General features: G+C 37.8%; 5 protein-coding genes across 6 annotated transcripts in view; 3 read left to right on the forward strand and 2 right to left on the reverse strand.

Moving 5' to 3' along the window:
- Positions 1–680, forward strand: part of LOC132849971 (E3 ubiquitin-protein ligase TRIM39-like) — an 8153-nt gene extending 7473 nt beyond the window's left edge. The window contains exon 11 of the mRNA XM_060876015.1: positions 1–680. This exon is cut by the window's left edge and continues 983 nt beyond it. The gene's annotated coding sequence lies outside the window, so the exon portion shown is untranslated.
- Positions 681–6371: 5691 nt separating this feature from the next.
- gja8a (gap junction protein alpha 8 paralog a) lies at positions 6372–9827 on the reverse strand. Its single transcript, XM_060877173.1, has one exon. The coding sequence runs from the start codon at positions 9825–9827 to the stop codon at positions 6372–6374; it is 3456 nt and encodes a 1151-aa protein (XP_060733156.1).
- Positions 9828–21166: 11339 nt separating this feature from the next.
- gja5a (gap junction protein, alpha 5a) lies at positions 21167–34346 on the forward strand. The gene is made up of 2 exons (XM_060876014.1): positions 21167–21662; positions 30145–34346. Exon 2 carries the CDS (start codon positions 30185–30187, stop codon positions 31412–31414), a length of 1230 nt encoding a protein of 409 aa, XP_060731997.1. The 5' UTR covers positions 21167–21662; positions 30145–30184; the 3' UTR covers positions 31415–34346.
- Positions 34347–35986: 1640 nt separating this feature from the next.
- On the forward strand, positions 35987–45312 carry acp6 (acid phosphatase 6, lysophosphatidic). The gene is made up of 11 exons (XM_060876013.1): positions 35987–36116; positions 40149–40368; positions 40488–40616; positions 41198–41328; positions 41431–41510; positions 41627–41714; positions 42356–42488; positions 42709–42809; positions 43670–43762; positions 44231–44396; positions 44486–45312. The coding sequence occupies exons 2-11, from the start codon at positions 40159–40161 to the stop codon at positions 44618–44620; spliced, it is 1266 nt and encodes a 421-aa protein (XP_060731996.1). The 5' UTR covers positions 35987–36116; positions 40149–40158; the 3' UTR covers positions 44621–45312.
- A 7577-nt stretch (positions 45313–52889) lies between these two features.
- si:dkey-229b18.3 (uncharacterized) lies at positions 52890–60554 on the reverse strand. Of its 2 annotated transcripts, XM_060876009.1 has the most exons (8): positions 60524–60542; positions 59208–59620; positions 57953–58026; positions 57619–57853; positions 55158–57394; positions 54797–55006; positions 54465–54567; positions 52890–54365 (listed from the first exon to the last, which is right to left on the reverse strand). In XM_060876009.1, exons 2-7 carry the CDS (start codon positions 59524–59526, stop codon positions 54466–54468), a joined length of 3177 nt encoding a protein of 1058 aa, XP_060731992.1. In that variant the 5' UTR covers positions 59527–59620; positions 60524–60542; the 3' UTR covers positions 52890–54365; position 54465. The 2 variants fall into 2 exon arrangements, with proteins under 2 accessions (XP_060731992.1, XP_060731991.1); XM_060876008.1 differs by having other exon boundaries at positions 59208–60554.
- Positions 60555–72089: the final 11535 nt, after the last annotated feature.

Raw genomic sequence — 72089 nt, forward strand, 5'->3', positions numbered from 1 at the left:
ATCCTTATAGTTGAATTTTTCTAATAAACTGGTGATTTTAAATATCTTTTGATTTAGTTTTATGTAGAATTAAACAGACTAAGAAAGAAACTGCACAAATACTTCAAATCTTTATTTTTCTACATTTGTCTAATCATAAATATTTCAGATGATTAGTGGTGTAGGTTTTTTGTAATACTGTGTAAGTTTTTTTCTATACTAACACAAGGAAACTGCTATTTGTAAATTATTTTCATTTTTTATATCTTTTTATTTTTTATATCTTTGTTTATCTTTGTAAATGTAAAAGGTAAATGTGATTGGAAAGTAGGAGTAGTGAAAGAGTCAGCTCCACATTCTGGCTTTATTAATCTAAACACAGCACCAGTTTAATCATAAATATTTCAGATGATTAGTGGTGGAAAGTTTTTGTATGTACTTTAAGTTTCAAATAATTCTTTTTGAAGTGATTTCTATTACATTAAATTCTATACTTGTGTGATGAAGTTATTTTCACGGCTATACTTTGTCTTTATCTACCATTTGATAAAATTGATCAAACTTTTAATGCACTTAACCCTAAAACATGCATAACTTTAATACATTATATATTGAATGTCTCTTTATGCCAATATATTGTCTAACTTTTATTTTGTATGAATGAACACTCAAAAATTGCCGTTTTGTGTAAAAAAAAAAAAAGGGTAATTTCTATATATTCATTTTTTCTACATGCATGTTTTATTATTTCAGATGATTTATGTGGAAATGTAAAAATAATGCACTGAATACATATATTGTGTAAGTTTTTTCTATATTAACACAAAGAAAATGCACTTTGCAAATTATTTTTATTTTTTATATCCTTTTATTTTTTTTTATATCTTTGTTAAGATTTACAAAGGTAAACAAAGATATAAAAAAAAATTATGCAAATTTATGCAAATTTATGCAAAATGCATATTGTTATCTGCTTTGAAGACATTTTGTAAGACAAAATTCTGGATGTTGAAATGCACTTTAAATCTTTATGAGTTATATCTAATGTCCATAATTGTTCTTTAGTCAATTTCACCAGTATCTAATCCAGTAACTAAAAGCTGTCAACATCATATTCTGCTTTTTACTAATATTCACAAGCCATAATATCAGTATGACCAACATGATCAGAGGCTATTAGTGATTTATCCTCTCACTTTCAAATGTGTTCTTGTTAAAGCAACCTCATGTTTTGGAGGCAAAACCATGCTGCTATTTTGTTTGAGTTGAAGTGTGAAAAAATATCTACAGGGCTTTTTCTCAAAAATGCCAAATCCCTGGACCAACAAACTCAAATGTATTTTTTTTAAAATGAGATGAATATATACATGTGTGACCTAATTTGAATGAGAGGAAGTGATCCGGTTACATCTTTTGTAAAAGTAGAAGGTTTGCCAAAAGCAAAAACAAAAGAAGGTTGGAAAAAAAAAAAAACAGATTATTCACACACCTCAGAGTCTGAAAAGCTTCATGTTTTGATGTTTTGAACTTTTCAGTAACTTACACAGGCTTTACTTTTGGATAAATTCTGATATTTCACATCAGACCATACTTTTTCTCTTGTAAAATCTAAATCTAAATGAAGTATAGATAATGATTAAAAGTAGATTATGCTGCTTGTACTTGAACGTTGTGCAGCATTCTTTATTCTGAGTGTGAGAATGCATTAGATAACAGTTTCACATTTGTGTGAGAAGGAAAGGTGAGAATGTTAAAATAGTTAAACCATTTTCTATTTCTTGAAAAGTTGGAAATAAAACAAGATTAGCCACACCCCTCAGAGTCTAAAAAGCAAGTTATAAAAAGCAACTAAATCCTCCTTTAGTTTTCTGTGTCTACCAATGCTTTTAGAACTTTTCAACAACTTATATTTTTATTTCCGACCAGCATGACCTAGTCAGAAACTGAATCCAGGAAGTAATATAATGCAGTGCATAATGCAGTGTAATGTTATATTTTTATAGTCATACATTGCCTTTATCTACCATTTGGTCATTTCAATCTTTTTTAAAGATTTTCAGGGCTATTCATTAGCTTTATTTGGTATTTGATAAAATTCATCTAACATTTGATGCACTTTCCTCTAACACATTCACAACTTAATACACTGAAAGCATCTATTTTGTATATAATATTATATTAAACTTAATGTCCTGAATGCCCGTAGTTTTATATAACTTAATATAATTTTACAAAACTATTAATCCATGTAATCTGGTTTGTTTTACTGGAGAAGTCCAAAACATTTGTAGTCATTTTTGTAGCAGAATTGACATTTTCTCAAAGCAGCTTTATAGAATCATAGAAACAGAAAAAAAAATGGAAAAGTTTAAAATTAAATTAAATTTATCTCTAACAATTATCCCTAATAAGCAAGCCTGAGGTGATAGTGGCAAGGAAAACTACACCCGGTTACGTATGTAACCTAGTTCCCTGAGAATGGAACGAGATTCTGCGTCAAGGATTCTTTGAAGAAGTTGTGTCTGAAGCTCTGTGTGCACACACCAATTTACTGTAACAGCTCAGAAAGGGCAAAGGGAATACTCCAGAGCGAGTCCATATAAGGGCATTTATGTCACATTACTTTAGCTTCTAGTTGTCTGAAGGAAGTGCAAATAGACGTCTGGGCTGTGGCAAGTGACGCTGGGAACCAGGTTACATGTGGGGTCAATTAACAGGTCCTGCAGATCTCCCTCTTTTGAAGGAAGCCAAAGCTAAGAGCAAAGCCATCTTCATAGGAAAAAACTTCTCACCATGGGCTCAAATGCCCCTTTTTCGCAGAGGCATTTTGAGTGCTGGTTTGGAGCCAGAGCCTAATTTAGAACCAGTTCTTTCTTTTTTGAAAAAAGAAACGCACCGGCTCTGAACCAGGAAAAGTGGTTCTTAAGTAGCACCAAAAGGTTGCTGGTCTAGACTTAAGAACCGCTTGCAAACAGTACAAGACAAGAGACAGTGCAGACAGACTGAGACAAAAACAAAACAAGAAGGGAACCCATCCTCATTTGGGTGAATATGTCCTTTGTACAACAGTTTGTAGTTGAGTGGAATTGTGCAATAGCTCCTGAGGAACTTATAGGTCAATGTCATTTCTGAGTTCATTATAGACTTAACACTAATTCCTTCTGGCCAAAGTCTTTAAATGCTCACTGATGAAGACCTGAGCTAAAAGCTGGCAGATGCAATGGCAGGTCAAAGACGGTGTGATGGACTTCAAGTGGTTTTATCCACAGCAATCCCAACAGTATCCAATACAGAATCTAAAAGCTGTGAACATACAGTATATTTTGATTAGAATGCTATTAATATTCACAAGTTATAATATCGGTATGACCAACATTAACAGAGGCTGCTAGTGATTAATCATCTCACTTTCATATGTGTTCTTGTTAAAGCAGCCTAATGTTTTGGAGGCAAAACACACTGCTATTTTGGTTGGGTTTAAGTGCCAAGAAATATCTAGAGGGCTTTTTCTCAAAAATGCTTTTGTTTTCACACCATACTTTAAAAAGGGAAGCATTGTTTGTCCATAGACTGAGAAGTTAAGCTTGAAAATTTCAGTGTGGCTCAGTGGTTAAGAAGTTGGATTATTGATTGGAAGGCTATTGTCAGAAACGGGTGTCACCACAGAGAGGAATTAGACCCAAATGCAGGGATAACCTAAAAGGGGGTTTATTAATGAAAATACAAACACATGGAAAAACACTGGGAAAGACAAAGGGACTGAGGTAATGAAACAGAAAACCAGGAGAGATAACAACAAACCAAAAACACAAAAGCACAAAAACAACACAAACAAAACACAAACACAGAACTCAGAAACACAAGGACAAGGACAACTGGTATAAATAGTGAAGGCAATTATTGAAAACAAGGGACATGGGAAGGGATAAAGGATAGGGTGAGGCTAACACATGTGAACAAAAACAAAAGCACATGGCACAAGACAAAACGCCTCTAGTGTTTAGACAGGGAAAAAGTCCAAGCTATTCCTGATTGTTCAAATCCCAGAACCTCTAATCTGCCACTGCTTGATTCTTGTGCAAGGCACTTAACCCTCAACTGCTCAGCTATTTCTGTTTCTTATTTCTGTATCAAGTTGCAGTCACTACCTTATGGCTATACATAGACTCTGAAAGGAACTAGAAAGGAACAATATGAACTAAGAGCTGGAAAAATCTAATTTAACAACTTCCCACACACATACACACACACTATGTAAAATACACAATTCACAAGCTAAGCTGATTTGCATTTGATATTAAACCAATAAAACAAAAGAGGACAAAACACTTTATTCAAATTTATATTATAAGCGTATAATATGAGTGAATAATACATAAATTATCAATAAATAATGCATAGAAATTCTTCTTCTTCTTCTTCTTCTTCTATGTTAGTACCGTCAATAAGCCTTTCTGACTATATTTAGAGCAATTAGATAGTTATCTTTATTTACATAAAAACATAATAGCCTATTCAAATTACCAGGAACATCCCATACACATCCTTAGTGCACGAGATTGTACAGCAACACAAAATTCCAGAGTTAACAAGTGATGTTATAAGTTATGTCATGGTATGTTAGGTATGTTATAGATATTGTGTATAATGGCTATTAGAGATCTACTTAGCAGCTGTAATAAACCTTTTCATTAAGATCTTCGATGCCCTCATTATTTCATTTTCTTACATAACCATACTTGGAACATTGACAAAATTGGCATGTTATGGAATAATCAATTAAAGTTTTATACTCCTGTAAAGCTGCTTTGAGACTATTTTCCTTATTAAAAGCACTATACAAAGAGAATTGAATTAAATTCCTTTGCAAATGAAATGCTAAATTTTCTGGCAAAAAAGCATTTTACAGTCTCTTTAGTTAGCAGCAAAACCGCAACTAGTTTGTGAACTAGCTTAGTAATTTCAAAACTTGAAAAAAAAAGTCCAAAAAAAAAAAAAACACTGGACAGGAATAACTGTTCATCCTGTACTGACTCTCAGAACCCTTACATGTGCAACAACAACCAAGCATCAATGGCGGCATGGACATTATCCCTCTTTACAGAACCTCAGGGTAAATTCCTTTCTATAAAAACATTTAGCCCCCTCTAGCGGCTGCTAGAAATAACACGTTTTTTCATTTACTTTACTTTTTAATCAACTACAGCTAGCTAACCAGCTAACTATGTAATCAGCTTGAATTTATACCCTTAAATTAATTTATACCTTTAAAGTAATTTATTTTACTTTTCTTTACTCAGTAACTGTTTAGTTGGCATTTGCTAGGTGTTAATAATCATTCACATGCTGAAAACATCTTTTTCAAAACTTCTTTTGGGCATAATTGTATTCAAGTACTGTCTTAAAAATGATTCTGTCTGTATACACTTACTGTAATAAAAACCTCACGTCATAGTAAGTGTGTTTAGTGACCAGAGAGGGTTTTCAGTTTCTGCAGGAGTGCAATACTGAGTGCTGATTTAGTAGCAGTGTTTTTGCTAAGGGGATTTGCCCATGGATGAAATGCCAGCATAACTTCTGGCCTAACAAAACAAGTTAACGAGTAAGTACATTTTATTGAGGAAACAAGTGTTTATACAGTAAGCTATATGTTCTCTAAGAGGTGCATCATGTTAGCTGCTTTTCAAGAACATAGCAGTGAAGAAGTTATTTAAAGAGAGGCCCAGATTTTATTGCACAGACAAAAATGAAGATCTGGTGTCTATGTTATGCTGCTTGTCCCGTTAAAAGGAGGAGTAACCTCAAATCTGTACAAAGTACACATCTGATGATGAAACATTTTGGCCTGACCAGTGTACCCATCAACAAGGCGAAGGTTTAAAGCACGAATGGTGGTTTGAAAGGTATGAAAATGGGGTAAGTCATATACTATAAATTTCACACTAATCAGATCAAGTTTATTGAGAAACATTGGAGTGAGGTTTAAACAGAGCCCTCCATTTTTTGGAAGACTGATATTCATACCTGCAGTTCGGGCACTGTTAGGGCACTGAAGTTGTTCGAGCAGCTCATGGCTAATGTTGCTTTTTTTCATGCAATTTGTTTCATTTCTTTTTTAAGTCAGGTTTTTACCTAGATGGCATATAAATAGACTCATAAATCACTCAATCTAATATGTACGTAAACGTTAAACATAATCTAATAATAACTCCTAATTGAAGATGGACCTCAGTTAGCATAAAAAGAACAAAAAAATCACAAATCTGTTTTAAATTAACAAAATCTAGTGAAATGAAATAATAAATGAGGAAAAAAACAAAATACTCGTTATTGTTTCTTTGCTTTTTTAGTGTTAAAATAACTATGTTCCAGCTCATGTATAAATCAGTCATTTATATTGTAAGATCATCTGACCTCGCTCTGCTACTCCCTGTTCTAAGACAGCTCACTGCTCTTGTATCTTCCACTGTCCCTGTTGCTCCCAATTCCAGAGGTATAAGACTAGGGACTGAAATTGTGTCTTTAAGCATCTGCATTTCTGGCAACCTAGCCTCCAATTCTAAACTCTCCACTATTTCAGTATCACCAGTGTTCTCTCCAATGTCTTGGTCTTCTGGGCTTTTAACCTCCTCTGGATTGCCCATCTTGAATAAATTGCCTGTGTCCACAGCATCAGCGAAATCTACTACTTCCTTTGTACTGACTCCATCCTTTATTGACTCCACCTTAGATGAATTTTCTATTTTGGGTCCCTCTGCACTTAACTCTAAATTGAGTGTCTCTTCTGCACCCTCGGGTATATCTGACCTCTTGATTTCCCTAGATACATCGTCCTCCCATACAGATAGAATCACCTCTAAAGATTTCTCCTTCCTTAAGCGAGCTACAGATTTCTCTTCTTCTAAAGAGAAGCCCTGAGAATCATCTGTAAGCGCATCTGTGTTTGTCAGCTCTTTACTTACTAGATATTCTGTTTGGAATTCCACAAGCTCCTCAAACATTTCTGTATTTTCAGGATCTTCAATGTTTTCATGAATATTAGCAAGGTCCTCAATCTTTTCTGGAACATCTACAAACTTTTCAGGATTTTCGAGATCTTCTACAAGCTTCTTAATGTTTTCATGAACATGAACAATCTCATAAACATTTTCTGGAAATTCTGAACCCAGGTCATTATTTTCTGGTGTTTTTACAACCTTGTTGAATTTTTTTGTTACAACCTCTTCAACATTTTTTGGGAGTTCTACAACCTCCTCAATATTTTCTGGTACTTCTACAACCTCCTCAACATTTTCTGGTACTTCCACAACCTCCTCAATATTTTGTGGTATATCTACATTGTCCTCAACATTTTCTGGATCTTCTACAACTGCTTCAAAGTTTTTTGGTACTCCCACAACCTCCTCAAATTTGTCTAGTACTTCTACAACCTCCTCAATATTTTCTGGTACTTCTACAACCTCCTCAAATTTTTCTGGTACTTCTACAACCTCCTCAATATTTTGTGGTATATCTACATTGTCCTCAACATTTTCTGGATCTTCTACAACTGCTTCAAAGTTTTTTGGTACTCCCACAACCTCCTCAAATTTTTCTAGTACTTCTACAACCTCCTCAATATTTTGTGGTATATCTACATTGTCCTCAACATTTTCTGGATCTTCTACAACTGCTTCAAAGTTTTTTGGTACTCCCACAACCTCCTCAAATTTTTCTGGTACTTCTACAACCTCCTCAACATATTCTGGTACTTCCACAACCTTTTCAATATTTTGCGGTACAAATACGTTCTCCTCAACATTTTCTGGTTCTTCTACAACTGTTTCAACATTTTCTGGTACTTCCACAACCTCCTCAATATTTTCTAATATATCTACATTGTCCTCAAAATTTTCTGGTACTTCTACAACTGCTTCAAAATTTTCTGGTACTTCCACATACTCCTCAATATTTTCTGGAACATCTACATTCTCCTCAACATTTTCTGGTACTCCCACAACCTCCTCAATATTTTCTAATATATCTACATTGTCCTCAAAATTTTCTGGTACTTCTACAACTGCTTCAAAATTTTCTGGTACTTCCACATACTCCTCAATATTTTCTGGAACATCTACATTCTCCTCAACATTTTCTGGTACTCCCACAACCTCCTCAATATTTTCTAATATATCTACATTGTCCTCTGGTACTTCTACAACTGCTTCAAAATTTTCTGGTACTCCCACAACCTCCTTAACTTTTTCTGATAAATCTACACTCTCCCCAACATTTCCTGGAACCTCTACAACTGTTTCAGCAATTTCTGGTAGTTCTCCAACATCCTCAACATTTTCTCTTACTTGCCCAAGTACTCCCAATCCATCTGCCTTTTCTGGATCTTCCACAACTACCTCAAAATCTTCTAGAACATTTTCTGGAACTTCTACAACTGTTTCAGCATTTTGTGGTAGTTCTCCAACATCCTCAACATTTTCTCTTACTTGCTCAAGCACTCCCAATCCATTAGCCTTTTCTGGATCTTCCACAACTACCTCAAAATCTTCTAGAACTTTATCAACTTCTGATCCACTCTGTCCTGTCTTAATCTCCACATCCATTTGGTTTTTTGTCACTTTGTCATTTCTAACTTGGTCTCCTATAGTTTGCTGTACATCTCTTTGTTTCATATCACCAATTGGCTGTGTCTCCTCCATGCATTCTTTTTTTGACCGCTTTCCCTGTCCCACATGCAAGGGAATCATAAGTATGGAAGTGTCCACCTCATCCCCTTTTCTAAAGTTCTCCTCTTCGGGTGTTGGTAGCTCAAGAAAAGTCTTGGTGGCTTCAGTAAAAGCTGGGATTTTCTTATCATAAATCACTGACTCCTCCAGAGGGGGCGCTGTAGGGACTACTACCTCATTTTTGGTCTTCTGCTCTACCTGCTGAGATAGAGAAAAAATCTGCTCTTCCTCTATCCCTGCTTCAGCTAGTGGGTAGATGTGTGCAACCTCCCCCTCTTTTCTATCCTCTTCAAGTTGCCTGTAACCTTTTGGCTTATGAAAGGCAGGACTAAGGAGGAATGGTAAGCTTCTCTCAGGAAAGGCAAGAGTCTCAACCTGGGCTGAAGCTGTCTGACAGCAGACATATGAAATCTTTTTCAAACATAGGTGGACAATCTCAACAATGTTCAGGATTAGTGAGACACAAGCAACAGCTAGCATAAAGATGATGAAGATGGTTTTCTCAGTTGGTCGCGAGACAAAACAGTCCACCGTGTTAGGGCAGGGCCAACGGCTACACTTATACAGTGGAAGGATGTTGAAGCCATACAGAAAATACTGCCCCACGATAAATCCCACCTCAAACAGAATTTTGAAGATGATATGGCATATGTATGTGCAGAGTAGAGTGCCTTCCAGACGAAAGTTTTTACTTCCATCAGCGCTAGTGTCTTTAGTCATTTGAACAGTTTCTCGACCTGCTGTGACAGCAAACTGTTTCCTGTTTAAATCTTGCTGGTGTTGAATCTCTACAGTCTCCATCTCTTTCCGTTTTTCTTCCATGTGGACATGGTGAACCGCATGACCAATGTAAACCAATGAGGGTGTAGATACAAATACAATATGCAGCACCCATAGGCGAATATGGGAGATAGGGAACGCCTCATCATAGCATACATTCTCGCATCCAGGCTGTTTTGTGTTACACACATAATCGGACTGCTCATCTCCCCACACAAACTCTGCTGCCGTTCCCAGGATAAGTATGCGGAAGATGAACAGCACCGTGAGCCAAATACGGCCAATTACAGTTGAATGTTCATTCACTTCTTCCAAAATGTTGCCTAAGAGGCTCCAGTCTCCCATGGTGGATTCTTAACTCTGCATAGGGAACACAGGAAGGTTATGATTATAAGCTGTGGCAACAAGGATAAGCAGAATAAACAAAGTTAAAATTAAGCATCAATTATACATACAGTATACATCATATCAGGTTTACACAGCAATTTAATTACCTCAAAACTGCCCGGAAGTGTAAGAGTTCAACACTAAGGTGAATAGATACCAAAATAGAAACCTTGGTAAAGTGGTGGCTCCAGTGGTGTTCTGGTCAGTCGGTGGGTTTCTCCTCCCTACGGCAGAGACAAAGTGAACTGCTTCTGTCCTGTCCATCCAGCCTCTGTATGAGTCCTTGTCGCCTCATTGAGCAGATGTGAAGGGATGGACTGTGATGGCTGCTTTTCAAGTTTAAGCTTCCAGCCAGACGCCCTTTATGCAGTGGACCACGTGTGAAACCGCAGGAGACAATAGGATTGACAGAGCTGCGCCCAGAGGGACAGGACCCCTTACTGTGGAATCATAAAAAAAGCTGTATGAGTTCAATACTGAACACTTTGTACATGCTAATCAGAAAAATCCAGCTGTACTGTAACATTAACAGTGAATGTACAGTAAATTACAAGCTATATATAATAATATGTAACAAAAACGAGTGTTGAAATGTTAACTCAGTTAATCGTATTAAAGCCATTGTCCACATCTGAGAGCAAAGGTCTTTTGATAAAAAAAAAAAAAAAACTGGAGGAAATTATAATAATTAAAATAGGCGCTCACCCACAGGAAGTCAGGGTGTTGAATGGACTGGTGATAAAGCAGAATTTATTATATTTGAGAGGAAGTTCACACATATCAATATACACACATGCAGAAAGAGAGAGAGAGAGAGAGAGAGAGAGAGAGAGAGAGAGAGAGAGAGAGAGAGTTCCAACAGTAGACTGCAGAAAAACCTTTAACAAAACTTTTACAACAACAAAAGCATTCACAGCAAACCATCTCCTAAATACTACACACTATACATAAAGTACAAAATAAAAAGACATATGCACATACAGTATCTCACTTTTGAATGTGACATACTGTAATATGTGAGAGGGGTGTACGCACTTCTGTGAGATACTGTATGAGTATTCTTACATGGGTTGGTGCCTAACACATGATTCTTGTTGCCAAATGTTAGAGCAAACCAATGTACTTAAAGATGACACTAATTGCACTTTTCGTTATCTGTGAGCTTACAAACTCCAAGAATCTGCTTTGTTTTAAAGGACAGTGAAGACAAACAAAAAAAGCATGAATAATTAAGCTCTCTTGGTATTACCAAAGTTCACCAAATCAAATGATGCTCCTTAGTAAAAAATACATCTACATTGACAAATCCCTAATATGGAATTTATACCTAGAGTGTTGATTTAACTCTTTTAGAGTTGATTTGTTACTACTTGGACATACACTCACTGTCAACTTTAATAGGAATTTGTGTACACATGCTCATTTATCCTGTGCCTACTGTAACCTCGCGTTCCTGTTCTTGGCTGACAGGAATGAAGCCCAATGTGCCAATGAGATCCTTTTCTGCTCACCTCATTAGTAGAGGGTGATTATAGGACTTACTGACTTACCATATCTTTTCTTGCAGCTCGACAGTCTATCAGGATATTTTCTCAGAACTGTCTTATCAGCAAGGTGTTTTCACCCACAAAATTCTCATTTGAAAAAAAAATTGTGTAAATTTCACAATTTGCCCATCTTCCACCAACATCCATGCTATGGTTAAAGTCACAGTTGACCTTTATCTGCATGTTTTTATGTATTGTGCAGCTGCCTCATGATTGTCTGATTGGATAACTGCATAAATAAGCAAGACAGGTGTTTTTATATACAGAAAGTGTATATAAACACTAGATGTTAATTCAACACTGGGGATTTTGCTCAATTTTTGTGATCTGTGAAAGACTTTATTTGGATTATCATATGAGAAAAAATGAACAAATGAAATGTTCTTGTGCAAATGAAAGGAATTCTGAACAGTGATGTTTTCTACATTTAGGAAACACTTCTATGTATTTAACCTATATAACATTGTTTAAAGATACGTTAGATGTTTAGAAGTAAGTTATATTTAAAAAAAAAAAAAATCAACACAAACATTTATACTTGATGATGATGTGATTCTTCTAAAATTATTTTTTTTTTCTCTTTGATATGCCAAGGTGGATCAAGGAGCTCTTCTCCAGCAAGGCCAATACTCTCTGTTACTGCTGCTGGCATCTAACACTCAGACATGGGGTTTATTTGAAGTAAGGCATTGTTTAGCTATTATCTAAACTCAAGTGACTAAACTACTTGTGAAATATCATTGTTTAGAAAAACAGTTTGCTCCCTGATTTTAGGCGAGGAGGGAAAATAAACTCACAGACACAAAGTTTACACAAGTTTATATAAGTTACACAATTCATTCCCCATCCAAATACAAATTTAGAGCCCACACTATGTGTCAAGTCCAAATGCACCACAGACTAAACCCATCGCAGCTATAAACCCAATCTTTTGCTAAGATCATAACCTCTTGCAACACAGTGACATATTAATAATTATTTAGTGTGCAAACTTGAATCAGCAACCATAACCACAGGTTTAATCTTTTCTATGGCTCAGATTCACAATCTAGAAGTAAAATAAAATAAAATAAAATTACGATTCTCCACAGAATTCCTAAAAATATAACATAATAATGGTCTGGCTATTGAGATTTTTATACTTGAATGATATTATTTTGATTATCTGTATAATGCACTGGAGTATTAAAATACACTGGAATACACTTTTTTTTTCACTGGAATGGGTCATTACACATCCTTGCCAGTAGAAGTCTTCATTGCCTGAGTTCTAAGTCACAGCTAAGTTACTTCCTGTTTGGGTATATGATACTTTGCAGTACTCCTTTCTGATGTCTTGCCAAGTGTTGTGTATTACTCTGTTTTTTCCATTGACTTGCCTACTATTTGCTCATTAGATTTTTCATCTGAATTTGAAATCATGTCCTTCGTATTTGACATGTGCTCCCATTCCAACATGCATTTTGGATTGTGTTTATGCTCTGTAAATAAACTATCCTAAATGTGTATCCTCTAGCATCTCATGAGTCCTGTATAGCTAAATATGTTTTATGTAATATGTACTTTTTATGTAATACCACAGCTTCTCTTAGCTGTTGTTTGTTTAAGGTTTTAGCTGTTGTTTGTTTAAATGCTGCACATGGGATTAAGGTCTGGTGATTGAGATGGCAAGTCAAACTTAATGAAGTTTCTGGATGTGTCAATAGGGTTTTGGGTCTTTGTACTGCTCCATGATGACATTTCTCTGAGTTAGATTGGATGCATTCTCTGTAGAGGTTCTTGACTGAATTTCCATCTTTGCTCACCTTACAAATGCTTTTTATTCTTAAATAAACAGCTCTCTGGTCTTCATGTTTATTTATCATTTTTAACATCAAATGCAATCTTCACATGTAGAAACCAGGGGTTCAAACCAAGAGTAGGTTATAAATGCTATTATCTGTCTAATCGATCCATCTAATGTGTTTCTTTAGTGGTTTTCTGTTCCAATACTTTTGAAAGTATATGCAAACTGTATATGTGAGGAACCTTGCGGGTCATGACATAAAAACAAAAAGCTGGGCATTGATAAAGAGGATACTAGCTCACTAAGCTTCATAGAGCTGTAACTGAATAGTGGTGAGATACCACACAAACACATTATGTCATTCTCGAGTGTGGTGACCCTATTGAGAGTGTGCACTGTTCCATAAGATCTAGTTTTGTCAATGAAGCATGATCCTAACTCATTCTTGCTGCAAGCAAACACAATTATCACAAGTTAAGCTAGGACACCTCCATGTCCTTCTCCTACCATTATAAATGGAGTAGCTATTATGTATGTATGACATATTTTTTTTTTTTCATATATTTTTTTAGAACTACGTGAAGCATTGGAGTGTTTCACTGTAACATAGTAAGTCTAGAGATTTTACAGTTCAAATTTTCAATGGTTATTGAAATAAAACAGTCAGCCTGTACACACTTCACAGATTTTGAGCCTTGCCAGATCTTTAAGAATTCATCAAAGAGCTTAGTTAGGATATTTCGGCATAATTAATAAGTCCTCTAAATCTCACTTGGCTTCTGCTATCATCAGAAATTCTATCCACATAAAATAAGTCTGTGGGTTTGAAGACTTCTAAACTGCAATCTCTGCCAGAGTATTTGTGTAGAAGATTAAAAAAAAGACAGTCAGTCTAAAAGAACATATTTATCTCAGTCAGATAAATGATAAGGGATGAGGAGAGAAATATTAATAAGAAAGCAGTGGTAGTGACAATCATGGCATATTTAGATGTAGTATATCAGTGATATGTGCAAGAAAACAGCAGAGAACGATATTAATCCCAATGCAAGGTGGAATAGGGATGTATTTGCATAGAATTGTCAAATGTGAAAAACTCCCCATACACCACTTAGCAAATCTGCACTTTTATATAGATCCTTATCTTGTCTTTTTTTGTACACAGGCTTCTGTGTCATACAGAAACAAAGTTGACAGCTGAACCTCACAAGGTTTCCTGAGGTGACATTTAAGTGTGAATTGTGTTGTGATGAACAAGGTCACAAGGGGACAAATCTCAATTTCTTGACTTTTCACAGTTTCCCAAAGTGTAATGTAAAATGTGGACCTTTTTATTATTTTCTTTTTCCCTGTTCACACCTATGTCTGATATAATTATTCAGTCTCCTGCCAAAATGTTTCTCACTTCCTCTGGGAACAGAAATTTCTGCCCCTTTCCAATGATTGTTTAATGATTTAAACAGAATATACAAAAGAATTCTGTCTACTTCCCAACACACACATGCGCAATTCACAGTGAGCAAACAGATGTCGGATGTTTATACTCATACACATTTTCAGGCTCTGAGAGAGAACTGCCTGGCCAACCTAAACTCCAGTTTTTTAGATCATAGAGGACATTGAGTCCTTGAAGGGCAGTGAGTTGGTAGCCATGCCCTCCGCCGTTGTGCCAGCCAGCCGATTGAGGTCTTGAAGCACGTTTTGATCAACTTGAAGCCTGACACATCCCACTTGCATTGTGTATAAGTGGAAGAAAAATGTTGATTTTGGATGATGGTGAAAGACCTGGCCTTCTACAGCTTCCTGTGGCCTTCAGACAGACCTAACCCTCCCTCGGTCCTGACCTGCCTTGACTGTCTTATAAAAGGCATTGTTCTTGGACAGGACACAAATAAGTTATCAAACAGGGTTTCTAATCCAGGTAAGTGTTTAATTGTAAAAGAAAATATTCCACAGAATGCCAGAGTCAGATTTTTTTTTAAATAAAGTAATTCCATAATTCAAATATAAATAATGTAATAATAAACTTTTAATTCCTGAAATTTCCACTAAAACACTAGGTCAATATTTACATTATCTCTAGACCGCATTTAAATTAAACCCACTAAATTGAAGTAATGAGTAAAACAGACTAATAACTATAAGAACTGAATAATAAATTTGAGTAATTGAATTTTGTAGGTTTTGTTTTCTACCACTGTAATAAAAAAAATATTCCTGAAATATAAAGACCCCCGAGGGTCCCAACTGTGAGAAGCACCAAATTAAAGTAAATTACTGTCTAATGCAGATGTTTGTACCAGTCTTCAGATATACTCTGTAAGAACTGTAGGAATTCAAAAGTGTTGGCTAAGTTAATAAAGTTAGATATGTACTGTGTACTGCAATGCGGTATAAAAGTGTATGTATGAGAACAAGGGCAGTCAGCACTTTCCACCAAAGATGTAAGACTACTCTGTAGTACTACTAAGAAGCAGATTGAAACAACGAAACAATGCAGACATCCAGTTTCTTCAGGGCAGAAATCTGATCAGAGTCAGCCTGATAGACTCACCACGTACAAACTTTCCTTTCCACCTTTTCCTCGTATTGAACTATGAAATGTCTAATGGTCATTCCAACTTCTTATAGCAGACAGTGACACAAAGGCATTAATACAACCCACAGGATGTAACTGAGCTTCTATTGAACGAGTCATTACAATTTTATACCATTAACAAGTAACTGAAGTAAATGAGTCAGGATTACAAATATACCCATGGGAAGCTTTCTATGTGAAAGTGCTGGTTCACTGTGCTGCCTTGAAATGATGTCACGCAACCAAAAGTCACACAGTATATACAAATAAATGCAGCCAGAGTACAAGGTACATTTTTGGTGCTTGAAGCGGCTTGCCAAAAGTACTTGCTGGTCCAGTAAGTGATGCTAATAACATGACATGATACAATAAAACTCAAACAGAAATTCTCTCAGTATTCAGTGTTGCACACTGCCACCAAGAGTTTAAGACTAAAGAACATTGCCAATTCATGATACAAAAGCTATAAATGCAGAAAGGCAAGTGGCAAGGAAGTAATACTGCAGAAGAGAAAAATAAGCTGGCCCAACTTCAAAAAGTTTTTGTTTATCAGGACCTAAAAACTAGAACAAAGAAATAACCTCAGATGACACAACAGATTTCAATATGTAGTCATTCTTGTCTAAAAATGTAAGATAACATTCAGAAACTACATGTAGGAAAACGTAACCCTATACTTTGACAGAGACGCTTATGGAGAGCAACTTACATTGTACTGAGGGCCACAGTAATTGCTGGCCAGGGGATTTGATCTCACAACCTTCCGTTTATTAGTCCAACGCCTTAACCACTAGGCTACCACATTCCCCCATATGTCCTATACTAAATACAACCTTCCTACTTTTTATTTAAATTTCAGAGTAATTAGTAGCCATGTGTTACTAATGACGGTGGCTTAGTGGTTAGCACGTTCGCCTCACACCTCCAGGGTTGGGGGTTCGATTCCTGCCTCCGCCTTGTGCGTGTGGAGTTTGCATGTTCTCCCCGTGCCTCGGGGGTTTCCTCCGGGTACTCCGGTTTCCTCCCCCGGTCCAAAGACATGCATGGTAGGTTGATTGGCATCTCTGGAAAAATTGTCTGTAGAGTGTGATTGTGTGAGTGAATGAGAGTGTGTGTGTGCCCTGCGATGGGTTGGCACTCTGTCCAGGGTGTATCCTGCATTGATGCCCAATGACACCTGAGATAGGCACAGGTTCCCCGTGACCCGAGGTAGTTAGCGGTAGAAAATGATTGAGTGAGTGAGTGTTATGAATGAAATGCACAAGGTTAGTTAATCATCAAGCCTATGACTTAAGCCTATGACATATATTTCATTGGTGTTCTGGAGCTCTCATGTGTGTGTCTATATCATGCGATATGCGTGTGTCAATATAATTTGAGTTCATCAATCTGGGAAAGGTTATGAGGCCATCTCTAAAGGGAAGTGAAATTCACAATTCTACAGTGAGAACAATTGTTAACAAATGAAAAGCATTCAAGATAGTTGCCAATCTTTCTAGCATTAGGCTTCCCAGCAAATACAGTCCAAGGTCGGACTGTTTAATTAGAAATAAATAAAACCCATGAGCTACATCATGTGACCTACAGGTCTCTAATTTTAATTTACAAGATACATAGCCTTTTTAATTGCATAGCCTTTTTAATAATAAATCTAGAATTAGCTGTAATACTTAACTCACACGTGTAAATAGCCAAGGCTGAATTTTATTTTAATCTCTGTCTCTAAACTCCAAAGTTCAGAGCAGCAGACATTAATTATGAAACATCCCACCACAATTTAATGAGCAAAACTGTTTCATTAAATAACATTTCAAGACAATGTTAAGCTTTGTAAAGCAATAAATATGTTGTGGATACAAATGTAGGCCAGAAGGCAGTTTTGTTTTACACTGGCAGAATGTTTGCTCTACAATCTGTGCTCTGTAATAGATTACATACACACACACACACACACACACACATATATATATATATATATAAACAGCTTCAGCAATTCCAAAAATAATTATAGCCATAAATAATTCATGAAACATAATTGGAGGTGAATTGGTTTATATATGAAAAGCAGAGAATGTTTGAGCTATGTTTGTGAAGCATAACATACTATGATGTTTACTGCAAAAGATGTCAATGCACAGTCAAACAAATAAAGACTAGTAAAGATTTAACCGAAGAAGGTCTTCTTCCATCCCAAGCTATTTTTTACTGACAAATGAAATGTGTCCTTAAGTCTTGTTATAAAATCGCCCAGTGCAACACACAACAGAGACACACAGAAGCATGTTTTCAGATGGCTGAAGAGGTAACTGTCTTGGGCTCACTCTTTGTGGCGCCCACACACCTCTTCCTGTGTTTGTCTGTGTGGCCATGTCTGCTCATAGAGACTCTAAGTGCAGGAGAAGCCAACATCTACCTTTGATTTCTGCTGTTCTCTATAAAAAACAGGATACTGACTTTTTCATTGTTTTAGCAGTGCTGATTAATGCATTTTGGAGTGGTAACGGTGCACTTTTTTAACTGGAGTCTGATTGTGTGCCTGTTTGGTATTTACTGTGCATCGATATCCCTTACCACTAGTCCCCATTGCACTTAAGTAGTTCAGTTCGGATATTCACATACTCTAGACCAGCACAGTGCATATAATCTAATACTGTGGACCAAGCAAAGATGTCTGCCTTCACAGAGTGGCCGAAGTCCAGGAGCCTCAAGGACTTGCAGCATTGCCTAGGCTTTGCCAATTTCTATACTCACTTTATTTGAGGTTTTTAGCTCCATAACACCCCTGGGCTTATCTTAAGAGTGATTTAGGACCTCAGAAAAACTCTGAGTAAGGAAAATACAACAAGTTTTATCTTAGAGAGGAGGCGAGGCTGACACCATTACTAGGTATGACACGTTCTTTTGAAGACTGTGATTGGTTGTCCAGTAAAAATATATAGGAGCGCTTTTAAAATCTGGTCTATTATAAGCCTTGTCTCTATGTTAAGATATTTGAGTCTATATCATGTAGAGATTACATTCATGACTGATCATATTAGAGATGCGCTAACATCTGTATGTTATAAATGTAATAAATGTTATTTAAATGTAAACATCTCTGACACAGTGCGGAAATGTCATAGAGACAAATTTCTGATGCTATGGCTATTCAGCAATGTTTCTGAGATGTTAGTGTTAGTGTAGATCTCTTAATACCATAGCAGCACAATATATTTCGGCCATTTTTTTCCTGCCAAAAATAATACCTAAACAAATCTGTATCATCTTATTAATTCACTATCATTATTAAATATTGTATGCAATACATTTCTTCTCCCTCTTCACATTCTGCCCATTTTCTTCTCTGCTAAAGAAACTCCTAAACCTTAAAGGTCCTCCTTACTATTCCTAACACTTTTTGACCTTAAGAGCTCTTTTAAGGGTTAAGATGCTTTATGAAAAACTTTTATCTTTACTTGGATCTTCTTTTTAATTTTAAAGGGAATTGCCCACATTTCTAAGAATTTTCTTAGAATTTTGTAAATAGGAGCAATGACCTAGCGCTTCACAAAGCAAATAATTAGCTCTTTGTTTTAATTATTTTTATATACTATGCCACCACAACAGGGTTTAAACTGTTTGTACTCTTATTTTGTGTCATAGTGGACTAGCATAAGGAACTTAGCCATAAGGCTCATTGAATAAAGGCACCTAATAAATTTTATAACCGAGTCCCATTGAACCCAAATTCAGTTATGTACTTCTACTTTAATATTCAGTTTTAAATATTGTGTTAGAAATAGGTAAAAAAAACATTTCATATGAGCTCATAGATATTTTCAAACGAGATGATTTCATCTGTGATTTGTTTCTATGACAAACATTAACAGAGAAGGCGGTGCTCCGTAGTTTTACTTAAATCAAGTACTCATTAATGGTGGTTTGTAATGAGACTTTAATAGAAGGGAGAGAAGAGAGGGAGGAAAACAGTGAGCTCAAATTACTTCTAATCGTTAAGTGAATGGTTATTCTTTTCTGCTTTCTTAATGTGTGTAGTAGGCAAGAGAGGATTAGTGAGTTTATTTATGTGGCAAAACTGTGAAGTGATTTGGAAAGGAGGGTTGACATTTCTACAATTCGACCTACACTCTGTTTGCACAGTTAGACACTGGCCTTGGTCTCTGCTAGTGTGTATTATATCTTGTCTTAAGATGTTAGAGCCTGCCTAAGAGACGCATACCCACAAAGATGAACACATACACAAATATAAATGTATAGGGGGAAAAAATTCATGGGTTTACTATAAGAGCTTATAAACAGCAGCAATAAAAGCCACCAATAAATTAGCTTTATACAAACGTATAGAATGTACAATATGGCTAATGTCATCGCTGACGCTCTCTGACTTGGGTCACAAGCTTTCTAGATGCTGTCAAGGATTACTAGAACTGACAAGTTAAACATTTTCTTATCGCAGAAAACAAACATAATAGTTCAGATTGAACTTAACATGAGTCTGCCATGCATTTAATAACAATTGAATGTCTATATTCTCAGGCTGCACAATACACGTACAACACAGTAACACTGCATACACAAGGAAATATTTTGCCTATTTTAGATTTTAAAATACAAGAAAAAACAAGGTTTTTCTTTTTAAAATATTCTTGTCCTTGTGGGAACTTAACTACTACCAAGATATAAAAACATAGCCACACACAAACACACAAACCCTACAGGAAGGAGGGCTTAAATGCAAAAAAGGTCCAATCTCACACCCATATGCACACACAGCAGACACCCTACAGCAAGGTGGAATCAAAACAAAAATGTGAACATTACAAATATAAATGCATGTCATCACACACCGACACACACACCGACACACTCTCTGTCTCTCCCTCTAGTATAGCATGCATGCTCTCACCCTACAGCAAGGTGGAAATGAACGAAAATAATTTCTATTATATAAGACCTGCAGATATCAGCTGCATGCCACCGAAGGGAATGAAGAATTGTGAAAATAAGAGAAACAGAAAATGGGGTGTAGATCGATGAGACACACTGAAGTTATTGGTAACAGATAACTTCATACGGAATACAATGAAACAGCATCATGTTCATGAAAGGTTTAAAAAGCATTTTATACTTCACATTTAAGTTATACTAGACATTGCATTCATTCTATACTCTCTCTAAATTAAATAAATAAATAATGTATACATTATTAAATATTTCACACACAATAATAAATTTGTTGGTATGCATATTTAAGTAAGGTAATGATTGAATAACAGATTACATATATACACTTTTAATCACACACAGAAACACACACACACACACACACACACATGTAATCCCACTAAGGCACATGTACAACAGTGCAGACCAGAAGCACTAAAACTTTACAAGTAGACTGAGTCGAACACCCATTGTGTTCTAATACAATCTCACTTCCTTTTCTTACACTCTGGTATTCTTCTCACCAAAATAATGTGCCAGCAAGTGAAGAGCAGGGCAAGTGAGGGAGGAAGAGAAGAGGGAGGAGGACGTGTGTGTGCTTGTGTATGTCCTGGAGGGGGTGGTGGTTGGGGGCGATAGGAAACACTCCCAGAGATGGCCCAGTATTTCTCTGTTTGCCCCACTCATGCCCTCATTTTCATAACTCTAACAGAGCGTGTCACCAGCTTCAGTGCAGCAGAAGCAGCTTATCATCACCATACATATCTGCAGATCTTTACAGAGTGCATCATTGTCCATCGTCGCACCATCAGGGCCAGAACCCCAAGTACCCCGGAGCAGCAGGATAAGGACTTTCATTCTCATCCGCGGGAATCAAGAGCAAGAAAGCTGAGCTGCTCTCACACACACTCCACTGTTTTATAGAGACTGTGGGACAGGTAATGATGAACTCTTCTTTAAGTCTTTGAAGTTGTGTATATCAAATGCTCACTGCTTTTTCCTGAACACACATTAGAGTGAATAGAGCAGATAGGAAAAGTCGCTGGATAAAGATCAGAGATTAAAACCTTATCCTCTAAAAGCAAAATAAAATCCTATGTGTTTATTAATATGTCACCGCTTTGTGGAAAATAAAACTTTGTAAACAAACCATATCTCAAGAATAAGTGTAAATAATAATAATATGTGTTTTCGCCATTTCCGTGACATCCTGGACTGGTTTATGACACTGGTATAAACCTGCACTACATAAATTTGATTTATCTAAGTATGACTTTAACATACATAACAACCTAAAATTAGCACCAGAGAATGATAATGACATATGATGAAGATACATACATGTGTGAAGATTCAAGCCAAGTTAAATGGTGCAAATTTTGTTAATAACATTGACAGTAACAAAACTGTCTACACTAACAAGCTGAAGTGAAAAGTTAAGTTTGTAACAAATACTACAAGCTGTTATACTACAAGTTACATTTTGTGGTGTTATAAAATTTATATATATATAATTATATATATAATTATATATATATATATATATATATATATATATATATATATATATATATATATATATATATATATATATATATATATAATTATATATATAATATATATAAGATTCTACATGACCCAGGACAACAGCTGCAACTGAAGATTACTTGAGTCAGTCGGCACACGTCTCCCGTCTCTCTATTTTTCTTGTCAATGGCAATCCATCATAAGAGTGTACACAGTGGATTACCAAAGTTTGCTTTTTGTGTACAAAGAGCATAAACCACTTCCTATCACACTCTAGTGCTAATATTCACAGTCTGTCCTCTTAGTTTATGTAGCTTTAATCCATTAATTTTTTTTAATTGCTCTAACGGCAACATCACAGGGGGCCCGGGCATGGTCAGTTATTGTGGTAGACACTAAGACAATTGAGATTAAAGACTCTCTTTTAAAAGTAGTCTAAAATCTGTGTGTGTAAATGTGTTTACTTCAAGAAGTGGAAGCTGAATATGTGCTAAAGTCCTCCATAATTGAATAATGTTTAAATGTTTGTAGAAAACATACGTCTGAGTGGACTGACTGAGCAATATTAGTGTCTGGTATTATATTTATAATAGGAAGATCACAGAAATATAGGATTCTGTCTTTCACTGTTGCAAAACTAAGTTAAATATTAAATAGATTAAATGTTAAAGATATGCCATGTGAAAACGCTGAAAGTTTTTTGTGTATGTCTTCAGATGAAACAAAAAAAATGAATAATAAATAAAGAAAATATACACACATATCTATCTATCTATCTATCTATCTATCTATCTATCTATCTATCTATCTATCTATCTATATAAATATATATATATCTATCTATCGATCTAGCTATCTATCTATCTATCTATCTATCTATCTATCTATCTATCTATCTATATCTATATATATATATATATATATATAGATATATATATATATATATATATACATATTATACATATACATATACAGATGAACTGATTTAAATGGCAGAGTATAAGCAATATACTAATCTGTAAAAGCAATGTCTCTGTGCAATGATTGGGAATGCTGTACATGTTCACTAGTGTATCATAGTTTGAGGGAGTCTCTTTAACTGTACTGTAGATCTGTGTTCAGTGTAAGCGGAGAGCATGGCTGAACCGCCTTTTAAGGTAACACATTATTCACTTAGTAACCTCACAAGCACAACTGGATTGTCCTTTAACTGTTGTGAGGACAGCTACCAGGCTATCTATGTGTCAAGCAACGATGACATCTGTTTATTTATTTTTTTAAATTCAAAAATAAATGTGTGGGGTGATGGTGGTCTATATCACTCTCAGGTCTTAGCAGTCTTAGCTTTTCATCCTCGTCCGAGACACTGACAAAAAAAAATATAGAGAACAGAATGAATCATTCTGACTACTGTCTTTTTTCAGTCTACTGTATATCACCACCATGTGCAGGTTCAAGTTTGAAACCATCTTTACTCACAGGTTTATGCTCCAGCTGGAAGTCGTGATGGTGTGTGGTATCCAGTAACAGAGAGTTATTTATGGATATAGAATAAGCTCAGTGCCTTCCTACAGCTGTCAAAGTTCACGTTACTGATTCTCTCTTACTCAAAGCTGTTTGAAATAATCCCCAAGCAGCACAGCAAGGCTGATAGTGCTATTGAATATGCTGCTTAAGGAATAGATGTGGTTTATACAGATGTATGCTCAGCCCAGATCAGTGCCTTCAGCATCAGACCTTCACCTTGATACAATTCAAACTTCCTCATGCTAAGTAAGTGTGATGGCAGTCGATGGTGCGACACTGGTCGTCACTGGTCTCTGGTTTGACGGATTGGGCTATTGTAAATATTTATCCTTAGCTGGTAGAGGTAGAGGCCATGTGTGGACGCTACAGAACCTCTTATGGCTTCAGCATCAGCGTGCCCACGGCAACATCAGTGCTTTGAGGAAAACCAGCAAGGCAGCACATGCCAACACAGCCTGGCACCTTCACAGAGCGTTACCAGAACTTTCGCAGTTCACTTAACTGGGGGAGGGTATAAGGTGGTATGTTATTCTTAAGTTTATTTTTGTTATTACTACGACTTGACAGTGATATATTCATAGAGAACAGAGTATGTTCAAAGATTCATCCAGGTTAAGACTGACACTTAGTCATAAGTGTCAATTTTTAAGATATTGAGCAATTCAGTATTGCATAAGTCTACTTGTGTCTCTTTCAAATATATAACAAGACATGACATCCTGGTTATGATGAAAATATTTGATAGACACTGTTTTCCTTTCACAATCATATTCTTAAATCCTTATAAAGCTTAAAATCTAATGTTATGGTCAAGCTTTAAAAACATTGTGCAGTTAACTAGAAAACCATATACAGTGCAATTTATAATATACAATAGATAAAATCTTGTCTTCTGTGGTGGGCTGAAGATTTCCAAAGCCAAGAGTCAATGATTTAAAATATGGCTTTACAAATGTTTCCAGCACAGCTTCTTTATACGTCACATACTGTGCATTACCTACCGCTCATTGTATTATCCTGCATCACATGTGCATATACAGGGCATTACACATCTAATTTTAGTGCCTACATTACATCCATAAAAGGCTTAATGTACTGTCATCATCATTTACCATCAGGTTAAGCCTAACTACGTGACTTACAGTTATAAACAAAAACACATACACTCAATCAGTCACTCATTAAGATAACAAAGTTCATCATGTTTTATCATGAGTATAAATAGAAGCACTTGTTTCCACTTTTACATCCTGATGAGTAAAAAAACAATCTGGAGAATGCTGATCAAAAAAAATCACAAGACAGGATCTATTCAGTCATCATCTAATGTCCACACAAACAGTCCTGATTATCTCTCTTCCTTTTAAGCTTAATATTCTACAAACAGAGCCTGATTTTATCAAATGATCATTAAAGCATCTAATTAGATGATGTAAACAGTCTTCCCTTCCCCTTAGGTCACTGTACAAAAATGTGTGTGTTTGCTGTTTTCATTGTTCAACTAGCAGTGTGTGTGTATGTGTCTTGCCCTCTTATTGTTCATGTTTGGGAGAAACCAGCATGTTTGGTCACCCTTGCCTACAACATCTCATAAATGTCTGGTGATAAGGTTCAGCTGTCTGGTGGAATGTCAGGTGCATTGTCTTGGCATGATAAAAAATGACTTGATCAAGTGACCCTCTATATCCTCTCAATAACTTCTCTCTCTCTTTTTTCACTCACTCACTCACTCACTAACTCTCACTCACCCACTCACTCACCCATACATACACTTTATGGGAAACAAGGAAAGAGAGCCGGTTATCCTTTCACACTGTGACTCCTGTGAGAGCTAGTCTAGAGGAAATCATATTGTTTAAAATTGCTTCCTAAGAAAAGAAGAAAAGGAAGATGTAAAAAATAAAAACGAGAGAGAAGTGGGGAAAAAGGAGAGGGAAAGACGGAGACTGAAACGGCAATGAATCAGATGGATATTTCCGTCGCATTGCTGTTTTCTAAGTGTCTAACATTCTGTTCCCACCAAGGCCACTGGCAGCACATACACACATGCATGCAAACACACACTTACACACACACACACACACTTGACTTTGTTAAACTCCACCAGACCCTGAGCCATCATAATGGCCTTCATGATTCATTCAGTTGAATGCTTTAAGAGGAAGTTCACTAGTTTGTTGTTAGAGAATCCCGGGTAAACAATCAAAGTTTTTCAGACTGCATTTCAAATAGAAGGTTTTAATGAGAACTCAGTATAAAAAACAGAACGTCTTAAAATGGATAAAATCAATGCAAACATTCATCAGGATATTGTATACATAGTTTTGCGCTGGATCAGGACTCTGTCTGTTATTTCATAAACTTTACACCCCACACACGCTATAGAAATATTGGGAATTATTTTGAATATGATCTAAATGCTGAACCACTTGTCATGATGGAGATGTTGCACTGTAAGTTAGAGATTATGTTCCATCATATCCATTTAACCTACAGTAGTGTTCCAGACCATCTAGAATGTCTGTGGGTGAAAGTGTGACCCTTGAAAACTCCCACAGTGCATATCTGCTATTGCTGCGTATGGTTTATTCACCGCCTCAATCGCCACATTAAGATGAACTCATATGTCCTGCGACATACTAAGTACATAGGCACTGGACTTGTAATCCAGAGTCCATGACATCTGCTTAAATAGTTTCATTTAAAAAAAAAGCTGAAAAAGTCTGTAGTTGTAGTTGTAGTTAAAAATCAAATCTAGAATATATTACAATACAAATGACTTCTAACCTACCTTTAACCCGCGGAAAACTTTGGGCCTGCCAGATTTTGTTGGCAAAGAATGCTCTGAGAAAAAAATGCATGATTTTGCAAATGGCTACTGTTTTTAGCTCTGCTGTGAACTTTTGTTCATTTTTATAGATAGCAATGTATCATACAGTCATAAATTAATATCCAAAATCTATTTAAGATTTTAAAAAGTTCTAGTGCAATGTCTTAACAAAGAAAAGAAAAGAAAAGAAAAGAAAAGAAAAGTTGAAACAATAAATGAAAAAATAAAAAATCATGGCTGTTCTCTGAGGTAAATTAGAAATTGTCATCAGCAGAGCTATCACTTTAATGACTTTAACAAACAATACCTACAAGTAATGAATGATTAAACAAAACCTTAATCACCAAAATCTTAAACATGTTTAGCTGTTTTTTTTTGTCCCTCTACTGAAATAACATGATTAACAGTTATTTAGTAACTCCCTGTCTTTGTTTTGTATTATTAATGATAAGAACACCATGATTAAGATTAATAAACCCTGTATAAGTAATAAAGACCCTTTTTTCACATAAAGTTTCAATCATTAAACCTGACTTCCAATAAAGTGGTGCATTTTAGAACCTAGTGTGCTTTTAGTTGCTTTCAAGCAATTTTAGTGCCATCTGCCATTATTTTACTGCTGGGCCCTGTGCCATAAAGCTTGTAAAGTACATCAGCACTGGACATTAATTCTGATATTAAGGAAATTCCTTCTTTCATAAATTGGTGCTGTATGTCAGAGATATATCAGATAGCATTGTTCTGCAGATCCTTGTGGTTTACACCTACTGTTTTATATGGCATTGATACAATGCCTTAATTAAGGCTGAAGGATTGATGCAGGGGCACCACTAAGGGAGGAAAAGTTAGGATGATTCTAAGGGCCCATGCACTTTTGGGGCTTCTAGAGATAATTTTAATTGGTAGTAACAGTACTAGACTCATTTTCTTTCATAGGGCCCAAAATTGCTAGTGGCGCCCCTGGATTGATATCTTGGAGTCAACTGCATGAATGTGGTACATTTCTCCCAATTACTGTATACTGCCCTATTACAGAGAGCCTGTTAGGACAAATACAGTTGTAACTCACTCACTCACTCACTCACTCATTTTCTACCTTTTATCCGAACTACCTCGGGTCACGGGGAGCCTGTGCCTATCTCAGGCATCATCGGGCATCAAGGCAGGATACACCCTGGACGGAGTGCCAACCCATCACAGGGCACACACACACTCTCATTCACTCATGCAATCACACACTTCGGACAATTTTCCAGAGATTTGTGACTTAGGAAACGTTCATTTCATCTTAACATTCATCAGTCTTCTTAGCTCATTGTTATCAGGTTCAGGATAATACGTCTTTTACATGTGCAAACAAGCAACATACTTGTAAGATTACTCAGCTGCACTTTGTGTTGGTCATTGATCAGGTTAAGCGTCTTAATGATCCAGACTGTTTTGACATGTCACTGCAGTACAAATATATAAAAGAGCCTCTATAAGTTGACTCCATATTTGGTCTTAGCTAAAGCAAGGTAAAGTTTTAGTGCAGGATGGAACCGAAGTGACAGATTAAAGTATTCATTAAAGTATGTGCACCGCATCACACATACAGTATAAACATAGGAATGCATATACATATAGTATGCAGCATAAGTGCTCGTATTTCCAAATGGGAATAATAATCATACAGTAGATTTTCAAAGATACCACAGAAAAACAATAAAATGCAGTATTCGGTTGATTCAATGGATCTTACTTAAACATCTATTTCAGTTAACATTTTTCTGGCTAGGAAATGAGCTCTGCCCAAAAGAAAAACAGAGTTGTGCAACTTTACCCTTTTATCTTAAAAGTCAACTCAAAATGAATATGTCATTTCAAGGGTCAGGTTAGTTTAAGGAGAAAAAAATTGGCTTGCCATTGTTTTCACTGTAACTATGATTTGTGTCACAGATAAGGGAGAAAATATTTTAGATTATTACATCATTTTATGTGCGCTGACTATATAGTGACAATCCTTTTTTTTTTTTTTTTTTTTTTACCTAAGCCCAGTTGAGATAATTGGAGGCAGAATGCATAGCCAGCAGATTAGGTCCCAAAAATGAAGTTTGGCAGAACTTTTACAGAAAGTTCTATTACATTAATCTTAATGATAATTGTTGCGTAATGTCTTTTATGATAGTCTTTATTTAATAGCTTTCAGTATTTTTTTTTATAAGAAAAACTCGCAACATCCAAGAACACTAGACATTGGTCTTTTTCCTTATTTTGTTTTGATTTCTCACAAAATGTAATTACGTAAAGATTTACTCTTTTAGGAAAAAAAAAGACAATAAATGAGAATTTATATGCTACACAGCTGTCTCAGCATATAAATTCTGTCTCAACAGATATGTGACTCACCCAGTTTACCAGACATTACAGGCAAAAAGATTTCGTTTTCATGCACTCATTCATAAAACAAATATATTTACACTAGACCATGGAACGCTTGTTTCATTTTTTTGTGGTAAGATACTAATTATAGATTTGGTATGTGCAAACTCAAATGAATCTCAAATTAAAAATAAAAACACAATAGGTCAGGTGGTACAGGATAGCTGCAGTGTTGTCTAAAATGATCATCCTCTCTAGGGTTTAGATCAGTCATGCAGAAGGCCAATTCCTATGCCCCTGGCATCATCGTACCGTGCCCGGTCATGCCAAGGCCACACAAGCCAGCCGTTATCAATTCAAGTTTCAATTCAAGTTTATTTGTATAGCGCTTTTTACAATGGACATTGTCTCAAAGCAGCTTTACAGAACATAAACATAGGACAGAAGATAAACATAAGGAGTAATATAAAGAATTAATATAATAAAAATTCAAAATATATATAGTTCACAGTGTGTGTGTATGTATGTATATGTATTTATCCCCAATGAGCAAGTCTGAGGTGACTCAGGCAGCAGTTTATCCAAACTGACCATGAAACTAAGGAGAGGCATGCCAGGATTAGAAACATTTATCCTCTTAATAACACACTTAACATACATGCACAACATATCTACATGATGGGCTTACTGGGGACTGACAGATGGCAGCAGCTGAAGTTATACAAATGTGCTATGTGTAAAAAAAAAAAGTTGGGTAAAGATTATTGGCCATACTGATTAGATTTAGTGATATATACATTTATTAATATGTATTTAATATATACACAACAAACACACATACTGTAATAAGGTGTTAAATGTTCAATGTTAAATGAACTTAAAGGTTCAATAACCTTAGAGCCATTAAACATTTAAGCGTCTGTTTCCATTATATGTACAGTGCAAAATAAAACAAAAAGGTATCTGTACATTTTTTCTCACAGAGTACAGAATCCAAAGATAAATGGTAAAACAATGGAGTATTAGTGCCACCTGCAGAATGAATGAAATGTAAAAGAATTACAAATAATACATGCCAGTTCAAATCTTGCTCTAGTCCTGCTTCCCTGACTCCATGCAGTAAATGCTCATTAAAGATATTAAACAGAGCTACATTTTTTTTTATTTTCTCCCAGAGGCTGTCAGAGGGAGCAGAAGTGTTGACTCTGAGGAACCATGGGGGACTGGAGTCTTCTTGGAAACTTCCTGGAAGAGGTTCAGGAGCACTCCACCTCTGTCGGGAAAGTGTGGCTCACCATCCTTTTTATTTTCCGTATCCTGGTCCTGGGTACAGCAGCCGAGTCGTCTTGGGGTGATGAGCAGTCTGACTTCATGTGTGACACCCAGCAGCCCGGTTGCACCAACGTCTGTTATGATCGCGCCTTCCCCATTGCCCACATCCGTTATTGGGTGCTCCAGATCGTCTTTGTCTCCACACCTTCACTTATCTACATGGGCCATGCCATGCATACTGTACGCATGGAAGAGAAACGCCGGCGGCAAGAGCAGGAGAAGCATGAGACAGGTGATGGAAGAGCGGAACCAGGAAGTGGTGAAAAGGAGTACCTGGAGCAGAAGGAGAGGGCTTCTGAAGCACCAACCAAGATTCATCTGAAAGGTGCTCTGCTGCAGACCTATGTATTGAGCATCCTGATTCGCTCGGTCATGGAAGTGACCTTCATTGTGGTCCAATATATGATGTATGGTATCTTTTTGGAGTCGTTGTACCAATGTAACACTTTACCATGTCCTAACAAAGTCAACTGCTATATGTCTCGTCCTACGGAGAAGAACGTATTCATTGTGTTCATGCTGGTCGTGGCAGCCGTCTCGCTATTCCTCAGCGTTTTGGAGCTTTATTACCTTGGCTGGAAGCAGTGCAAGAGCTGCTTCCGTAAGTATGTTGAAAGACGTGCCGATAACATCAACACAGAAACCAACTGCAAAAGCAGCAAAGCTGTGAATGCACCTATGACCCCCAACTTTCCAAGCAGCTCCCAGTCGCATCTTGCCAAGAACTGCACTCCACCTCCAGATTTTAATCAGTGCTTAGCATCAGGAAGAGGATCACCATCACCTGGAGATGTACATCACCATGTTCATTCCATCCATTCTGGCTACCAACCATTCACCAACCGCTTGGCCCACCAGCAGAACTCAGCCAACCTGGCCACTGAGCAGCACTGCCAGCGCAGTCATGATGACCTGGTGGCAGGGGAGGATTTCTTAAGAATGAACTATGACCATCGGCCTACCATTGTATCTTGCGGAAACAGGCCTGCTGAAGTGCTACCCAGTGCTCCTTCCACACCAATGTCCAATGGTAGCTTTTTCAGAGACAAACGTAGCTTCAGTAAGACCAGTGGCTCCAGTAGCAGCAAAACGCGGCCTGACCTAGCAGTGTGATTGGGGTGTAACCAGATTTGAGATTACACTACATGGCCATATGTATATAGACATCTGATTATCACACCCATATGTAAACCGTTTTCACATTATTGCCATTCATGTGGGAGCACACGTTCATCTAAAATGCCTTTGTATACTGTAGCATTATGAACACAAATCACCACATGAGTGCAGGTTATTTTAACTGTATTGAGAGAAACTACATCTGGAATCAACAAGCACATACAGGTGTGACTATCAGGTGTCCATATAACAATTTTGACCATGTCGTTTAATGTCATGTGTATATTCTAAAAAATTCTGGGCAACAATAAACCAATTTGAGACCGAATGCAATACGGACTAACAAACAAGGTGATTTTTAATGATACAGAAGATAAGATTTAATTCATCCTGGTGGGAAATTGGGGTAAAATAACTACATTGCTGGTCTATAAATACCAAATTATGTACACTGAAACCAGAATTCTGGAACATTTTAAGACTTCACAGTTTGAGTAAACTGTTATTTCAACTGAATATTATTCTCAAATGAATAACATTATCTCATCCATGGACATTTAGAAATCGTGAGTGGTGGACATCTGTGAACAAACACTTACATTTCTTTCAGCTGCAACTGTTTTTTTTTTTTTTACTTCAATCCTTTTCTGGTTGCTGCTCTCAACGAGCGCACTTGAAAATTCTATCAAACGAATCTTCAGGCACTTCGCTCTTCATCATCAATCTACTAGACCTTGATTGCTTATCATCAACCAATTCTCATCCCAGCCGCCAGACACCAAAAAATTGGAAAAATAACCAAGCATTTTTAGATTTTTTTGTATGTGCTGAAATTCTTTGTTATTAGTATTAGCAATGAGATGAGTTAAGATTTTTAGACTTTAGGGTTTTTTTTTTTTACATAGGGGTCCCTTAAAAGGCTATTAGATGTAGACAATAATAAGAAAGACAGAGATCAGGAAAAACAGAGAATCTGTATCAGAGCACTTTATTTGGTTTCACTGAAACTGCTGTATAGTATTAGAAGTGGGAATATGACAGAGTAATTTAAGTTGTACAGAGAATGTATGGGAAAGTAAAATAAGCGAGGAATGGATTGGTGATTTGCACGTGTGAAATAACACTGAGACCATTTATGAAATTATTTTAAAATACAATAGATAAATTTTTTCGCAGAATACAACACTGTCTGTGAAAAATGTTAACCCGAGAGAATAACCGCTTCATCGTTCTGAACACATTACACGAAACATCACTGGTTAATATTGCACATACAGTAAGTCAAGCAATGTGAGAGTTTATCCAAAGAGCTCCATCCTTATAAGCCAAAACAACACTTCAATCAGGTCAAGACTGTGAAAAAGGACCTCAATCCCTTGTGTACGAGTGTCAAACACTTATTTAGAAGAATTGAGTGTTGTGTTACTGTGAATGCCAAAGAGACTCATCATAAAAACTGTGTGTGTAGCATGACAAACTTGGGCAAGCTGACAGGTGAAACTTAGACCAAATCAAGGACTCACGCTTGGTCATAGTTTTTGCTCCTTCAACTCTCAAAACCTGGAAGATTATTTGTGCCTTAACTGAATAGTACAATCAAACTTTAAAATTTCAAACATTTAATAATCTAGCGCACGTATTAGATATTAGATCAGAAATGTGCATTACTCAAGATGATCATGAAAGCACATTTGAATAAAGCCTCATATGCATCACAAAAGGTTTAACAGACAAAAAACAGTACTGATGCCTGTCTTAATATATAGCTTTCTTTGTGAATTACAGATAGAAAATAATAACATGTTTGTCAGTCTGACAAATAGTGAATCAATTTCAACATTGTACATTAATCCTGCAGTTGTTACATACAAAGGCCAACTGAAACAGCTTCTCTTTGTATTTTAGATGATACGATAGAAATGCTATCGGAAACCAGGGTTTAAGATCATTTTAAACATATTAAGTGCATGTGTAATATAACTAAGTCCTAAGAGGCCATGCAATATTAATTCTTTTCTTTCTTATTTTCTTATTCATGATCACGGCTCAAGTTTCTTGGGATCTCTACATAACAAAAGTATTTTTTTTTGTGTTCAGAACATAATTTTCTGGTGATCTCGTGAACGCATCATGGATGATCGCATTCACTTTTATTTTGATTAGAGGCTGAAACTAAAACAGCTCTCTGTCTGTCAGTGATTGACAATTTCCACATAAGAAGGAGGCTGTCAGGTCTGCAACTTTATCGTCGAAGACAATATAGCGACCCTGTAGTCAGTTTCATTGCCAGCCAGCTTGAGTGAGATGGACGTCTGTATTGCTGCAGAATGATGTTTGAAAAATTCTGTTTAAATGACATCATAAACCAAAAACTTTGGCAAGTCTGGAGATTTTCCTCACAATATGATTACGTCATGAGAAAACGTTCTGTCGAGATCACGAGAAATTTAGATCGTGATCACAGAAAACAGCTCATGTCGAGATCACGAGAAAATTAAGTCGTGGTCACGAGAAAACAGCTTGCTGTGTCGAGATCAGGATAAAAGAACTTATATAAATCATGATAATGAGGCAAAAACCTTTGTTATGTCGAGATTGCAAGAACATTAAGTCGTGATCACATGAAAACAAATGTGATTGTGTGTAGAATCTGAGAGGATTTCTACAGCCTTATGTAAACCCAGATTGGGAATGACCATGTACTATCACAATGAACACCTTTGCAGTGCAATCAAGAAGATAACATAATGTTTTATGTTGATTTAATTGACACATGGTGTGAGTGACAGTTTATTAATGTATTATGTACATAAATCAATATCTTCATTACTTTTATTGCTTTTCAGATGACACAACATTTCAAATTATTTAGTCATTCATCACTCATCTACACCTCACTGTGACCTTCTATTCTCTTTCAATAAAAAGCCTATTTAAATAAAGGTTGTGGTGTTTAAATGTACATTATTACAATTCTGTTATTTGGATTCTTTGTCATGTGGATTTGTTTTTTTTTTACAGAAAGGTTAAGATTACTAATATCTAGATAAACTAGTAAATATAAATTAACGTACAATATAAACACACAATGTACAATATAAATAAATGTAAACCAATGCAATTCACAGGTTTAAATGAATGCATGTGCTCTAATACCCTACCATGTCTATAGAAAAAACACAGAAAAAAAGGGAAAATAACATGGGGAACAGTTACAAACGTTTATTTCTTAATAGCTTCAAGATAAAGGAAACAGAGAGGCTGGTGAACAAATTAATTTACGGCTGTTACATCATAAATACTGTTTTAACAGTTTTAATAAAAACTGTAATCGTTAACATACAGCTATGGTATAAGAGAAAGAAACCACTTTAAAGAGACTTTAGAGGAATATAATTAACTCATCACACCACCCTATTGTTAGTATTGTTGACAAGGACATCCTTGTCTTAATTCTATATTGCAAAGTCTATCTTGAGATATTTATTTATTTATCCTTTATTTTATAAGGAATAATCCCATTGAGTGGCTTAGTGGTTAGCACGTTCGCCTCACACCTCCAGGGTTGGAGGTTCGATTCCCGCCTCCGCCTTGTGTGTGTGTGAAGTTTGCATGTTCTCCCCGTGCCTCGGGGGTTTCCTCCGGGTACTCCGGTTTCCTCCCCCGGTCCAAAGACATGCACGGTAGGTTGATTGGCATCTCTGGAAAATTGTCCGTAGTGTGTGATTGCGTGAGTGAATGAGAGTGTGTGTGTGTACCCTGCGATGGGTTGGCACTCCGTCCAGGGTGTATCCTGCCTTGATGCCCTATGACGCCTGAGATAGGCACAGGCTCCCCGTGACCCGAGGTAGTTTGGATAAGCGGTAGAAGATGAATGAATGAATTATTATTATTATTAATATTATTATTGACCAAATAAAACAGTGATGATGAAATCCACAGTGTAATTTTTTTTTTTTTAAAGATGATTTCTAAATGCAGAACTCTGTTACGTAGTGAGTCTGTGCACACTTGGCACAGCTGATTCTGTTTCTGATTCTGAGGATGTCACTACATAACACAATTCTGGATTTAGAAATTATCTTAAAAAAAAATAATAATTGCACAATCAGTTTTTATGTCTGTGTTACAATATGGTCATTCAAATTCAGCCGTATCAGGGCTGACGTTTTGCAAACATATGGGCAAAACGTGCAATACTTGACACAGGAAGAAACCCTGTACAGCACCACCATACTGCCACTGTGTGTTTGTGTGTGACATCAAGACATCAAGTTATTGCACCATCATGACTATGTTACATGAGTTGTAACATGAGTTATTTTAATATATAAAAGTACAGTCACAATCAATGCATATTAATTAAGCAGTAAGTAATTAAACGTTTCTTTCACTAAGGAGATGACAGAGGAGACCACAAGTGCATGCTGGGATTTTAAGTGTAATCCTTGCAACTAAATTCCTTTGCTCTTATATGGTGGTCAATGCGGTAATATGTCAACACAGCGACTTCGATGCACGTTCTATGGGAATTGGAGTCTTTTATACCTGCTCCACGTGAGAATGTAATGACAATTGAACTACAAAACCCAGAAGACATTGCTCTCATAGCCGGCACCTGTATTTTCAAAATACCGAAAGTTTGCCAGCAGGAATGAATGCAACGTTAGATATCTAACCGGACACCTGTGAATTAGTGAGTAAAATGATTAACCTGATTGTTTTAATCAACATTTTAGTACAAAACATGTATTTGTTTGAGCACGGTCAGGTAGTGTGCGTTGTCATGGACACAGCTAACCGCACAATAACGCAGGAATAAGATGATAAATCGCTAAGGAATAACTTCAGCTCAACTTCAACGTTCTTAAAGACAAGGGAAACAATTCAGATTAAGTGTAACTGTAATGCTTTATATTGTTCCTTTAGTCTTTACTATGAGGAGACTAATGCTAGTTTGCTAACGACCTGCCGGATTTTGTATCGTTTCTTAACATCCGGTGTCGCAAACCGAACAGTGCTGAACCATAAGATGTGTCATTCGTAAATGAGTCGACTCACATATCTAAAGAGCTGTAAACATTTAATCCTGAAAAAAAAAAATCTCTATTCCTCATGGATGTTCTCTTATTTATCTAATTTGGTCGAGTGAATCTTGGCACAGCATTTTAGAAAAGCTATTTAATACTAATGAAAAGATGTTTATTTATTTATTTATTTATTTATTTATTTATTTTTACGAAGCAAATAGGTAACACATTGCTTTGTCTACATTTATATAAATTTCATAACAAGCACATTATTTATGGTTATAGTTTTCTTTTTTAAAGGTTATAGTACTATTTGATTGAACAGTTTACCCAAGGAATCATTTAGGAGTCAAAAGAGTCGGCTCTTGTTGGTGAGCTGAGCCGAGTTCTCTGACTTGCTCCATAATAATAAAAAGCTTTCTTTCACTTTTAGTAACAATACTAATGCCAGTCTATTTTATATAGTAACCATACTAGTACCAGTCAACTAATAACAGTCTATTGCTGGACATCATACACACACACACACAAACACACACACACACACACACACACACACACACACACACACACACACACACACACACATTTATATACAGTACACTCTTTCACACCTTGGGGTAGTTTATATTTATCTGTGCATGTTGGCATGTTTTCTGGGAGTTGGGAGGAAACTTATTTGGACATGGTGGAGAACATGCACAGAAATGTCACACAGACATTTACAGACCTCAGCTCTGGATCCTGGAGCTTTGAGGCAGCAAGGCTACACATTCGTATGTTTTTGTCTTGGATCAAGCCTCCCAAGGACACTTTGCAGTTAAATCAAAGATACCATGTTAACATCATGTTTACATTTTAAATTAAAATGTAAAAAATAAAACGGAAAAAAATGCAAAGAAAATGCATGATTTTTTCCTGAGATGCAACACATAGCAAACTAAAAAGATGCAAATGAGCTATTGGTTGAAAAGCATGGGCTTTTAGTTGTGTTTTTTTTTTTCTCTCCACAATGTGGAGGAAGACAGCGGAGTGGAATAAAGGTTGCACTGTTTTTGGGGCAGTCAAGATTCCCCTAATGATATGGATGATGCTTTTGGCTCTGACTGAATGATTGTTACAGTCATTAATACATCAAATACTTTTATATGCATAGCTATAGATCTGTAGAACCTAACAACTCCAGTCAAAAATACATTAATAGATTAATCTGCTGTCTGTGGCGCTCGAGTCTGGCTACTTCGGGGAAACATGGCGTGTGTCTCAGCTTCTAGAAGAGTAGTTTGCATTGCAAGACTTCAGAGGTTTGAATATTGGCTGCAGCAACACCCAGATGAATTTGAATGCACTGTGTCTGCAGTGTACCTTTTTCATCAGTTTCACACTTAACACAAACAACAAACACAAATATTGTGCTGCATTATTGTTTATTCTATGAATTACATTTTAAATTCAGTGTGCCATCAAAATGGAGAAAAATGTGAGTATTTCTATAACGGCTGATCTCCTAGGATTTTAAAACAACCATCCAGTGAGCATCAGTTCTGTGGACAGAAACACATTGTTGATGCTAGAGGTCAGTGGAGACTGGCCAGACCTGACAAAAGGATACATTAACTCACATAATCACGCTGTAGTATTGTGTGTAGAAAAGCAGAAAAAAATAAATTGAAAAAGTAATAAATTGTACGTACAGTTGTGCTATACTTGACCGAATGGAACAGAATCGAATGAGATGCACGGATGTGGTGGTATGGATGGAGGTGGTAACAAGTAAACGTAAGATTATTGCACAATGGCATTGTGTAATGGGGGAACATACAACTGTTCATGAGGTAGATTTCCTGGGGGAGGAAACTGTTCTTGTGCTTGGTTGTGCTGGTATTTGGGACTCTGTAGCGCTGGCCAGATGATAAATGATAAAAAGCGGATGTCTTGGATTTTCCTCATATATACAGTTCTTGAAGGGTGGGCAGGGGATCACCAATAATCCACTCAGAAGTCCGAACTGTTCTCTGTAGTCTTCTGATGTCTGATGCATCCTTTGTTGTACAGGCCGATGACTGTAGTGTCGTCCGCAAACTTAAGGAGTTTGACTGTACTGTCATTAGAGGTGCAGTCGTTGGTGTACAGGGAGAAGAGCAGTGAGGAGAGAACACAACCTTGAGGGGCGCCAGTGTTGGTGGAGCGGCTGTTTGACATAAATTTCCCTCAGTCTCACAGGCTGCTGCCTATCTGTCAGAAAGCTGGTGATCCACTGACAGATAGAGCTAGGAACAGAGAGCTGTGTTAGTTTGGTCTGGAGGAGTGTTGGAATGAAAAAAAAAAACAGAAAGCAGATTCTGCCGTGGGCACAGACTCGCTAACACTGGACAGGTGAACAGGGGGAAACATAGCCTGGCATGAATCTGGATTTCTGCTGAAACCTAGAGATGGTCAGAAATTGGCACCAACAGCATGAATCAACGGCGAGTGCAGGCGGGTTGGAGTGGGTGGAGAAAAGTTTCAGGAGTGTTGTGTGACAGAAGAATGTTAGAAAGAATCAAAGGAAAGGTGCAGAAGACAGTAGTGAGAACAGCTCTGCTGTATGGATTAGAGACTGTAGCAGTGAGGAAAACACATGAGGCAGAGATGGAGGTAGCGGAGATGGCATCTGTTGATGGAGATGTTGAGGTTTTCTGTAGGAGTGACAAGGATGGACAGGATTAGGGATTAGCACATCAGTGTGACAGCTCAGGTTGGCTGTTTTGGGGACAAGGTCAGAGAGGTTAGATTGAGATGGTTTCGACATGTACAGAGAAGGGAGATGGTTATATTGGTAGAAGGATGTTGGAAAAGGAGCTGCCAGGTAAGAGGTCAAGAGGAAGGACAAAGAGGAGATGTATGGATGTGTTAAAAGAGGACAAAGTTAATTGGTGTGAGAGTAGAGGATGTTCTCATTAATTCACAGCAATATTGTCATTAATATTTAAGTTAAACTACTTAGTAATGTCAGTGTGGTTGTTTTATGTATGGATAATCGTTGGATTATTATGCAGTATTTGGTTCTTGTCTGGGGGGCACGGTGGCTTAGTGTTTAGCACCTTTGCCTCACACCTCCAGGGTTGGAGGTTCAATTCCCACCTCCACCTTGTGTGTGTGGAGTTTGCATGTTCTCCCCGTGCCTCGGGGGTTTCCTCCGGGTACTCCGGTTTCCTCCCCCGGTCCAAAGACATGCATGGTAGGTTGATTGGCATCTCTGGAAAATTGTCCGTAGTGTGTGATTGCGTGAGTGAATGAGAGTGTGTGTGTGTGTGTGTGTGCCCTGTGATGGGTTGGCACTCCGTCCAGGGTGTATCCTGCCTTGATGCCCGATGACGCCTGAGATAGGCACAGGCTACCCGTGACCCGAGGTAGTTCGGATAAGCGGTAGAAAATGAATGAGTAAGTGGTTCTTGTCTGTGACTGTGACTATTAAATAAAAATAACTTGAACTGAAATGTATTTCAATCACTTGGAATTGTTCGGGAAGTGTATGATCTGATGTTAGGTCTGACCAAAGCTCTAAGAGCAGCTCTAGATCTGATACTTCTGATATTCTGTACAACCCACTGAATTTCTAAATGTTTTACACAAAAGTGGACCAGATCTTATGCAAAGACAAAGTGACAGATTCATTCTAATTCTCTCTCTCTCACTCTTTCTCTCCCCCCTGAAAGGTACGACACCATGTTGGCTCGCGTGGGCGCTATGACAACAGCGATTCTCGGCTCTGCAGTGTTCTGGGCGCAGCGGAAAAACACTGAGCCTGAACAGGCAAACTTGGATTTGACTCCTAGTTCCGAACAGTCCTCATCTCAGCATGAGCTGAAACTTGTTCAGGTGTTGTTTAGACATGGTGCAAGAACACCACTGAAATCTATACCAGATGTTTTGGAGGTGAGTTTTACTGTAAAAAGAAAACGAGAGAGAGAGAGAGAGATTTTTTATTGGATAACTGGAGCAAAGATATAGAGTCGGTTTTATCTGCTTATATTTTGTCTTGTTGATCTTTTAAGGCACACTGGGTTCCTGACCTTCTGCAGGTTCCAGATCACACCAAGATTGATTATGTAGTTACAGACCTACAGGGAGGCCCAAGACCACCTTCTCCTGTGGAGGAAAGCTACAGAGCTAAAACACTGGCGGTCAGTGTACATGTACATGTTGTGGATATGTCACCTAGCATTTAGTGTCGAAGGTTGCTTTCATGATTCGCACTTACACACAAAGAGAGCGGTGTTGTTAACCAGAGTGGAGAATATTTGAAGAAGAAAGATTTACAGATAATGTTCCATCGAAGGTCCTGTGTAGACATGTTCTTTTTGGGTCAAAATTTTGGCAGAAGTAAAACAAAACAAATTGCTTTTGCCTGTTAATATAAATTGTTGTTTTTCTTATATTTAGAGCGATTATTTTGGTGAAAGGTGTGAAATTAAAGTTTTAAACAATGTCAGGTTTTATAAATCTGGGTTGTGGTGGCTCAGTGGTTAAGGTGTTGGACTACTGATCGGAAGGTCATGGGTTCGAACCCCAGGTCCACCAAACTGCCACTGCTGGGGTCCTGAGCAAGGCCCTTAACCCTCAATTGCTCAGTTGTATAAATATAAAAGAGTCCACATGTCTTGTTTTTTTTTTTTCCCTCTTACTCTGACCTGCAGATTTCGGTGTTTTTATTCTTGCCATCTAGTCAGTCCATGACATTGACCTCAGATCTCCTGTTTATTAGGGTGGCACATACCCAGGTCAGCTGACCACACTGGGCATGCAACAGCTGTATGATCTCGGACTAAGGCTGAGGAGGAGGTACATTCAGGACATGACCTTCCTTAGCCCAAACTTCAACAGTAAAGAAGTTTAGTGAGTCCATTTCTAATTCCCTTTCACTAGTATCCAACCTCTGTACAATCAACACTGCTCGCTGCCGATGTGTGTGTTAAGCTTGAGTCTGTACTTCTGCAGCATCCGGTCAACCAACATCGTCCGCACCATCGAGTCAGCCAAGTGTCTGGTAGCGGGCTTGTTCCAGCAACAACAAACTGGTAAAGACAAACACACTGTGTGTGTGCGTGTGTGTGTGTGGTATATGTTGAGGCTAAATCAGAGCATATTTTACCTCTTTTATGTTTTTTTTTCTTTTTTTTTTTTTCTTTTCAAGAAACTGTACCCATCCTCACAGAAGAAGCAAAAAAAGAGATCCTATACCCAAACTACCATGGATGCAAACTTCTCAAGATGCTCAGCGGGTGAGATATACAAGATGAACTTAGATGAATTAGTGTTACCAAGATACCACTGACATTTCTGTGGAAGATTACTACAATAATCATTCAAAGGCCAATAACTGTTTTTGAATTCGTATTTTTAATTACTGATTACACAAATTAAAAAAAATGCTATGCATCATGTCAATATGATGTCATCACTGTGGGCCCATTAGAACATCAGCCACTGTACAGAGCACATGCTGATTACATTGGATAGAAATACACGGTGACAGGTGATACAGAGCCTTACTTAATATTTGCTATTGCCATGACGTCACTGTAGTATCCAAATAAGCAAACAGGTTTGAATCGTTTTTTTTTTTTTTTTGGTTTTTTTTTTAAAAACATATCAACGATCCATAGGAATAGTCATGCATCAGGTAAATATGAAACCAGACTTTGACGAACACGGAAAACAAATTTCATGTCAAATTGCTACATGCTGCACACACATTAGCAAAAACGTGCAAATACACATCGGTCCGGTTAAATAGTTGGATATTCTCCTCAGCAGACCCAATGACCTTGAGATCAGAGTCCTGCAGGTGAATCAAATGACATTAGTTGTGTTAAAAAGCATTTTGAAATGGTTACCGTTAGTGGTGTTTTCTGGCCCGCAGGTCTCGTTGGGCAGAATCATCCACGTTGCCTGATATCGCTTCTGATCTACGGAGCATTCAGAGCGTGTTGGGGGTCAAGCCTCATCAGCATCTTGACTTCATCCTCATAAGAGATGATATGGTGGCCAGAGAGGTTGGAGCAGCATTTTATTTAACCTTTATTAAATCAGAATCTGATAACACAGCAAACATACATGTTTACTGTCTTCTCATTAGCACTCACTGTAGGTGTAAATGTAATGTATCCAAAACTTGATCATTTTCCCATCAAAGCTTTAATGGGCTTTACATGACTAGGCTTAGAAATACCATCAGTATTAGGCCAGAAATCTTCATTTTGTTTCTCCTTTTAGACTCACAGACTACCGTCCCCTGCAGCTCTGGAGAGCTGGAGAGCTAAAGTAGAGCAGAGAGCTATAGATATGATCTGGCACATCTATGAGCCCAGTAACAGGTGAGTCACTCTAGAGGGCATATTTCAGCTAAGCTACTTAAGCATGTGGCTTATGGCTTTTGTACATTTTGAACACCAATCAAAGTGCAGTACAGGGTGTCAGGAACCAGTGCACTACAGCCTTTCTCTTCTCTTCTCTTCTCTTCTCTTCTCTTCTCTTCTCTTCTCTTCTCTTCTTTTCTCTTCTCTTCTCTTCTCTTCTCTTCTCTTCTCTTCTCTTCTCTTCTCTTCTCTTCTCTTCTCTTCTCTTCTCTTCTCTTCTCTTCTCTTCTCTTCTCTTCTCTTCTCTTCCCTTCCCTTCCCTTGTCTGCCCTTCCCTTCCCTTGTCTGCCCTTGTCTGCCCTTGTCTGCCCTTGTCTGCCCTTGTCTGCCCTTGTCTGCCCTTTCCCTTTCCCTTCCCTTTCCCTTTCCCTTTCGCTTCCCTTCCCTTTCCCTTTCCCTTTCCCTTCCCTTGTCTGTCCTTTCCCTTCCCTTCCCTTCCCTTGTCTGTCCCTTCCCTTGTCTGTCCCTTGTCTGTCCCGTCCTTTGTCTGTCCCTTGTCAGTCCCTTGTCTGTCCTGTCCTTTGTCTGTCCCTTCCATTGTCTGTCCCTTGTATGTCCCTTCCCTTATCTATCCCTTGTCTGTCCTGTCCTTTGTCTGTCCCTTCCCTTATCTGTCCCTTGTATGTCCCATCCCTCGTCTGTCTCTTCCCTTGTCTGTCTGTCTGTCATTCTTCCTTGTGCTACTTGGTACCTGACTTTTTGGACTACCTTTATACAGTATATACACTCTAAGTCACAGTTGCTGAATAGGAAGAGTTCTATATTTTTGAAACGGAAAACATTCTGTACTAAAATTGTGTGGTTTTGTTTCTATTCAGGGAGAGTCTACAGTTGTGTGTGGGTCCGGTGCTTCACACTCTTCTCACTAACATGGAGAAGAAGGTTCAGGGTAATACCCCAGATTCAGACAGGTGAGTATTTTGATTACTCGAAAGCGTACACACTGTAGGTTATTTTAAAAAGTAGTCACACCAACAGGTATTTCTGAATAAACTGACACTACAGCAGCACAAAACCGATTTGTCTTTAAGTGGCATGCTAGTTCTACAAATCACTGAGAAACATTACTATGGTAGCCAGTAGATCTTACACCTACTGGTGACTTCATAGTACAGCGACAGGTGACTTGTAGCAATAAAATCGCCGTACAGTATGTGTGAACAAAGCGTAAAATGTATTCATAACAACATTAGAAAAGTGGATTTTGAGATGTTTTTTAAAAATGCTTGCTGATAACTAAGTACTCTGAGAGAATGTTGACAGACTGCAGTAAATCCTTCCTGTTCCTTGTTTTACTTACTGATAAACATCCTGTGAGATGCTTTAGCCCTTGAGTGTTGTTTTTTTATGAGCATTTTTATCTACATTTCCGGTACAAGGAAGCTGTTTCTGTACTCTGTACACGATACTACGCTAATGCCGTGCCTGATGGCATTGGGTGTGTTTGATATGAGATGGCCTCCGTATGCTGCTGACATCACACTTGAGCTGTACCAACACCGGCAGAACAAGCAGCATTATGTCAAAATATCCTACATCGGTCAGGTAAGACCTGTGACACTGCGACTGTGTGGGTGATAGAATGATATAATGCATTGTTTATAATGCTAAATCTTTTCTCCTGTGCCTCAAAGGATCAGAAGATCCCTGGCTGTAGTGATGTCTACTGTCCTCTGAGCGAGTTTAAGCAGGCTATGTCCATGTATGCACTGCCCGAAGAGAGATACCACACCCTCTGCAACCGCAGAGAAGAGATACCCACCCACTGAGTTTACACTACCTCACCCCTTTGCAAACACACACACAAACACACACACACCAGAAGCAGGTTCAGCTTATTTCATATTTACACTCATTGATTTCCAGAACTTTAATCTACTATTCATTACTTGTTTTATATAGTTTTTAGATTTTTTGAACATTTTTGTTTAGGACTGTCTCGATCATGAACCTCAGCATTTACACATCAAATGGTCAACAAATAAAAATTGCATCCTGTACTTATTTGCAGTTATACAAGTACGAAGTAGACTTGTTTCTAATCATATCATCAGTCACATATCACCAGAACACAAAGCATGCGGTATGTAAAATATTATGTAAGCATACTCAAATTCAGAACGAAGCATCAGACAAGATTGTTACTCATAGTACTTATCACAAGACAGAAAGGGAAAACTGAAAAGTGAAGTTGTTTATTTATTACAAAGTAATGAGTAATTTTTAACTCGGCGTCCACTTTAACATTTGTTTATTTGTGCTCTTTGGATTTGAGTGTGTGCTTATTTTCCCCTCTGTGGGGTATCTTACTGCACTTCTAACATATAGACGACGTGAAAGAGAACGTATTTGGTTTCACCTGTTTTTGCGGATTTAAATCAACTTTACTTTTTATTAGTAAATATTATAAGTACATTCAGTCGTGGTGTTAAAGCTTAAAATAAATTACTGAGTAGTTGTACATATTTTTGTCTAAATATTTTTAACCAAGTATGCACAGAAAAGGTTTTGCCACTTTTTAAACATGACTTCAATCAATTATATTAACTAAATTTCAGATCTGAAACAGTAGGTGTTATGAAAAGCCTATGTCTATGGGGGGCACGGTGGTTTAGTGGTTAGCACGTTCGCCTCACACCTCCAGGGTTGGGGGTTCGATTCCCGCCTCCGCCTTGTGTGTGTGGAGTTTGCATGTTCTCCTTGTGCCTCGGGGGTTTCCTCCGGGTACTCCGGTTTTGTGCCTCGGGGGTTTCCTCCGGGTACTCCAGTTTCCTCCCCCGGTCCAAAGACATGCATGGTAGGTTGATTGGCATCTCTGGAAAATTGTCTGTAGTGTGTGATTGAGTGAGTGAATGAGAGTGTGTGTGTGCCCTGTGATGGGTTGGCACTCCGTCCAGGGTGTATCCTGCCTTGATGCCCGATGACGCCTGAGATAGGCACAGGCTCCCCGTGACCCGAGGTAGTTTGGATAAGCGGTAGAAAATGAATGAGTGAGTAATGAGTCTATAAGAAATGGATAGTTTAGTTATTTTGCCTCCATATGGTACAAGACAATGTTTTGGTTCTTCCCCCTTCAGTCTTCACTCTAACAGTTTCAAGTGAATCTCATCCCTATTTAGCCTCAGCATCCTGTTTCCTGTTTTGGATCTTAATGTGATAGACTTCTGCCCATCCACCAAGGTTTGATAAGTTATACATATTGAAATGCTTTTCTGCTCATCATATTTGTAAATGGTGGTTATTTGAGTTACTACAGCCTTCCTGTAAGCTTGAACCAATCAAGCCATTCTCCTCTGGCCTTTCTCATCAAAGCATTTCCGCCAGAAGAACTCTGCAGTCTCACTTTATGATTAGGGGTTTTCTGGGGGGGTTTCACACCATTGCGTAAACTGCAGATGAGCAGTTTCTAAAATAATCAGACCTTAATGTCTGGCAAAAATAACCATGTCAAAGATCAAGTCACTGAGATCATATTTCTTTCTGATTCCAATGTTTGATGTAAACATTAACTGAAGCTCTTGATCTATATGTGAGTGATCTATGCAGTGCACTGTTTCTACATGATCCAAATTCAGATAGTCCTGAATTATAATACAGGGTGTACCAAAAGTCTCAATGCATTGGGAAAATAAACACTCAGCAGAACACACATGGAGTCGTTGCTCCCAACTTTGCTGCCAAACTGCCAAATCTCAGTTTGGCAGCAGTGTCGTGTGTGACCTGGTTGCCATGTGTCCTGTTAAAGTCTATTGCAACCTTGTGACAGCTTCCTGATCCAGCCATGAACAAGATATTTTTTTTTTTTTAGAAACTTAAAATCTATCTGAAAGTAATATACATTATATATAGTATACACTAAGCACACATTTTGCAAAACATTTTGCTTAAAAGTGTTCATTTCCACTGTGTATAGAGACTTTCATATATGACCAAAAGTAAAATTTTGTTCCCCCATGACAGCTTCCACTCTTCTGGGAAGTCTTTAGGCTGTTTTTTTTTATGTAGATTGCAGTGATTTGTGCCCATTTAGCTACAAGAGTATTAGTGAACTCGGGTATTGATTTTGAGCAATGAGGCCCGGTGCATAGTCAGCATTTCAGTTCGTCCCAAAGGTGTTCAGTGGGGTGGAGGTCAGAGCCCTGTGCAGGACACTCGAGTTCTTCCACTTCTTCCACATTGCTAAACCATTTCTTTATGAAGCTCCATTTTTGCACAGGTGCTTTGTCATGCTGGAACAGGTTTGGACCTTTTAGTTCCAATCTAAGAAGGGAAATCTTAATGCTACAGAGTCATTCTTTGAGGGTACGGATGTCAGGTTTCCACATGGTTTTAGCCATATTGTATATTTGCTTCAAATTTCAGTGTTTCAGAATCACCAGAAACACTATGTTGCCAAAAGTTTAATCTGTAGTTGGCCCACCCTTTGTAGCTATAACAGCTTCAACTCTTCTGGGAAGACTTTCCACAAGGTTTAGGAGTGTGTTTATGGGAATTGTTGACCTTTCTATTAGAAGTGTTCTGTTAGGTGTTCTATCGGATTTGAGGTCAGGACTCTGTGCAGGCCAATCAAGTTCCCCCACACCAAGCACACTCATTATGTCTTTATGGTACTTGCATTGTGCACTGGTGCACAGTCATGTTGGAACAAGAAGGGGCCATCCCCAAACTGTTTCTGCAAAGTGGGGAGCATGAAATTGTCCAAAATGTCTTGGTATACTGAGCAATAAGAGTTAATTTTATTGTAATTAAGTGGCCAAATCCAACCCCTTGAAAAACAACCCCACACCATAATCCTCCTCCACCAATCTTTACACTTGGCACAATGCAGTCAGGAAATTGCTGTTCTCCTGGCAATCCCAGACTCATCCATCGAATTGCCAGACAGAGAAGTATGATTCGTCACTACAGAGAACACATCGCGTATCTAGAGTCCAGTGGCGCTGAGCTTTACACCATTGAATATCATGTTTGCAAAGCCCCTGGTGATGTAAGGCTTAGATGCAGCTGCTCGGTCATGGAAACCCATTCCATGAAGCTCTCCATACACTGTTCTTGAGCTAATCTGAAGGCCACACAAAGTTTGGAGGTCTGTAGCTATTGACTCTGCGGAAAGTTGTTGACACTGTGCGCGTCTGCATGCTCTGACCCCGCTCTGTGATTTTATGTGGTCTACCACTTCATTGCTGAGTTGCTGTTGTTCCCAATTGCTTCCACTCTGTTATAACACCATTAACAGTTGATCGTGGAATATTTAGTTGTGAGGAAATTTTACGAATGAACACTTGGCAACCTAGCACGGTACCACGCTAGAACCCATTCTTTCTCAAATGTTTGTAGAAGCAATCTTCATACCTAGGTGCTTGATTTTATACATCCGTGGCCAATTTGCTGATGAATATTCTGACCTTGAGAATAAAGGCATCTAATTCCAGGGTAGGGGAAGTTCTGATCTTTTCAGTGAGGAGTATGGACCCTTTTGTTATGCAAAAAGAGATGTTGCTGCTAAGGGCAACAGGTGTGCACATGTCACAGAATCCAGAGCCATGTGATCATGCAAAACATTTTGAACTTGGTCCCTGATTCACAGGACCATCAACATTGACTTTCTTTAACATTAATGCTTCATTTGCTTTTGATTATTCAGAGTACTCTACAGGACTGCTGTTTGTGGTGAGAATTTCAGTAAACCTCCTTTTGTTAATCAAGTTAATGTAACAAGATCGCCATGCTTCGTCAGGATTCAAAAGTATTGGACAGCTTTAGACACTTTTTATTCTTTTTTCCATTCCAGTTTAAGCCCATCACAACTGCCATCTGTGACACCTGTACTTTGAACTAGAGATGTGCACAGGACTGGAACAGGATATCTTCTAATGAACTTGCTAGTATTTCTCCCAAAAATGAACACACAAATCATTTAATTCACAGTGCCCCAATGCTGAAGAATGAAATGCATAAATGAAATTGGGGCATAGAAGCCTTTATAATTGCCACATAATCATTACAGCACAGTAATAAATACTTTTCTTTGCCTAGCCCAACTTTGAGGTCAGAGCAAAGGGTCACCCATGATACAGCACCCCTGGAGCAGATAGGGTTAAGGGCCCAAGCTTAGCAGTGCTGGGGCTTGAACCCCAAACTTTCATTCAACAACCCAGAGCCTTAATCACTTGAGCCTAGATGGCCTAACAAACACCCTACAAGCTATACACTTCTATGTTAATGATTGGAGCCTTTTTTTGTCCCTCAAACTCCATAAATGATCACATGCAATAATTATAATTGGCACATATACAACATAGTGGAATTATTTTCTTTGCATATCCCACCTTCGGAAGATGGGGTCAGAGAGCAGTGGGGGTTAAGGGCCTTGCTCAACAGTGGTAGCTTGGCTTGAAACATTTTACTACATACTGTGTCAGCTATACATGGTTGAAATGACAATAAAAGCTTCTTGACTTGACTTCAATCACCAACCCAGAGCCTTAACCACATGTCCCCAAATGTCAAGCCAAATGCACGTCTACCACGAACACGCGCTTTAAATGTTGGCTAGAATGACTGTCGGTCCTTGTATTGTATGTGCAATATCTTCTGCTACATCACTTTTTAACTGCATTAAAAATATTTACAATGTTAAGAATGTTTTATTTAACTATGATTAGAAAACAAGAATAGAGTTTATTCATTTATTTTATTTGTATAGCGCTTTTAACAATTGACACTTTCTCAAAGAAGCTTTACAGAAGAATAGAAAGAGAATAAAATTGGAAAGTTTCAATTTAAATTGCTATTTATCTATCACATTTATGCCTATGAGCAAGACTGAGGTGATGGCAGCAAGGAGAATCTCCCTGAGATTTGAGGAAGAAACCTTGAGAGGAACCAGACTCAGAAGTGAACCTCATCCTCATTTTAGTGACACTGGACAGTAAATAATTTAAATGTAAATAATGTCCTTTCTACAAGAGTTTGTAGCCGAGTGGAATTGTGTAACCAAGAGCTCCTGAGGTACTAAAAGGTCAGGGTCATTTCTGAGTTCATTATAGATTTAACACTAATTCCATCCTGCCGAAGTCTTCAAATGTTCACTGATGAAGACCTGAGCTCAATGCTGACCGACGCAATGGCAGTTCAAAGAAAGTGCGAGATTCTGCAAGTGATTCTATCCACAGCAATCCCATGCTGTCCATGCAGATCTATACCAGCAGAGTATCCCACAAATAGAAATGTTCATTTTTTAGTATATTTTATGCACATGACCATAAACTGTTAGATAAGCCACACATTTGCTGTTAAATGATGGGTGCGATGTAAACAAAACAGAAATTCTGCTGTCAACATCTCTTGAACAATGTGAGAGATTGTATGGCTCATAATTGTATGGCTCATAATTGTATGGCTCATATTGTATGGCTTGTATGGCTCATAAGTGTTCATATTGCTTCGTTCTTCGATTTTTCATAGACCTTTTGTTCATTGATTCCTCAAAGCTTATGAATTTGCAAAGAATCCCAAGATTTAATTTTCCTGGCTTCGCCTTGGTTACATTACTTACAATGAATGACAAAATTGTAGATTTACTTAAGGATGTTATTTTGCGCCTTGATGCCCGATGACGCCTGAGATGACCCGAGGTAGTTCGGATAAGCGGTAGAAAATGAATGAATGAATGAAATGAATGTTATTTTGCTATTTTTCTTACAATGTGCAAATCATTAAGTGGCCATCTTTAGAACAGTGTGTATATTTGAAACACCTTCAAAATGTCAGTGAAATTTTTTTTATTTGTTCAGTCCAGCTTATATTGAGATTGTACTGTTTTTGCTTAGTAATCAGTTGCTTTAGATTTAATTGACTTCATTCTTTTTAAATGGTCCTGGATAATTTCCATAGATTACATCTGTGTGCAAAAAAAAGTGGCTTACAGTGGCACAGTGGTTATTATGTTTGCCTTGCACTTCCAGGGTTTGGGGTTTGATTCCTGCCTTCTCTTTGTGTATGTTCTCCCTGTGTTTACAACGTTTCCTCCTCTACTCCAAAGACAGGAGATAAAGGCTTATTGGTATCTCTAAATTGTCTGTAGTGTGTAAATGTGTGATTTTGTCCTGCAATAGGTTAGCACACTATCCAGCGTGTCCGCTTGGATAGACTCCTGGTTCTCTGCAACCCTGTGCAGGTTAAGTGCTACAGAAATAGGTAGATATGGAAAAAAAAAAAAAAAGATTAAAAAAGCATTGAAATGTTTTTTTTTTTTTCAGATTTATAGAAGAGCTACAACCATGTAAAGGAAATATGAATGCACTGTACGCTGTGTGCTTCGATGTAATTAATGATTCTGCGTACAACATGCTGTATGATTCATGTGCTGTATAATATATTCATTGTTCTGATCTCAGTTATGGTTCTTGTGTAGCTTTTTTTACACAAAAGCAAATTACTATGCTGACATGAATGTATCTGTTGTGTGGTTTAAACCAGACTTTGTGAACAATAAAGACTAGATGCAGTGTGTATGAAGGTAATATCCGATTTTAAAGGGTAGTGTGGCTAAACTACTCATTTTCCTTATCAAGCAGAATGTCTGTAATTGAGTGGCAAATGTCATATAAAGGATTATCTATAATGAAGACAAACTGTGTATTCAGGATATCCTTGGTGGTGAACTATTGGGATCTGAAACTGAGCAGACTTTCATTTCTTTTTATTGAAACTATAATAATTATGTACATGCATAAATAATTTTTTTAATACAAATCAGAAGTATCATTTTGTATTTGTTCCATAACAAATGCAATATCCATCAGGAAAAGACTTGCAGGAATGTACTGACTATTCATCCAGTCACATGATGCTTTAGGCGTTTCTCTACTGCATGGAAGGTTGTGTTTGAATCCCAGCACCACCAAATTGCCACTGCTGGGCCCTTGAGCAAGGCCCTTAACCCTCAGCTGCTCAGTTTCGGGTACACTATACCATAAATTATTTAAAAGAAATGCCAAAATCCCTGCAGTTTTCGGACCTGCGTGTGTTTGTACTTACAAATGTAAGATTTGTCAATGCGGAGGATTTTAAGAATTCCTGCAGGATGTCACATGCCTTTCAGAATCTGTGGAATTCCTGAATGACACCTTCGTATTCCCTTCGCGAGGACTCCGATTCCTTTGTTAAGGCAAAACTTAGATCAGGAAATGATTATAAGGGAATACTGGGCCCTCAAGCATAATTGAGTAAATTATGTAAGATTTACATTCTGTACATTTAAATAACATTTTTCCATGATGTGACTGCCAAGATATTTGGCAGTCACAGGACTGCCAAAAAGAGGTCTGGATTTAATTAATTAACAAATATTTAAAATGCTTTACTTTAGTATATACTCGTAGTGATAAAGCATCATCACCCTCACCACCATCTCAGAGATAAACGGAAACTTTCTAAACACATAGAATGCTGTGCTAAAACATACTAACATTCTTCAGTTGTTTTTAAAACAATTGAAAGATTTCTAACGGAAAGTATTTCTCAGTACATAAATGTTCACAGTCAAATCTTGTCTTCATGATTGAAACCCAGGGTTTTTTTTCTTCTGATGACACAAAGGTTGGACACAGTTAAACATGCAGCCACGGGTGGGGCTGAAAGTCATTAAAGTATATTTATATTACACTTAGAGATAGAAAAGCAAGCTTTTTTTATTTGATTTTAGTGATACTTGTTTTTCCTTATTATGGTTTTAAGGTATTTCATATTTGGATTTATAAGCTTGAAAGCAGAAAATATCTGAAAGACGAGCTGAATCTTATTACCAAGTTAATGCTAACATTCTGCAATCAATCCTCACCTTAATTATTTTGAATCAATTACAATTAAGTAACTAAATCGTCAGTGTCCATTTAACATACATGTTAAAGTTTAAAGTAAAAAAATGAGCACAGAAGTGCTTAGTAGTGAAATGCCACTTGAAGCCTGAAATACATACCAAACATCCGTCTTTGAATATAATTTATATTTGGGCTTACATGGAACAAGTCTGTAGAGATTTCTGTACACATTTTATTGTAGAAGATAAAATAATTGACTGTTTTGTTGAGGCCACATCGTAATTTTTGTTTAAATGCACAATAGCACACAAAACAACTACAGTGGATTTTCATGTATTTCTTGTTTACCACAATTAGGTCATGCATATTTATTTATTTAAAAAAATAATAATAATAATTACTAAAACTGTTAAAGATTGATCAAGAAAAACTGACAGTGGGCTGTGCTGATACACTGATGCCTTTTCATCTTATAGTAACAACCTGATATGATCCCATCAATGCAAAGTACTTACTGAAGATGCCACAGACTAGTTGAAATAAAAAATATTTTCAGATCACAAAAAAAGTAGAGACCCGATTTTCTTTTGTGCTTTGTATATTAATTCGAAACCCATCATCACTGTGTTTAGTGGTATGACAATATTGCCACACGATTGCAGAGTAAAATTCAAAATTTATTTATCTTGATATTGGTCTTTTTACAGTTTGAAAGCATCTGTGGTTTCAGACTAAAATCACTACATTTAAAACTTCATACAACTTCACTGCATTAAATCCTGTGGAAGCTTTGGATCTTTTAAAAACAAAAAAAAACTTAAAAAAAAAAAACAAAAAAAAAAACCCTCTCAATCTGAGAAGGTATTCAATTGCCTTGATAAAAACTAATTTCCAAAAGAGCAATATACGGAAAACATATCCGACATTGTAAAAAGTCACATTTAGACCTGTTGGGATTCCCTTATTTTAAATCAGAGATACGAAATCTGCCCTTCAACAAAGATTAAGATGGCAAATATGAGCAAAGAAAGGCATTTTCATCAAGTCGATAGCAGTAAATCTTATTTCATCCAACCACCCCTTTTCATTTAGAGAATGATTCAGTGCTGCTATCCCCCTCTGTCTTATTTTGTCTTATTGATCATTCTCAAATTATCGTGAACAAAGCGCAGATCAAAAGCCTCCACCTCAGCCACCATTCAAGTAGATCCCAGAACTCTCACCTGACCACTTGGTAAGTATTCTTAGGTTTCAAAACAAAGCTACCTTTTTAAGTGCACTCAAGATTATACTATTTATAAAAAATAACTGTAATAACAATAACATAATTGCAGTAATTACAATAGTAGTAATCTTCTTAAAGCATTCTACACAATCCTCATTTACAAATATTGCCATTACCACCAGGCTCCATCCCCTGAGAGAAACATCAATGGTTCAAGTTCCCCATCTAACTAAACTGCAAAACATCTTTAGTTTAGTTATTTAAATAACAATTACAATTATTGTACGAGGGAGGGAAAAAAAAGAATCACAGAATACCAATAACCATAATTACATCTATAGACTGAACTTCATTCTCGTGTAACACATTCATGTATTTACAGTTTATATTTAAAAAAAAAAAAAAAAAAAAGTTTAAGGAAAAAAAAAAAGAAAGGTTTCACTGTTTTGTCCCAGTGTTCTTCACCTGTGGAATTTAGAAAAGTGTTAAATATGTATGTTACAGCATCAATACTTGATGTACCAATAATCTCTTTATTGATTGATTTATACAATTGCACGTTACCTTAAGAGGAAGCAATGCACTGCCGGCATTTGTAGAGTTTGGGATTGTGTGTCCTTATGTGGTTTCTTACATTTTTCTGTCTGAAGAACGTCTTACTGCACAACTGTAGCAAAACAACACAGAAATGTGAGAGTCAAAAAAAATGAGGGTAGTGAAAACAGAAGGCCAAATGGAGAGCGATATCTTGGTATAATGTTGATATGTTGAAAACAAACACGTTTCACACTGCAAAGCTCAGAAACACTAAAGGATTGAGTAAGGTATTGCATTAAGTAGAGAACTACTAAGAGGGAGATGACAGCAGTGCGGTCATATAGTCATCTATAACTTACAGGACATGGCCAGTGTTTCCCTTCAATGTGCCTGATTCGGTGCATGATGAGTCCATCACAGTCTCTGTAAGACGCTCTACACTGTAGGCACACATGGGCACCGCCAGAGGACTGACCACGGGAACCCTTTTGTTGGTTGACGCGTGCACGTCGGATGGACTCCAGCATAACGGTGTGCCGACTGCTCACAGGATACAGCTTGTTTACATTCTACGTATGAGAAAAAAAAATTGTAATTTGGTAATTTTTTATGTATGTGTATTTACATGAATTACTCACTCATCAAAGCTTTCTACAGAAATCTGCTGCTTTACAAAGACTTCAAAATTCACATTATATGAATGCACACAATCAGTTTTACCTTTGTCTTTGGTGGCTCTTTCTTAACTTTACAGCTCCCTTTGCTGTCTTTTAGCGGTATAAAACTTCTATTAGCTTTTGCCTGCTGGGATACATCTATCTTTTCCTCTTCCTTCTTCACTCGGACAAGCACCCTTTGAGAAGAGGAAGTTGACCTGTTGCCAAGCCCAGCCCAGTGAGGTCCATTTAGCCCGGATCCCTCTGACGTAATCCTTGCTCTAATCCGATCTCTTTTGACAATGCCAGGTGATGTGTTGCTATGGGAAGCACTACTGTGGGAGACAGAGCGAGTCAAACAGATGTCCACACTCTCCTCCTCTCTCTTGATTCCACCTGATGGTCGGCAAAGCCCGAAGAGAAAACCTTGGTCTAAGAGTTTCACAGGTGGTTTGCTCTGACGTTTACCCAGGTCAGAAGCATCACTATTTAGGAAAGGCTGGGTCAGGGGTAGAGGGTCTGCTGGCTCTTCTTTTATAACCTTATACAAAGGATTATTATAGTGCTGGTGGTTGGCATTGGAAAAATCCCAACCCCGTGTACCCGCAAGATCTCCCACCTTATCTTCTGTTCTCTTTCTGGGTGCCATGTTCTTTTTGTTCTCTCTGACGCTGTTTGATTTACACACTTCTCTTGTCTGTTTGGTCTTTATTTGGACTGACTTGTTTTGACCTTTGCGTCTGTCTGTGGTGGACCGTCCAATGTTGTAGCGCAACATACGCTTTGATTCTGTGGTAGTGATTCTAAGTGAGCGATCCACGGGTGGACCACCCTTAGGGGTTGATACTCTGACTTTAGAAGGAGCTACTGCGGGTCCCTTACTGTGCCGTGTGCCTCCGCGGGAGGGGGCAGTGTCTGAGATGGCATAATCTTGGGGTTCCTGTTTTGTCCTTGGTGTAGCTTTCTTTGGATGGGTGTGGGATCCTTGCACTTTAACCCTTTCTCTGCCTGGAGGTTGAGGTAACAGTTTGTTTGGGCTGGTAGAATGGTTTCTTAATTGACGTTCATTATAAGTCACTACTGATTCTACCTTCATTGATTGACTGCGTGTGGTCCTAACGCTCAGATGCCCTATTTGACCAGCTGTGGTGTTTTTACTTTTGATTTTTTTATCCATGGTGACATGGGGTTCTACTTTAATCACTTTTTTCAGAAGATCCATTCTGGTCATGTCACAAAGGGACATCGTGGAGCTGACTCCTATTAAACCTCCCAGGCCAGACGCAATTCCCCCTAGACTTTGTGCACGGGGTTTGCGTCGGGCAGTGAGAGAGTAGTCACTCACTTTCGACTTCCTAAGTCTCTTTTTTTGTCCCCATCCAGTGAGCTCTTCTGGGCCAGGCACTAGAGACTTCCTCTGTAAGCCAAGGAAACTAAGTAGTCGATATTTCTCCTGAGCACGTGGACTGTGCACTTCATCCTGTGGGATTGCACTGCACACTTCTTGCTCCTCTGCCTCCTGTTTCACCTTCACTGGGATTACTGAACTCGGCAGAGATCGGGATGCTTCTGCAGAGAAATCAGTCTTTACCCTGTATATCCGTTGATATGAGGAGGACTTCCTCTTCCTCTTGGAAGTGAGGTCAATTTTGGGCAGGAGCCTACGCAGTGCTAGTGCAGCTCCTGGTGTGGAGCGAAGCAGCCGGCGGGATGGAGAGGAGGATCGAGTGGAAGTAGAGGGAGATGTTGGGATGACTGATAAGGGGCGAGGGGACAATTTCCTCTTGCTGGATGGAGATTTGAAGTCCATTAGTTTCATCCTGCGAGTTGGGCTGCACGGAAAGCCATTATCCTCTGTCTGAAAACTGGAAAGGGCCTGGCTTTGGCACTGGGCATTTATCGTTGGATCATTGCCTTCTCTGTCAGATTCATCAGTCCCCTCTACTATGTGTACACTGCTGTGCAATGTGCTATTCTGCGAAGGCTCTGAGGATCCACCTTCTTCCTTCTCCCTTTTTATTTTAAACGCTGCTGTCCTTCCTGTGGGAGAGCTTTGGTTTCTCAAGGTGTTCCGAGAGGAAATCCCAGGCATTACAGATGGCATTCCTATGGGATTTAGCGGTTTGGAGGATTGCTGGCCAGCCTCTTGCTCACTCTGTAGAGCTGAACAGGCCTCCAGAGCAGGCCACATGCGGAGGTGGCGAGCCATTGCTGCTACCTCAGTCAGTGTGCCCAAGTTCAGTGTCAGGGTGGATGTATAGGAAAACTCAAGCAAAGCAAGCAAGCTCTCCTCACTGAAACCTAAACAGAATACAGAATACATGAAAAGCAATTAGCAAATCTCATGAACAGTACATTCCTTCTTCATATGTGGTGTGCACAAAGCAGACTCTCTTTACTCAGTTCCAGGCAGAAATTTTACTACACTCATACATCTTAGGAATCTACATACTTAGTAAGACGTGACACACCGTTACATTTTGAAAAGAAAAGAAAAACAAAAGAAATGGTTTAAAACAGCTTACCTGTGAGGTCAACATGTGGCTGGGGTTCAGAGGCAGAGTCCATTTCAGTAAAGAGTTCCTGGAAATACTCGCTCACGGCTGCCAACACTGCCTTGTGGGCAACAAACAAGTGGCCACTACCAGTTTTCAGTGTGATGTCACAGAACAGTCCAGCCGTTCGTTGGCTATTCAGCTTGCTCAGAACTTCATGACTATGTGATTTCACCATCTTAGATATGTTCCTCAAGTTTGAGTACTAAACACACAGAAAAGGGCAAGTCAGACAACTAAACATTAAAACAAGATCAAAAAGAATATAATGCAAAAACAAAAACACTCAAACAAAACGACTTACCTCTGCTTTTTTAGCCTGCCTTAGATGACATTCCTCACAGCCTTGAACAAATTCTCTGACCTGAAAGTACATTCCTGAAAATGACACACACGGTGGATTAACAAACAAATCACAAAACATGGCAGCATATCTCTCAGCAAAGGTTTTCAAAAGAACCAATAAGTGCTAAGTTAGGATAATGATTTCTACATTTAAACCTTTCATGAGGGAATGAATACTGTCAAATGTTTGCCATGTCTGCAATACTAGAGCTTCATTTATACAGTATACTATAGGGGAGTGCAAAGGAGCAGTAATACTGTACAGTATAGTTTTAAACAATTAATATACATTTAACATTTGATACATTTAACATTTGATTCATTTGTTATTCACATCTCAAGATGATGTGTTTCAAATTATATTAAACCATTATGAAAATAATCCATGTAGAACACTAATATGAAATTTGGCATGAAGATGTTTCCATTTCATTTCCATTTCCAGCATTTGGCAGACACATTTATCCAGAGCGACTTACATCATCTCATTCACAACTGAGCAATTGAGGGTTAAGGGCCTTGCTCAGGGGCCAAACAGTGGCAGTTTGGTGGACATGGGATGGAACCTGCAACCTCCCGATTGGTAGCCCAACACCTTAACCACTAGGCTCCCACACGCCCACTGACCCGTTGTTCTGACTCTGATGATGCCCTGATATCCCTGTTGTTGTTGTTGTTGTTGTTTTCAGTATTACTGTAAATGCTGTTAAGTGAGCAGAGGCAGAAGCTTTGGGTTTATACCGACTTTTCCAGGAGTTGAGACTAATATAAAATGTAAAGGCTACAACGAAGTGGAAGACTTAAAATAAATCTTAGAAAAATAATTCCCAGTTAACAGGTTTGAAACTTGAGCTATGTGTACGAGGTTGAGGGGTGTTCCGGGTGGACCAGTTCGTTTCTTCACAAACAAATAGCCCAGCCTTTAAGGCGTGCGCATCTGTCGACCAAGATAACTCGGGAGAGAAATCTGACTTTCACACGTCACCGACACGGCGAAGTCGTAGATGTTGCGTCGGCGCGTGAAGAGTTTCCGAAGATAAACCCACGAGTCCAGAAACGCGCACCAGGAGGAGTGAAGATGCGCGAGAAAAATCATTATAAGGTGCTGCAGGCGTGTGCGTTTTTACGCGTTCATTTTGCACAGGAAAAATACTCCTTGTTACAAATTATTATTAGCAGTTACTAAGCTTTTAAATCCTGGGAAAACAACATACCTTCCCACCAGTAGTGTTCTGCCACTAGCCGGTACGTGTCTTCCAGGGTGTGGTGAGGGCGCCCGGTCGTCCCCGCGTGGAAAGCCCGGATGGAGTGGAGCCGCTTGTCTTCGTCCAGCACCTCGCGGTACTGCAAAAAGCCTTTTTCCAACTTTTTACGGTACAGAAAGCCGCCGATGTTCTCGAAGAAGGGCGACAAAGTGGCGGATGAGGAAGAGGAGGCGCCACTGAGATAGGCAGGGAAATGCTCATGTCGCTCCCTGGGACACAAGGTGTCATCACCGGAGTCGTGCGCGCTGTACGTGCGCTCTCCGGCCATTTTCACCGGCTTCCTGGTTCAAGTCTCTTTCCTTGTTATTCTTTTTTTTTTTCGTTCTCCGAAACAAAACTAGTGCTAAACTTGTTTAGACAGTCTGCAGGCATACAAGCAAGAAATCATGGGTATGATCAACAACTGACCAGCCCCTATAAATTAAGGATGCTCCAAAGAATCACTTCACAGACTTTTCATTATGTCTTAAATTATTATTATATATTTTTTTTAAAAAAAGGCATTAAGACTAAAAACCATTACTGTGGCAATGTCAAAGATCCTGTAAATCAAAATCTAAAGGAAATAGGAAGCCGATAAGGGTTAGTTAATCCACAGAGTGTGAACATGCGCAGGGTGCAATAGGGAAATCCATCCAGTGTGTGTGTCTCTATGATGATCAACACAACTCCATCTCATTGTAGGAGTCCAAACCTCGGCACTCAGTGTCAGCAATCAACACCACCACAATGACCGGATTAAAGTTTCCCAACAAGTTTCATTGCCAGTCTGTTAAACCCAGGATCATTACAAGCACAAGTGCGTGTCCACTGATGCACAGAAGTCTGAATATCACCATGTCAGATCTCTCATTAAAATAAAAGTACAGGTTTCCATGCGCACTAGGGTGAGACTTATATTTTCAGACAACTTGCACTTATAATAAAACATCAACTATACTATAAAAATACATTAAAACGCAGGGGTTGATGGACCTCTGTCAGCTCCAGTTACACATTCATACATAGCCTATGTAGCCAGTTAGCACAGCACACAGCATACAGCCTCTTCCCGTCTCGTGTTAACTTGTGGTTTCTTTAACTCTGTAGCAACACGCCGCGGCTCTCCGTCGCCCAGCATCGGGAGTCCAACGACCTACGAGTCCTCAAACGAAACAGCAGGGGGGACTTTTAAAAGTGACGGAAATATAAAGACGTCCCCGCCCGTCTAAACAGCCCTGTACGCCTTCACACGACCAAATAATCCAATTTTTTAAACTCGTCACCTTCTGCTGGTTACGGTTTGTCAACCAAACTCTCCTCGACGCCCAACAACCTCGCCCCTCCCTACAGCGATGCCTATTAGCAGACGCTTTAAAGAGCCGCTACTACACACGCTCTCATTGGTTCACGCGGCTGTCAATCAACATCTCTCTTCCATCCTTACACTTTTTTTTTTGTAGATCAAGATAGGTTGTTGACGTCAGCGAGTGAACCTGGTTAAGTTTATCATTATGGAAATTGAAGAGAGAGAGAGAAGAAAGAAAAAAAACACGTTTCGCGTTTCGTTTACTGCGTTTTTATCTTTCTGATTGTGAATTTCGGTGTGATTTTAAATGACAGTGTTGAATCGTGGCCACGAAGGCCCTGTCTGTAGTGTACAGTGGATGGATTGCAAAAGCTGCTTTGATATTAATAATGAATTAATTGAGCATCTTTCATCTCCTCTTGTCTTCAACCCCATCACCCCATCAAAATCCAGACAATATGTCGACTTTATTTTAGAATTAGACACCAAAACTGATCTACTGATACACCTCTATATCAGATCAAACTAAATACTACCTAAGTTCCAATCACCTATCAAGCATTTCACCTTTAACACCTTTAATGATCATTAACTATTCCAATGAAATCAAAAACAGAAAATGTCTTATTCTTCATACAAATTGGAAACTGGAGACATAAAATAAACAATGAAATCTGACTCTACAGACAGATTTTATCCAGTGTGACTTACATTTTATATCATTTTTATACAACTGAGCGTTAAGGGCCTTAGTGGACGTAGGAATCAAACTCACAACCTTCCGATTGAAAGCCCAACACCTTAACAGCTAAGCTACCACATACCCTAGACATGTAGTAAGGAATCTTTACTGCACAGGATTCCAGTATTATTTTACATATATAACCTTATTATGTGATTTAGACTTAGGCACCAGGGCATCTTCTTTATTTTATCTGATTTCATTGCAGTAGACTTTTATAATTTCATTCCAAGAAATGGTTAAAGGTTGTTTATAGACCCTAACCTTTAATATGCAGCTGCTCAGACATGTGACAGAAAGAGGTGCATTACAGGATTATGATTATAGAGCTTTTTGTTTATAGATTTTTTCACAATATCTTTATTAAAAAGATAAAGGGTTTTGTTAATCATCCAAAATGGGATTTAATCAAAAGCTGAATTCCTGAAGTGTTAAGAACAAAAAAAGGGGGGGAACCTTTTACACCTTTTTTGCATACAATGTTTATTAATGTTAATCCCTTTTCCGCAATCCTGTAGTTTTGTTTTTTGTTTATTCTACAGCACGTTCAGTGAGACTTTTTTAGTTCTACACCTTCTTGTGATTTTTTTTATTCTGTTGAAAAGTCACATCATTCGAAGGTTCATTAATTTTGCATTCTCTAATATAGTGCAGCAATAGCTAGTACTGAAGGTTTATGAGATGCAGATCTGTTGTTGTATACAAAGTTAATTTTACCACCTTTGTGTTGTTATCCAATACCCTGCTTATTATTTTACTTAAACATATGTGGAAAAAAAACATTTTCAAACAGTGTTCTGCTTTCCTTGTAGAGTATTTTGGATGAATATGTAAGCCAAATGAATAATAATAATATACTTATTAGATGGTATTAGTTTTTCTTATTGGTGTGTTGTGTCATAAAATATGTAAAACAATACCTTTACTTTTCTCTGTCTTACCTTGACTATAGTATTTATGTCTAGGAATAGCCCAGTTAACCATAGGTGGTAATCTATCCAAACTTGACCCACAGGTTTTGTAGCTTCAGTTGTTACACCTCTGCCATTTATCCTGAGCCACCTCAGGGACAGTCATCCATAGTGTATATTAGATATGCCAATTGGATGTTCTGTCACAGTCTCAATATTATCCCAAATAAACCAGGTGCTAATTAAATTATTTCAATATATTGAATTCATTGTATTCATTATTCATTTGACTACCTGTAGGAACCAAATTAGCTTAACCTGCCATTTTTAAGTGTTTTCACATGTAAGCTTTTAAGGAAGGCACTGCTGTTACAGGATGAGATGAACGTTCCTTTGTAATATAAAACCGGTTAACATTAACATTAACTTTGGTCAAATATGACCAATGTTCATATTTCAAGGTAGAGTTGAAGGAAGCAGTAAGTATCTCCTTAAATGGACAATAATAAGTTGTGACAGCAGTATGATTTGTTCAAAGCTTTTGTTCTGCTGTCAAGTTTTCCCTGATCTAATCACAACCTGATCACATACAGAGGCTTCAGAGGCTTCAGGCTCTGTATACACTATATAGCTAAACATTTGTGGACAAATGACCACCATACCCATATTTTCTTTTTAAACATCCTTTTCCAGATTTGCTGCTTTAATAACCTCCACTCTTAGATAAACACTTCATACTGAAGCATGTTTGAGGGAATTTGTGTTCATTCAGCCACAAGAGCATTAGTGAGTTCAGGCACTGATGTTGATCAAGGAGACCTGGGGTGCAGTTGGTCTTTCAAGTAATCCAAAAGGTGTTCAGATGTGACAATTGCAGTGTACAATTGTCCTGAATGTCTTCATAGGCTTTACAGCATTACATGTGAGAGCTCCGTACAGGCCAATCATGGTCTTCCAAAATAACATTGGCAAAATATGTCTTCATGGACCTCACTTTGTGCACAGGGACATTGTCATTCTAGAAAATGTTTTGGTGAAGGGAAACTGTAATGTTACTGTGTACAAACACATTATAGAAAAATGTATGCCTCCAACATCCAATAGCTTTATTTTAAGTATTTTTTTATTTGATTTGGTGCTTATAGCCCATAATAATAATAATAATAATAATAATAATAATAATAATAATAATAATAATAATAATAATAATAATAATACAAGACCCATAATGAAGGCAAACACAAGAACTCTTAACTTTAAAAGTGGAAGTTAAATGCATTAAAGCCAAAACTAGTTTAGAAGCAGAAACTATTTTGTATGAACTTTTAAGCTACCATATACCTTTATGAATGACTGAATTATTAGGTATACATAAAAATGTGCTGTTTTATGCTTGCTATATTTTTATATCTTATGTCCAGTCCAGGGGGGGGCATGGTGGCTTAGTGGTTAGCAGGTTCGCCTCACACCTCCAGGGTCGGGGTTCGATTCCCGCCTCCACCTTGTGTGTGTGGAGTTTGCATGTTCTCCCCGTGCCTCGGGGGTTTCCTCCGGGTACTCCGGTTTCCTCCCTCGGTCCAAAGACATGCATGGTAGGTTGATTGGCATCTCTGGAAAAATTGTCCCTAGTGTGTGATTGCGTGAGTGAATGAGTGTGTGTGTGTGTGTGTGTGCCCTGCGATGGGTTGGCACTCCGTCCAGGGTGTATCCTGCCTTGATGCCCGATGACGCCTGAGATAGGCACAGGCTCCCCGTGACCCGAGGTAGTTCGGATAAGCGGTAGAAGATGAATGAATGTCCAGTCCACCGATGAGGGCATATACAGTACCAGTGGTTAAATCTTGCGGATGTAAAGAGCAGATGGTAATTCTTTATTCCATTTTAATAGAATTGCTTGTACACCTACACGTTCATGAAAGAAAAAGTCTGATCTCTGTGACTTTGATCATTGCATCAAAGCTGGTATTGAAATCTTGTGCATGAGCAACAATAGCAGAATATCACATCAGTTTCTACTCCTTATTAGATTAGAAAAAAAAAAATCATCTTCTCTTTTTCCAGTCTTCAACTATCCAGGTTGGTGCCCACGTTTTTTGACTTGGCTGTGGTCTTATGATTTTCTGCTCACCACAGTTTTAAAGAATATTAATTTGTTACTATAGAATTCCTGTCACTTGTCTGGTTATTCTCCTTTAAAAATGGTTGTCTCCTTAGCAGTTTCTGGAATACTCAGTTTTTTCCCCTTCTGATGTTTGATGTGAATATTAACTGAAACTCTTGACATATAAACTCATGTGACACCCCATTAAATATTCAGTTCTTTATTAAAAAAATGTCAACATGTAAACAATACAACGAGTGATGTAATTGCATGTAAACGATAAAAATGACTTTGATTTCACTTATTAAACAAAAGAAATCAACAAAATGAGTATTTTAACTGAGGTTAGGACACCGTATGACCTACAGGAATAGCTAGTGTTTCCCCTTTTGGCTAAAATAATCTCAGTGAGACGTTTCTTGTAGACGTTTCTTCCAGTTTCTGAAATCAACCTGAAGAAAGTTTCCTCTACTCCACAATACAGAATTCTTTCAGCTGTGTGATGTTTGAGGGGTTTCTTGCATGCAAAGTTTGTTTCAAATCACCACACAGGATCTCAATAGGATTTAGATCTGGTCTTTGACTTGGCCATACCAGAATTCTCCATTTTCCATCCATGGTGGATTTACTGGTATGTTTTAAATCATTGTCATGTTTCAAGGTCTAGTTCAGACTGAGCTTTAATTTTTTGACAGATGGTCTCATAATGTTCTTCAAGCACCTTCTGATACAATGTAGAATTCATAATGGATTCTACGCTGATGAGCTGGCCACGTCGTGTTGAAGCAAAGCATCCCCAATCCATAACACTTTCACCTCCATGTTTCACAGTTGGTATAAAGGGTTTTTGCTGAAAATCTGTATTTAGTTTATGCCGAACATGCCCTCTGTTATGGTCTCCAAATAATTCAATTTTAGACCCGTCAGTCCAAAGCACATTATTCCAGAAGTCTTGGTCTTTGTGTTCTTTCATGAGCATAAGTCTTGCTCTCATGTTTTTCTTGAACAGAAAAGGTTTCCTCCTTGCACACCTCCCATGATAATTAAAGTTGTCCATTCTCCTTCTGATTGTAAAAATGCTCTGTAACAAAGTTCTAATAATTTATGCCTAATGTGATACACCTGTAAGTAATTTTATCCAATTTAAGTACAAATGGATAAAAGTGGGGGGTCCTTACTTTTTCCTCACAAGAAATTGGATTTTTTTTTATTACTGTTTATAGATCATTTAAAAAAGACTTTTTTTGGTTATATTTGTTTAGTTACATTACTTAAATCTTGCAGTAAAATTAAATCGACATAGATCAAATGTCCATATGTTTAACTATTAAATAACACACACAGGTGCATCTCAATAAATTAGAATGTCGTGGAAAAGTTCATTTATTTCAGTAATTCAACTCAAATAGTGAAACTCTTGTATTATGTAATTTCAGAACAAACAGACTGAAGGTGTTTAAGTCTTGAGTACTTTTAATTGTGATGATTTTGGCTCACATTTAACAAAAAAAACCACCAATTCACTATTGCAAAAAAATTACTTCATAAGACCAATAAAAAAACATTTTTAGTGAATTGTTGACTTTCTGGAAAGTATGTTCATTTACTGTATATTTACTCAATACTTGGTAGGGGCTCCTTTTGCTTTAATTACTGCCTCTATTCGGCAGGGCAGTGATCAGTCTGTGGCAATGCTGAGATTGTATGGAAGCCCAGGTTTCTTTGACAGTGGCCTTCAGCTCATCTGCATTTTTTAGTCTCTTGTTTGTCATTTTCCTCTTGACAATACCCCATAGATTCTGTATGGGGTTCATGTCTGGTCAAATCAGAATCTTTGAACTGGGTGCAGTGACTTTGTTTTTCAAAAAACCAAACTGAGAGACCATTTTGATGGCTCAGGAAACCAATTCAATTTTAATTTATAGAATCACACTCCGTCCAGGGTGTATCCTGCCTTGATGCCCCATGACGCCTGAGATAGGCACAGGCTCCCCGTGACCCGAGGTAGTTCGGATAAGCGGTAGAAAATGAATGAATGAATGAATGAATGAATAGAATCACCCAAAGACCTTGGAATTACAAGAGTATTGGAATTACTGCCCAAGCATGATAGAAGGTTATTTCCTAGCTGGGAACAGGGAACAACATGTTCCATACTGACTATTCACTGGAAACCCACAAGGGTCATTGTTTGGCCCTTTTGATCTCCCCCTGTGCCTGTTCTTATACATTGCTATTTTGATTAACTCATCTTTTCCTTCCCTCCCTTAGACAGTCATGTTTTGACTCATATATATACTCGTATATATTCTATACACTGGTTTTGGGCAAAGTTAACTATGTGTAGCATGCAAGTGCTGTAAACACAGTCTAGGACTGGAGTTGAGAAACACTGATTCATAGCATTCCATAAACATTTTCTGTTTGTTTCCTGTGTGCCTCACTGTTCCATGTAAAACTAGCTTAACTTTACATTTGCTTTTTTGTGTGTATGTTTTATCTAATCTTTGTCATGTAATATTAGTGTAGAGTTTAATATTCATTTATGTTTGATATTTCTGGGCAACATCTTGTTTCTAAGAAACCAAAAAAGTCCTATAGGATGAATCTGCTTACATTAACATTATACGTATGCCTATATTCTGACTAATGGGATAAAGACAATCATTCGAAATGTCAGAATAAAGGCATGTTTACATCCTATTACCTCAGACACCACAATAATACAACATGCAAGCAATGACAGCATGGCAGTTCTGCCCAAATGACACCAGAAACCTATAAAATTGAGAAAGTGAATTTGTGGCTAACTTATATATATATATATATATATATATATATATATATATATATATATATATATATATATATATATCATATGATGATGATCTGTGTGTGTATAGAGCTGTCTATTGGAGAGAATAAAAGAAAGCTAATTCCCAACTGACCATGCATTTTAGGAGACTGACTGGAGACACTAGAAGTTTAATAAAATGCAGTTGGTAACTTTACGCCTATCTGTTCCAATACCTCACCCAAAAATTACCTTTTTATAAGTTAACTCCTCTAGATGTAAATATCAGAAAATAAAAGCTGAAATTTTGATCAATTGTGTCCCCTTTTATCTCAAACCAAAATAACTGCAGTGTATAGCAAATCAAATAAACTGACCTTTGCTATTCCAATACTTTCAGAGGGGCCTGTAGATCAAGTGACTATGAAGGTCATGGTATTTTCTGTAATTTTTTACTCTTAAATATTGAATTTTCACAGTCTGAAGCGATCTCAGATCCCATCTCATTAAAGTCTGTCTTAGTCATAATATATGCACTTTTCAAATCTTGTTTATCTATAATCTCCCAGAGTAATCAACAACAGATCACTGTTTGTCCCCAAAAAATCTTGATCAGGCAAATAAATGCGTAGTTAAGGTTAAACTACACTCTAGATAATGTAGCTCCAGAGAGAAAAAAAACCTAGCACATTGGTATGATCACACATGCACCTTAAAAAAGATCATTAGAACAATTAGAAAGGAATTGGCATCAAACTTAATTATTAGTATATCTAACAGCAAGCAAAATGGCCTCCTGAGAAAATTCTTCACTTACCGAAAATCTTAGTGCTGCTAGGTAAACATATCTGTCCACCCTAATAGAAAAAAATTCTATATCCTTTAATACCATAGTAAAATTAACTAGGATTTTTAAATTAACTTTAATTTTTTAAAAATTAGGCAAATATTCAGACTATAAATTTAAACCCAGATAATTTCATAACTTAGCTAATCCTAAACATTTTCAGACCAATGTTTTACTGCCCTCTGAGAAACCAAATTAATTTCACAAATTTCATCAAAATAATTTGTGTAATATATAACTTACTTACACATTTATTTGAACTGATATAAGAAGTAATTAAAACCCCTTCTAAAGATCAATTATTCACTTAAAAAAACACTTGGGTTCAGCTATGCAACTATAGGTCAATATCAAACCTCCCCTTTATCTCCACCATCCTAAAAAAGACTGTAGCACAGCAGTTATGCTCATACCTACATAGGAATAAGATTTATGAAATGCATCAGGCCTCATTATTGCACAGAAACAGCACTGGTTATAGAAGCAAATAACCAACTACTGGTCTCTAAGCAGGGTTGTGTCTCCTTTCTGGTGTTGCTTCATCTTAGTGGAGCTTTTGATAGCATTGAAAACTCTGTTGACCTTGATAGGTCAAAGATAGCATTGTTGACCTTGACAGACAGGGGCATGTTGTTGGAATTAAGGGTATGGTGCTCTCCTGGCTCAGGTCTTATTTGCCTGATGGCTATCAGTTTAAAGATGTAAATGTTGATTTCTCTATGCATGCAAAGGTACGTTTCCTGTTCAACCAGGTTCTGCTTTAGGCCCATTGTATTTATTTTTATATATGCTATCTCTTGGTTAAAATTATTCGTAAACTTGGTATTAGTTTTTTTATAGTGGTCACCAACAGTTTGTGTTTCAGCAAAGCCAGATAAGACACAAGCTTAAAAATGTAAAAATTTGTTAATGCTCATTAACTTCCTTCTAGTTGATTCGAACAAAGCAGCCGTACTTGCAACACATGTTGCCAGAAATCTTTAGCATCAGATTTAAATAATACTGGATGGGCTTTCTGTTTTTGTCAAGACCATGGTACCATCATTGATGGTCTTTAATTTGAACTTTACTCACTCACCCTCACTCATTTTCTACCGCTTATCCAAACTACCTCGGGCCACGGGGAGCCTGTGCCTATCTCAGGCATCATCGGGCATCAAGGCACGATACAACCTGGATGGAGTGCCAACCCATCACAGGGCACACACACTCTCATTCACTCACGCAATCACACACTATGGACAATTTTCCAGAGATGCCAATCAACCTACCATGCATGTCTTTGGACTGGGGGAGGAAACCGGAGTACCCGGAGGAAACCCCCGAGGCACGGGGAGAACATGCAAACTCCACACACACACAAGGGGGAGGCTGGAATCGAACCCCCAACCCTGGACGTGTGAGGCAAATGTGCTAACCACTAAGCCACCGTGCCCCTATCTTATCCACACTGCAGTGGCATCAGTTTTGTAATGTTTATAAAATACATGACTATAATATAAAGCACTGAATTGTTTTTCACCATAGTACCTTACTCCAATCAAAAGTCTACACTATTTATTGGTACCTTACTAAAGGGTTCATAAGCCACAATGCTGTCACCCCCCACACATCCGCATGTCCACTCGGGTTTGTTGACTGATTGCTTTATTTCCCAGGACACCCTCATGTCTGTTTTAACTTCTGGCTCTCAATTTAAGATATGTCATAGCTAGTCTTGACAGTGTCCTTTCTTGCATTCTGCAGCAATGTCCTTAACCATTACTCTCTGGACCTGCCTGATTCGGCCACTCTTGTTTGAAGTTCTCATTACTTGGAATCAACTCACTGCTCTGGCTCCACATGGACCACATGGATCAATGAGATTACTGTGGATATCTTACAAACCACAAAGATGACTCTTGACTACAATTGATACAAACAGTTTGCTACAATGGCTTACAAAAGCAATTGCTATGATAGCTTTAGGGCTGTAATTACAACAGTTTTGCACTCAAGTCTTATATAAACAGTTAACTTTAACCAAATAGAGTTAATCTTAAAACTATAATGAATTATTTGGTTCAGAAATTGCACTTTTTGACCATACAGAACACATTTATGCCCCTGTCTGTCAATCATCTATAATCACACTTATAATCAGGTTTCACCCAGATGAGGATTCATTCCTTTTTCCTTTTTTCATTCATTCCGTCTCAAGAAGGAACTTCCTCATATCATCTCAAAGAGTTTTTCCCTTGTCATCGTCACCTCTGGCTTGTTCATTAGGGATAAATTTATACATTAAAATATAAATTTATATACAGAATTTATATATGGCTGTAAACTTTCTTTGTGACATTGTCACTGTGCTTAGTTTAGAACAAATACTGCAAACCTGGTAACCCTGTCATTAACTGTTCTGTCCTCTGTTCCTTATTCAATGAAAACATTCATAGAGTGACCATGGGGCAACATGATCCCTGGCTCAAGGGACCTCTTGTAGCAATTGTTGTACTTTTTATTATTGACCACTAGTGCAATAATAATTAAGCAAAATCTGTACTGTGAGGGGGGCACGGTGGCTTAGTGGTTAGCAGATTCGCCTCACACCTCCAGGGTTGGGGGTTCGATTCCCGCCTCCGCCTTGTGTGTGTGGAGTTTGCATGTTCTCCCCGTGCCTCAGGGGTTTCCTCTGGGTACTCCGGTTTCCTCCCCCGGTCCAAAGACATGCACGGTAGGTTGATTGGCATCTCTGGAAAAAATTGTCCGTAGTGTGTGATTGCGTGAGTGAATGAGAGTGTGTGTGTGCCCTGCGATGGGTTGGCACTCCGTCCAGGGTGTATCCTGCCTTGATGCCCGATGACGCCTGAGATAGGCACAGGCTCCCCGTGACCTGGGAATAGTTCGGATAAGCGGTAGAAGATGAATGAATGTACTGTGAGCTAATTATTGGAATGTCAAACAACAGCAAAAAAAAAAAAAAAAAAACTAAAACGTTGATGTGAGTGAGAACTTCATGAGAATAAACATTAGCTAAGTAGCTGATATACACAGTGAGGCTTCATTCCTGTATATATTCTTCTATTGAAACAGACAAAATAATAAATTGTCCAAAATAATAAAGGTGTAGAAATTGGTAGGTGCAAGTAATACAAGGAAAAACAGATCAATGCTTCTTAAGCAAGACAATCTTCCTCATCTACACAAACTAGAATAAAACATGAAACACAAAAATGGATAGCTGGTGATATATGAATTAGAATAAAAAATATAAAAAACAGGCCTAATCTCCAACCTTATGGTGCATTTGTAGCAATTAATCATCAGTGCATTTCAGATGTCCATGTGAAAGTAGTGCTTCCAGTCTTATAAAACATGCAGGAGTAGATATACTAATTTACTCAGAAGAATATAGATGAGATGGTTTTGCTCACAAATGAAAGTGGAGGAAAGGCATGAGGAATGCAGCAAATTAGAGAATGTCTATGGAGGCATTTCCTGACAAACTAATGACTAACTTATCCAACAAAAACATCACAACCCCCCAACACACACACACACACACACACACATACTCAGTTTGTATTTAATTGCTATCACACAGACTGAGTCATTGTTGCCTCCTCACACTGACTCATGTTATATCTTCATACACTATATGACCAAAAGTACTGTATGTGGACTCCTGACCACTAAATCCCACCATTCCTAGGTATTAATAAGGGGTTGCTTCCTAATTTGCAGCTAAAACAACCTCCATTATTCTGGCGTAGCTTTCTTATAGATTTCTGGGACATAACTGTGTGTATTTTTGTCCATTGTCTGACAAGCTTTCCTGGTCCAAATTGCATTTTAATTTATCCCGGAGGTGTCTATTGTGGAAAATGTGCAATAATGAGGCCTAACTGGTTGCATTAATTTCAGGAATGTTGTTCCTATTCACGTATGAACATAAAAAGCCATATATAGATGTTGTGATCTGTTGTCCACATATTTTTTGGGCATATACTTTGTGTAAAACACACATTTTTAAATAAATGACTTTTTAGACTACAATTCTGGCACAATCAGAAAGTTATACCTAATTATAAAATATTTATAAAGATAAGGGCCTGGAAAAACACATGTCAATTAATTTTCTGTAGGTTAAATCCTGGCAGCTGAAA

Source organism: Tachysurus vachellii, chromosome 8 (genome assembly GCF_030014155.1).
Source record: "Tachysurus vachellii isolate PV-2020 chromosome 8, HZAU_Pvac_v1, whole genome shotgun sequence".
Taxonomy (NCBI): Eukaryota; Metazoa; Chordata; class Actinopteri; order Siluriformes; family Bagridae; genus Tachysurus; species Tachysurus vachellii.

Coding starts and splice junctions, on each gene's coding strand:
- gja8a (XM_060877173.1), bottom strand. CDS start 9,827: ATGGGAGACTGGAGCCTCTTAGGCAACATTTTGGAAGAAGTGAATGAA.
- gja5a (XM_060876014.1), top strand. CDS start 30,185: ATGGGGGACTGGAGTCTTCTTGGAAACTTCCTGGAAGAGGTTCAGGAG.
- acp6 (XM_060876013.1), top strand. CDS start 40,159: ATGTTGGCTCGCGTGGGCGCTATGACAACAGCGATTCTCGGCTCTGCA. Junction 42,489..42,708: donor ATGATATGGTGGCCAGAGAG/GTTGGAGCAGCA, acceptor TTCTCCTTTTAG/ACTCACAGACTACCGTCCCC. Junction 43,763..44,230: donor AATACCCCAGATTCAGACAG/GTGAGTATTTTG, acceptor TTCCGGTACAAG/GAAGCTGTTTCTGTACTCTG.
- si:dkey-229b18.3 (XM_060876008.1), bottom strand. CDS start 59,526: ATGGCCGGAGAGCGCACGTACAGCGCGCACGACTCCGGTGATGACACC. Junction 58,027..59,207: donor AGAACACTACTGGTGGGAAG/GTATGTTGTTTT, acceptor TGTCATTTTCAG/GAATGTACTTTCAGGTCAGA. Junction 54,568..54,796: donor GGAAACACTGGCCATGTCCT/GTAAGTTATAGA, acceptor GTTTTGCTACAG/TTGTGCAGTAAGACGTTCTT.